This window comes from Xenopus laevis, chromosome 5L (assembly GCF_017654675.1).
Source record: "Xenopus laevis strain J_2021 chromosome 5L, Xenopus_laevis_v10.1, whole genome shotgun sequence".
Lineage (NCBI taxonomy): Eukaryota > Metazoa > Chordata > Amphibia > Anura > Pipidae > Xenopus > Xenopus laevis.
The window spans coordinates 126,413,153-126,485,241 of record NC_054379.1 but is presented as its reverse complement, the minus strand read 5'-3'; the positions used below and the strand labels follow the sequence as shown (position 1 = coordinate 126,485,241).

Genomic DNA, 72,089 nt, shown 5'->3' with positions numbered 1-72,089 from the left:
TGCGGTCGAGAGACTCTTGGCAACCACTTTGTATGCACAGAGGTTCTGGTATGTTTAAAGGAGTGGTTCACCGTCCAACACTTTTTTCAGTTAGTTGTTTTTCGATATCTCACCAAAAATAAAGACTTTTTTCAACTACTTTAATATTGAACTTTAAAGTATAATTTTTCACCTTCTTGTGCCTCTCTCTGAGTGGGGTCGCCGACCCTGTAAACTGTTCTGAAATTATACATTTAGTTTATACATTTCTTATCTTTGTCCCTGCTGAGTAGAATCCCTGAGTTTCTTTAAAGGCAGCAGAATTGATACAATAGTAGCAATGTAGCAAAATGTATAAATTCAGAATCTGGAAACAACTCAACTGAAAAAGTGTTTGGAAGGTAAACAACCCCTTTAAAGGAGAACCAAACCTTTTTTCTTAAAAACCACTACCCCCTACCATACAGAGACCGCCCCCCAGCCTAGGTGTAAACTTTGGTAATTAACCCTAACTCTTTACTTACCTCTCTTTGCAGATTCAGTGGAGCTCATGGGCGCCATTTTCAGCTCTTCCTCTTCGGGAAGTAAGGTGCCGCATCGGTGCATTCGCAGTTGGAGCAGTCTTTCGGTTTTTTGACAATTGCACATGTGCCAAAGTGCTGAAGAAGACCCAAAGAGCCGGAAGATGGCGTCTGTGAGCTCCGCTGTTCTGAATCTGCAAAGATATCATTGGGGAAGGGCCTATGCATTGACAGTAATACTTGTCAATACATGTATTGATAATACCCTGCAGCAGATAACGGCTATAGATAATGGCCGGACTATAAGTACTACAAAGAATCATAACATGAAGTCCGCTATCTTGCAAAGCTAGTTCTATTGTTATCGCATGATTGCCCATATACAGTACATACAGGTATTGTCATACGAATGAACACAGCTGACATTCAATGCATGAAAATATCTGAAAAGGGTGTTTGCTCAACACAAATAAAAAGATTATTGTACAAAACCTTGTATCTGACAACAGTATCCGCATGATTAGTAGGGTTGGCACCTGACTGGTATTTTATTACAGTCCTGCCCGATATAAATAATGCTTGACGCCAATGTTGTTAATAGGGAAGATAGGAAAATATATAGCATGGCCAGTGTTTAGAAAAGGTTGCAACACTAACGATAAGGCCACCCCTAAATAATGATATGACCTGACATAATAGTCAGCTTTATGTGGCCAGTTTACCCTTCCATATCTTCTCAATAAAGTATATATGTATGGGAAAATCCACGTATTCAGGTATCTCTTATTTTGAAGGATTGACAATGATTAAAATACAGGTATGGGACCTGTTATCCAGAATGCTCGGGACCTGGGGTTTTTCGGATAATGGATCTTTCCGTAATTTGGGTCTTCATGACTTAAGTCTACTAGAAATTCATTTCAACATTAAATAAACCCAATAGGCTGGTTTTGCTTCCAATAAGCATTAATGATATCTTAGTTTGGATCAAGTACAAGCTACTGTTTTATTATTATGGAGAAAAAGGAAATCTTTTTTTAAAATTTGGATTATTTGGATAGAATGAAGTCTATGGGAGACAGCCATTCCGTAATTCGAAGCTTTCTGGATATCGGGTTTCCGGATAAGAGATCCTATACCTGTATAATTAGTAAAATATACAGCAAGGAAGCTAAGCAATAGCAAGTACATATGTATAGAGGTGTGTATGTTAAGGGATGGGTTAGTAGTGCAATAAGAGTAGCTTCAGAAAGACATAAGAAGGTGAACATTTTTAATTAAAGTTTAAAATTCAATATGGTCATAAATAAATAATAGAAAGTAACTGAAACAAAGTCTTTATTTCTGGTGAACTGTCTGAACTGAAAAAAGTGTTGGAAGGTGAGCAACCCCTTTAATTTCTAACATAAAGCTGTACAGATACACTTATTTATGTCTACATCTGGGTCAGTAAAAGCAGAATCTGTGCAGAATCCTGAAAGGCTAAAGGGATGGGGCATGTGCCAGACCTGGGCTCGGATATGCATGCTCAATGCCATGGTTGGGAGGTAGGAGAACGGATTTAGATGTTGGCTGAATATGTCACCCAATTCTAAAGGAAGCAAAGCAAGGAATAAAGTGATACTTTACAAGAAAGGCACAGTTAGGCTATGCATTGAGTTCAAATGAGATACATTACTGAGCATCATTGCATTATCATGCAAAGTTAGGTGTGTGCAGAATTTTCTCATCCATTATAAGCATTTAGTGCTTCAATTTAGTCATGGTTGCAAACCTGCAGGCTGGTTTCATTCGTGAATAATACAAATAAAATAGTACAATGGATCTGGACTCAGTTCTTCTTATCTTTTAGTAAAAACTTGTGTTATGTTTGATTTTTTGAGGAATCATTCTAGAGTTGACAACCTTTATAGGCCTCTGCATGGCCACCATTTTCCCCATGACCCCAAACATGCACACACCCTTCTTATACAGTTGATCACTACAAAGCAGAATATCTTTCTTCGTTCTTAGTGGCACAAATGCAGATTTCAAGGGCTTTGGTTCCCGCAAAGTTGAACGAAGGGTATGGAACAGTTATCCAGAAAACCGTTATCCAAAAAGATCCAAACTACAGAAAAGCAGCCTCCCATAGAGTCCATTATAATAAAATAATTCAGATTTTGAAAATTGATTTTCTTTTTCTCTGTAGTAATACAACAGTACCTTGTACTTGATCTCAGCTAAAATATTATTAATCCTCATTAGAGGCAAAACAATCCTATTGGGTTTATTAATTTAAGTTTAAATTAATTTAAGTAGACTTTAAATATGGAGATCTTAATTACGGAAAGATCCCATATCCGGAAAACCCCAGGTCCTGAACATTCTGGATAATATGTCCCATACCCAAAGCCCCAAAATGCACCCCACTGAATACTAAGACAATCGCATGAAAGTACTTTGACAAGCACAACAGTTGCTTCCAGGCGATTGTTTTAGTAGGCGGTGGGGTGATTTCTTGCAGTTTGGTGGTCACTGATCAGATTCCCAAAACCTCAAATGCGTATTGAATGCACTGTGTAAAATGTACAGATTTTCCATAAAATACCCCCTGTATTTTAAGACTGGTGCTGGATAAAATTTAATTTTGGTAGAGAATGGTTTGTTGCTCACGTAGAGAAATAGTGGAGTAGTTGTAACAGGATATATGATTCATTTAAGGTAAGTATTTCTTGCTGTTCTTACATAAAGTGGAAATGTCATCACTTTCAAAAGAAGTCAATGAGAGGGCAAAGATTGCTGACCGATGATACATGCACTCAAGCACTTCCACTTCCTATAACAACAGCAGCTTTTTCATAGGGCTGTCACATGGTAAATAAGAGTGAAACACTCCCTCACATTATTGGGTTCTCTTAGTCTGCCTGTCTCCAAACTAGAAAGGAAAAGCGACTGTTCTGGAATGGGGAGCAGCCTAGGATCTCTCTTCGGACGCTACAGTTGCCAACTACGAGGGGGGGTCTGGCTGCTCCACATCCCTATATGTATTACCTGGCCTCCCAATTGGCAATAGCGTGGAGATGGACCTCCCCCACGTTGACCAATGCAGCTACTCTACTTGAAGCTCAAATACTGGGCTCCCTAGAGGACTTAAAAAACCTCCTATACAGGGGCACATCTTCCACTCAGCTAGCCACCCCATTGATGAAAACGGTTGTTAAAGCATGGTGGGTGGTTATGAAGTACTTCCCCAGGCCCTCGCCGCACTGCTCGCAGTACGCGCCTCTCTGGGGTAATCCTAACTTGAAACAATTCACCACTATTCCAGATCCTCATTTATGGGCACGGTATGAGGTCAGATACCTTTTTGACATAATGCCAGAGGGCACGCTACTCTCACTCCAGGAACTGATCCATACCTTCTCTCTGCCGCCTGCGATGTCTTTCAGGTATATGCAACTGCGCCATGCTGCTGAGGCTCAATTTGGTGGCCTAACAGTGGATGTTACCCCTGGGGCTATAGAAAGTCTAGTGCACACAGTGGGCCTGGGGAAGGTGCTGTCTCTATTTTATGCCCGACTGATGCTTGCTAGTAGCACGTACTTGCCTAAATTGCTTGAAAAATGGCAGCGCGATATCCCACAGCTTACTGGTGAACAGTGGGAAGATATTCTAGAAACAACAATGGAGGGGGTCATTAGCAGTCGGGATAGATTAACCCAACTTAAATACCTGCACCGTATTTATTTTACCCCACAACGACTGCACAAGATTAATCCTAGCATAAGTCAGGAATGTCCTAGGTGCCAATACTCCCCAGCAGATTTTTTGCACTTAGTGTGGACTTGCCCAAGGTCTCAACGATTTTGGGGAAAGGTGGCAGAATGTATACACGATCGAACGGGAATGTCTCTCCTGCTTGACCCCATGGTCATGTTACTTAATCAGGTGGAAGAGGTGTCACCCAAACGTGGTCAGAGAACATTGGTCACTTTACTGTGCATGTATGCAAAAAAGACGATAGCCATACATTGGAAATCGGACAGGGGCCCAAAATTCTCCACTTGGGAGAACCTGATCGAAAAAGCGATTCCTTATTACAGATTAACGTACCTTCGGAGGGGCTGCCCCCAGAAATTCGACAACATATGGGCGGTATGGTTGGACCTGGAAGGAGCCCAAGACTCCTGCTAAGGGGTATGTGTCTTATACTGCATGGTGTACCACTATTATTGGTCTAGAATATGTATGTAGTACTTGTAAATAACTGACACTGCAAAGGTTGATTTGTTTCTGTTTATTGCTGGCATTTCATATTACATTGTTCATTGTACAACGTATACTGATCAGTGATATGCTGTTAAAGTGTGTACATTTGAATCTGAATAAACACGTATTGTTAAAAAAAAAGAAAGGAAAAGCGGCTTTTAGATAATGGCACATGCTGAGTTTTTCTGCTGATGGAGATAAGTGCACACATATCTGGGGAAGCATTGGTCAATTTTTCCTGTGGCAGAAAAGATGTCGCATTAGCCTAAGTCTAACGTCACAGATGGTGGAGAAATGCCAGATACCGTGCAGACCGTGACTGACATCAATAGCACTGTGCACCAGGATTATCCCAGTTCTAGTAACAACAGGTCATTAACATGGTAAAACTGCTCAGGGTGATATTTGACATAGGGCACCTATACATTAGGGAACTTCTGAGTGATGACCAAATAGCACAGATTCAAAAGTCAAATGTCTAAGGTGGCATACACACTGACCCTTTACTCTTCCAGGTCATAGTTACATAGTTAAATTAGGTTGAAAAAAGATAAAGTCCATCAAGTTTAACCCCTCTAAATGAAACCCAGCATCCATACAAACACACCCCTCCATACCCTACATAAATTCTATATACCCATATCTATACTAACTATAGAGTTTAGTATCACAATGGCCTTTGATATAATGTCTGTCCAAGAAATCATCCAAGCCATTCTTAAAGGCATTAACTGAATCAGCCATCACAACATCACCCGGCAGTGCATTCCACAACCTCACTGTCCTGACTGTGAAGAACCCCCTACGTTGCTTCAAATGAAAGTTCTTTTCTTCTAGTCTGAAGGGGTGGCCTCTGGTACGGTGATCCACTGTATGGGTAAAAAGGTCCCCTGCTATTTGTCTATAACGTCCTCTAATGTACTTGTAAAGTGTAATCATCTCCACTCGCAAGCGCCTTTTTTCCAGAGAAAACAACCACAACCTTGACAGTCTACCTTCATAATTTAAGTCTTCTGTCCCTCTTATCAGTTTAGTTGCACGTCTCTGCACTCCCTCCAGCTCATTTATATCCCTCTTAAGGACAGGAGTCCAAAACTGCACTGCATACTCCAGATGAGGCCTTACCAGGGACCTATAAAGAGGCATAATTATGTTTTCACCCCTTGAGTTAATGCCCTTTTTTATGCAAGACAGAACTTTATTTGCTTTAGTAGCCACAGAATGACACTGCCCAGAATTAGACAACTACAAAACCCCAAGATCCTACTCATTTAACGAAACTCCCAACACACTGCCATTTAGTGTATAACTTGCATTTATATTATTTTTGCCAAAGTGCATAACCTTGCTTTTATCAACATTGAACCTCATTTTCCAGTTTGCTGCCCAGTTTTCCAGTTTAGACAAATCACTCTGCAAAGTGGCAGCATCCTGCATGGAACCTATAGTTCTGCACAATTTAGTATCATCTGCAAAAACAGAAACAGTACTTTCAATGCCCACCTCCAGGTCATTAATAAACAAGTTGAAAAGCAAAGGACCTAGTACAGAGCCCTGCGGTACTCCACTAAAAACATTGGTCCAATTAGATGTTCCATTTACCACCACTCTTTGTAGTCTATCTTTTAGCCAGTTCTCTATCCAGGTACAAATACTATGTTCCAGGCCAACATTCCTTAATTTAACCAGTAACCTTTTGTGTGGCACTGTATCAAATGCACCTCCACTGCTGTCCCAGTCGACCCTTCAAATAGAAGTCTGAGGAAGTAAACATCGCTTGGTTATTTTCTTGGCTAGTGATTCTGAACCTGTGAACTTTTCCTGCTTGACTCGGCTTGCCTTCGGATACTTCTGAGCTTCTATTGCTTATTGACCTCGGCCTGTCCCTGACTACGTTTGACTTCAGCCTGCCTACCCACCTCTGCTTGTCTCCGACTACGTTTGACTTCAGCCTGCCTACAAACCTCTGCCTGTCTTCCACTCCGCTGATTTCTCTTCAATTCCCTGATACACTTAAGCAGTTTTCACTGCTTGAACTCTTCACTCAATCAACTCTAGTGTTCCTGACATAAACAAGTTGAAAAGCAAAGGACCAAGTACAGAGCTCTGCAGAACTCCACTGACAACACTGGTCCAATTAGAAAATGTTCCATCTACCCCCACTCTTTGTAATCTATCTTTTAGGGATGCACCGAATCCAGGATTCGATTCTGGAATCGGCCTTATTCAGCAGGTTTCCGATTCGGCCGAATCCTTCTGCCTGGCCGAACCTAATCCTAATTTGCATATGCAAATTAGAGATGGGGAGGGAAATCTCATGACTTTTTGTCACAAAACAAGGAAGTAAAAAAGGTTTTCCCTTTCCCACCCCTAATTTGCATATGCATATGCAAATTAGGATTCGGTTCGTTATTCGGCCAAATCTTACGAGAAGGAATAGTGTATTTGGTGCATTCCTACTATCTTTTAGCCAATTTTCTATCCAGGTACAAATACTATGTTCCAGGCCAACATTCCTTAATTTAACCAGTAACCTTCTGTGTGGCACTGTATCAAATGCTTTAGCAAAATCTAAGTAGATCACATCCACTGCCATCCCAGAATCGAGGTCCCTGCTCACCTTCTCATAAAAAGAAATTAAGTTAGTCTGCCAAGATCTATTACGCATAAAACTATGCTCGCACAAACTCATAGTATTGTTATTTGCTATGAAGTCCAGTATCTTATCCTTTATTAACCCTTTCAAAAGCTTTCTTGCCGCTGATGTTAGACTAACTGGCCTATAGTTTTGAGGCTGAGAATGGGATCCTTTTTGAATAGCAGCACCACATTTGCAATTTGCCAGTCTCTCATCACCATACCAGACCTCAACGAATCCTGAAAAATTAAGTAAAGAGGTTTGGCAATCACAGAGCTAAGATCGCTAAGTACCCTGGGATGAATACCATCTGGCCCTGGACCTTTGTATAGGAGGTCATGACCTCCTATACCTGTCAATGCAGTCAGGTGCTTAATGTACATTTTAAAAGATAAAATACACTCGTAGAAACCATGTTTCTAACTAGTTTCTGTGGAAGTGGACAAGTGGATTCACACTTGGTTCTTACTCAGTTAGTAGTCACAGGCTGGAAATAATGCTAATAGTTTACCATACACAGAGCAAGGTGTGTGTGGTTACCTTAAGCAATGAAATTAACCTGTGTGCAATACAGTTGGAAAATAATGGTTTTGTCAAGTCTAAAATTAAGGTATGGCAATGCCTTCCATCAGAGATAAAGGACATTTTTTCCAATGTAGAATGGGCAGGCGCCACTCTTCCCATGTGCTCTAACTGGCCAGCCCATGAGTTGAATAATAAGATGTGTTTAGTGTTTATCCAACTGCTAATCTCCCAGACATGAAGAAACCTACTTATCATGCTGTGCAAAACATTTGAAGAAAAACATCACAGCAACTAATCAACAATTAGAATTCAACAATCACCTATAAATTAGAAAACAAAAGCAATGATCTGATTGGTTGCTATGGGTAACATCATTGGCAATGTTTGTCTCCAATGTCAATAAATATGCCCCTACATCCATGTGCTTCTTCACCAGCCATACCGTTGGCACTGAAAAGGCAAGAGACAATCTTGTTATTTTTTCTGTAGAATCCATCTCAGCATATATTACAGTGACAATAACCTGCTCAGTGTGTTTCTCCAGTCAGAGTCCTTCCACCTGCAAAGACAAATATGCATTAGTTACTCTCTGCTTACATAACAGTGAAGCTCATTTGTTCAGCGGGTTCTACCGGTTCACAGACATCCTTTGTCCTCTGCCTAAAATACAAGAAAACTCATGACTTGATTCCAGAAGGGATCTTCGTTGGCTAGCTTTCCATGGAGCTTACTAAGGCAATTATTTGGGAATCCAAGTTTGCTTAAAAACAAAATAAGGACACAGATTCTTTACTTAAGCTATGTGACACTATGTCCTGTTTTGTGTTTTCAGATAAACGTTGTTGTGTGTATCAGGTATTTTAATATTTCCATTATTACTGTAAGTAAATATTTTGAAAGATAAACTTAAAATACAGTTAACCACCCAGTCCTACCCATTGCTGATAGATAACTTCCTTGTGGGGCTGTGTCTGCACCAGGCTCTGCCAGTTGAAGGTAGCACACAGGCACCAAAAACAAGGTATTTTACCCTATAATATAAAAGCTACAGTAAAAGTCCACACAGTCCAAAATAATGGGGTTGGGGCAACAGAAGAATAGAATAAAAAAGTGGGACCATTGACCAAGGGGGTAGCCCGAGACCATTATTATGCAGGGTGCAAAATGGAAGGATGGCCAAGGACTCCACATATGTGGCTTTAAAGTCAATTTACATTAAAGAAGCCATCTGAATATAAATCTTGCAAAATGTGCCTGGCTAAATCCTGAGCCACAGATCATCTGTTCAGTTACTCACACATGAATCAATGGTTCACTGCGTTCAACTGTAATCAAAACTGGCCATACAAACCTGTTCATTTATGTAATTGATATAGCAGATCAAGAGCAGGCCCTTTTTATAGTAAACTACTGAATAATATCCATTATATGTTTCTATCTGGTGTAATGGATCAGAAGGAGGATGCTTCTTCCCTTTACATATTTACACATATTACACATATTGCTTTTTTTCCTGTTAAAATACAGCACATTACTGTAAACAATGTCTGTTGATTTAGCTCCTTTAAATCAACATGGAAAGCTCCACAACCCTGGTGGGGCAGTCTCTGCTTATCTGGTACATCAGCAGTCCCGAAGAATGTGTTTCACAAGGATATCATCTGCAGCATTCTCTCATGAGTGATGCACGGACAATAGCCCACAAGCATGCGGTTATGGCTGTTGTGTAGTAACATGAGAATTCAAGGAATCACTGAGGGTCACAACAAAACTGTTTAGTGAATATGATCATTTAAAAAAGAGCTTTTGTTCATGGGGGAGATGTAAAACAATGTCTGCATCTGTCAATTGTTACAATATTTGGCTTTTGCAACCAACAAAATCAATATTATCTGATTGATTAATGTTCCTCATATGACTAGTTTCACTATATATAGCAGCAGGGTGTAATCGTCCAAGGGCAAAAGTGTCGCTGTCAATACATCCCTCAATTCTGCTTAGTTGAGACATAGTGACAAGACAATGGAGGGTATATTAGTAAAGGACATGTATCATTATAAGGTCACAACTATGCTTTACAATTTTCACTTCAATTGACTAATCATTTTGGTATCTTCTCCTTATCTAAATGTATACTTAGACAGTCCCATATTACTAAACAGTGTTTTTTAACATAATTTTAGACAATAGAATTATAGACATAGATTTTTGGTTGTTATTATAAAAGGGTTTTTATTTTAACATACTGTATATATTTTTGTGATCCTTGTGAAGAACCATACTTTCAAGCTTATTTCTTTGACAATCTTCTTTTGATTCTGTGGGAAATAGCACTAGTAGAACTTTGGTAGAGGACTTTAGCCCATAAGCACCACGGACACCTGAAGTGCTGTATGTCAAGCTCTGCAGAAATAGCATCCTACTGCAAAGTAAAGTCATTCTGAAGTAGTAACAGGGGAGAGTCAAATATCCAGGTAAACAAGAGAGACAAGAACTATTCAGAACAGAGTAGCATTAGCTAATGTCAGACCAGGAAGAGGAATCTCCAGGCAATTGGTCAGCAGGAGATGAATCAGCCGATGATCAGGAGAGAGGATCCACCATTATGTTCTTGAAGCTAGGTTGGCAGGGAATAGTCAAGCCAACAGACATGGCAAGAAGTGCTTGGTTGTGTTAAGATATTGCAGGTTTTTATGGCGTATAAGTGGAAAATCCTTCTAAAAGATGCTGTTACTCTTCCAGAACCATCTTCATAGTTCTCTGTTGCCAATGTCTAATAATGCTCAGTGATTAATCATTTTCTAGAAAACATGGCTCAACAGTAGAGTTTACATTTTTAAAGTCTTAAGTGATGCAAGGGGTCTGCACAAACATTAATGTCAGAAGTTTCTAATTCAAGACCAATAGTCTTGGAAATATCTGGATGAACTAGGACTGGACAAGAAGTAAAGGTTATTTTTTAAAGGGGAACTATCATGAAAATTGCAGAAAATTTAATTCAGGAGTTGGGTGTCAGACTTTCATTGACAGATCCAATATATCTTTCAGGGGGGGTCTCTTTCTTAGCAGATGTATTTCAGCTGACTCAAATAACTGATTCCAGGTTCCAGCACAAACTAAATCTAACAAAATGAGTATCTTTAGCACAAATCCTGCATGTAGAGAGACAGGATTTCTGGTGATTTTGAAAGAGTCTAATACATCTTCTAGGCAAAATAAGCCCACTCATGTAACATATATTGGATCTCCTGCATGAAGACAGGATGAAAAGAAACAGATGCTGAGAGAGGAACAGTGAACATTAACTTGATTATTTCAGAAACAGAATTTTAATTGATTGTATTTAGAAAATTTCTTATTTCAGTATGATGGAGCTTATATTAAATTTTCATTTTCGCGATAGTTCTTTAAGGTTTAAAAGGCAGATTGCTGCATAAGATGATAAAAGATTTTCTTGTCTAGCTAATAAAGATCAGGTTAAAAAAAAAACTTTTGACTTGCTGCCAATAAAAGTCATTTTCAATATAATTGCTGAAAGGATCTGCCAGGTCACATTTGGAATTGTAGCAACATATTGCTTTCAGATAAAAGTATAGCAAATGTGTGACTTTGCATGAGCTAATTTTGGATTAGCAGCGCAATTCACATGTAAAAGAATTTATGTTATCTTATCTTTTTTTTGCCCGCTGATCTCTAATTAAATGTTTTCAAGAAAATCGCATGCTTTTCATTTATGTACATTGAAGAGGGACTTTGTTCAGCCTTTACGCTACTGGGCTCATTTACAAACACAAGTCCAATGTACAAACTGCAGAAAACAGATGGAAATCACCCGAATTAATGCATGCCCATGCATGTAGCGTACATATCATCTTGCACAGGAGTTACTAGTATTGATTCTAATTAGTATCCAAGTTACTAAAATTGTGCTCCAGCTGCATTTTGATGGCATCAAAATGGGGGTATGAATTGCATTATTTCTGGCAGGGGGGGTAGGTTGCAGTGCAATTTTTATGGAATTCATTAAGTGTATAGTTGTGAAACATAAAAGGGACCCCCTTAAAGTAACTCCCTTGTATCTGTGTATACTGCACTTTGCACCTTGTTCAGAAAAAGCAGAAGCAACCAACACTGTGGCACATATAGATGAGTGTGTTCCACTGAGTATCTTGTGCTTGTAAAGGTATGTGACCTGTTATACGGAATGCTCAGGGCCTATGGTTTCCCGGATAATGGATCTTTCCATAATTTGGATTTTCATACCCAAATTGACCTTTACGTTAACTTTTAGTATATACCGTAATAGAATGACCAATTCTAAGCAACTTTTCACTTGCTCTTTGTTAATCATTTTGTATAGATTTTTTAATTGAATTTTTCTAGCTTTCAAATGAGGGTCCCTGACCCCATATTAAAAAGCAAATGCGCTGTAATGCTACAAATGTATTGTTATTGCTTTTTATTACTCATCTTTCTATTCAGGCCCTTCTATATTCTCTCTTTCAAGCCCTTCATATTCCATATTCTCTCATTCAAATCAATGCATGGTTGCTGGAATAATGTGGACCCTAGCAAACAGATTGCTGACATTACAAACTTGAGAGCTGCTGAATAAAAAGCTAAATAACCATAAATAATCAAAAATGAAAACCAATTACTAATTGTCTCTCTCTCTCTCTAATTCCACTCTCTACATAATACTAAAAGTTAACTCAAAGGTGAGTCTACTAGAAACCATGTAAATATTAAATACTCCCAATAGGCTGGTTTTGCTTCCAATATAGATTACATAGATTTTAGTTTGGATCAAGTAAAAGGTACTCTTTTATTTTTACAAAGAAAAAGTAAATCAGTTTTAAAAATTTAAATTTTTTGGATAAAGTGGAGTTTATTAGAGACAGCTTTTTTGTAATTCAGAGCTTTCTAGATAATGGGTTTCTGGATAACGGATCTGATACTTGTACAAGGTCCATTATGCATCTGCTCCATGCTCACAAAGCAGAGATGCACAGATTCATGGAAAATATGACTCAATTATATTACATTCCAAAAACATTCATATTTTATATTTTAGAAAATAATACTAAATTCTCAAACAATTTTAAAAATGTTAAAAAGTAATTAATGAATGAAGCTGCTTTTATATCTGCGCGTATTTACTCTGGGATAGTACAGCAGAAGTGTTAAACCTCTAGGGTAAATAAGGGTTTTGAGGGTAATCATTCTCCACTAATATCTGGAGATGTCAAATGGTAATACAAAGGGTATGATATGTACTGTACATTGGAACAAAATGTGAGAGGTGAACCTAAAAGTAAAAATAGGCAAAAACCAGTCAGTAGTAACAAATGTAGGGGACAAAGCTGCCACCAGAAACCTACTTGGCCCTCTGGGTCCGCATAAAAGTAATGCATTCTGAGCCCTATAAGATGACAAAGAAGTAGGTCTGAATGGGCACTTGAGGGATTGAGTGTCAGCAAGGAAGAAGTGCAGAGTTGCATGACCCCAAATCAGTTGCAGGTAAACAAGCTGAGCAAGAATTTATCCTTCTGAAACAAAATAGGCTAATGTATACAATGAATCAGAGGCTAGCACAGTCTGATAGTAGAGATAGGGCTAACCAACAGCCAGTCACAGCACTTATCTGGGAGCTCTTGGGAACCAATTTCATTTCCTCTGACAACTTTTGCATTTCATGTAAACCAAACACACATTACCATACTTTAGGGTGTAATTGGTTTAAATAAACTGAATTATAGATAATCCAGCATTTTTCTGTTTTCCCATTCATTTTAGCCAGTTTTGGGAGACTATTGGTTGCTTTTGGGTCCCTAGTAATGCCATGTTTTCAATCTCACTATATTATTGCTTTATGATAAATCTTTTAGCTGTGATTGCTAACTTTTAGTATGATGTAGAGAGTGACATTCTGAGACAGTTTGAAATTGGTTTTCAACTTTTATTATTTGTGGTCCACAAGGACCACATCAGCTTATTGATGAGGTCCTTGCCCCGATGGCCTGTATCCCTTTTGTTATGATTTAATGAAGGGCCAAATAATCAGATCAGCCCAATATTGCCTACCTGAAGGTGGTCATATCGGGGGAAGATAGGCTGATGTGGCGATCTCACTAAATGAGTGAATCTTTCCATGTATAGCCAGCTTTAGACAATGGCTACATAGTTAAGGTTGCATCTTTTCTGGAAAAAAATACCTGCCTTCTAGGGTTGCCACTTCACCCCTTTAAAACTGAACACATATGGCATACACAGCCTGCATGGCTAATTAGCAATTCATTTAGATGCATGTTGCAGCCTGAACTGATTTATGTGCAGCCATGCATCATGCATCTAAATTAATTTCTAATTAGCCATGCAAGCATATGTGGTCGGTTTTAAAGGGGTGAGGTGGCAACCCTACAGCCTTCCTATATTTTTTTTTCCCCTATTAATAACTTTGGCGCCAAGCATCATTCTAACTGTCCAGGTAGCGCAACCCTATACATAGTGCTCTGGTGGAGGTGGGTTTTGTCCTCTGTGTGCTTGAAATGCCAATACCTTTCTTGAATTACAATTTGGGGGCTGATACCTGCCCAACCCCTTGTTCTCTTAAGGTGGTCATACATGGCCAGATTTAAGTTGCTGATTTGGGTCCTTAAAACTAAGTTTGACAGCTTATCTGCCAGTGTATGGAGCCCTCCGACAGTGGGCTGGTGGGGTCTGTTGGGGCCTCTGTGTATCTGAAATGCCTGGGCCTATTTTATTCTCAGTCCGGAACTGCCTGCCAATATGTGCCCAAAAATCGGTAACACCTTGATTGGGAAGGTTTGACTTTCCCACACAGTGGCGGAACTACCGGGGGAGCAGGGGGTGCGAGCGGGCCAGGGCCCGCACCCCCTCAGGGCCCCCCGGCAGTCTGTGCGCCACAACAAATGCGGCCGTACGGAGGGGGGGCAGGGCCCCCGTCACTCACCAGGGCCCGCCCCCCTCTAGGATCGCTTCTGTTCCCACCCAATTGAGGACCAAATCGACTGGTATTCCAGTCATTGTAATTCGTACATTTGGCCCTCGGGTTGAACGATCGGATTAGCCTTTGGTGGGCATTCAGGCAGTATGACGAAGGGGCAGGCCCCCGAAACGTTGTATTGTTGGAAGTATCCCTTGAGCAATCTACGCGTGCTGGCGTTAATTGCATTCACCTTTGGTGGGCATATCAGGGTACTGTCTGACCCTCTCATTTAGCAACCAACCCAGGGAGCGGATCTTATAGTGTATGGCTACCTTAAATCTCCCGCTACTTTGCTCTACCAACGCAACTGAATTGTGCCCACTTGCGCCCTAGGCACATAACTCTGCTGCCGAGCCCTACAATAGCTTTCAATTGATGTGACTATAATTAGAGTAGTCTTGTCACAGTGCCACTATTGCCCTGTTGTTGTGATGAAACATCCTGGCACATCTCAGCTGGAAACCACACTAGCTTGCTTTATGGAGTTGCCAAAGCTCAGAAACGACGTGACCCTTTTTCCAGTGAAATTCCAGTGGGCCTGTCAGTGTACAGATTTGTTCTAATATAGAAGTCAGAGTAACACATGCCCTCCCTAATGTGGCTACGTGCGGTACTCGCTGTCCCCTTCCCGGCACCATGGCCTTCTCTTTGTTTACTCGTCGTGCGGACTAAGAGCTGTGTTAAGGTGAGGGCTGTTTACACAGCGAGGTTAAGTAGGGAGGGAAAGGTGAAGGGAGGTGGGTTTTGGGCTTAATGAATGAGACAAGGTTCTTGTGTGATTGCTGTGTAAGGAATCTCAGGAATGACCAGAGAGTAACGCCGCGCTGCGCGCCAATCACTCATTACTATTCCCCCCCTCACAGGCAGCCGCCGCCATGCTGTGTGTGAGCTGATAATTAGCGTCCCACCGTACAGAACTGACCCCTAGCTGTAACAACCTGGGAATTATCCTCTATAACTTTAGCAGCGGCTGTGTACTGTGCAGAAATAGAAATTGAGTGTATTCATCATTCATGTGAAATTATAGTCGTCTGCGGACTATTCGTGTCAATGGACATGAATGACTTGCAGTGTTTGTATGTGAAGGGGAATATATTAGTAGGGCTTGATTAGTGTCCATTTATCCAATTACACATGACTGCACGAACATAACACATGGTCACATTTGACACCTTTTTTTGGGGAAATAAATTTTGACCTTGGTATGTGGTTTCCCTATTAATAACATTGGCATCAAGCGTTATTATTACCAGTCACACAGGTAAAATATACAGTAGGTGGCAACAGGGTTTGCCGGGTCTAATTTTCAAAACCAGCCAAAGTCGGCTATAAAACCAGCCCAAAACTAGCCAAGAGCCACTTCAGAAGTAGTCCAAAAATAGCACAATATGTGCAGTGAAAAAAAGTCTAAAAAATAAATGAATATATGTGAAAATACGCCTTTTTCAAATGTTCACAGTTTCTAAAGATTTTACATCAAGCAAAATGGGACAGAATCAGGTCTGGGCTGAGAATTAAAATAGGCCCTGGCATTTCAGGTACACAAAGGCCCAATCAGCCCACACAGAGGCCCAAACAGCCCCCACCAGCCGACTAAATACTGACTTTCTATGGCACCTTATAGCAGCCCCTCTGGCATTTGCCAGAACCCACAGATTGCCAGTCCGGGCCTGGACAGAATCACCCGTCACCAGGGGTGTAACTACAGAGCGGGGGCCCAGGAGGTATAGGGGTCCCATAAGGCCCTAATACATACACAATTTCAATAACTATTGGTAAAACAGCTCAATCTCTAGACATTTTGGTGGCCAGCAGATTTTTGCCCCAAAAAGGCAGTCCCATTGCATGCTGGGTATTGTAGTCTTACCATTAAACTTGTCAGTTGGCAAATTGTGAAACAAAAACTACATTACCCAACATGCATTAGGAAACGCAGGCTTGGCACATTAGGGCAAGAAAAAACTTTGGCTGGTTTCCAAAGTAAAAACCAGCCAAAGGCCCAAAACGTAGCCCAAATTCGTTCCTTGGCTAGTTTGTATTTCTAAATCCCGCCTGGGCTTTAAATTAGTAGCCCAATTTGGCTGGAAAACAGCCAACGTGGCAACCCTGGGTGGCAATCCTAGCATCAAGTCCAGCATATGGAACCCAAAAGTGAATTGAATTTACGTACCAAAAAAGTTGCCCCTTGAATCATCAAGAGCAGACTTGCTGTTTTTTTTAATTGTTAATTTGGCTTTTGTAGCAATGCAGCCGCTCATTGACCAGCAGTTTATTTTTATAAATAGGCCTTTAAATATATGGTGGCATATTAACTGATTATGTTCATGCACAGGGCACCCATTAGGGTTGCCACCTTTTCTGGAAAAAATACCAGCCTATATATTTATCTTTTTTCCCTATTAATAGCATTGGGATCAACCATGATTTTTACCAGCCTGGCCAGTAAAAATGATGGTTGATCTCAATGTTATTAATAGGGAAAAAATATAAATATATAGGAAGGCCGGTATTTTTTTACAGAAAAGGTGGCAACCCAAGCTGTCATCAGTAATCAAGGGGCACCTTACTACTAATTAATAGGGATGCACTGAATCCAGGATTCGGTTCGGGATTCAGCCAGGATTCGGCCTTTTTCAGTAGGATTCGGATTCAGCCAAATCATTCTAGCCGGCTGAACCGAATCCTAATTTGCATATGTGGGGAGGGAAATTGCGTGACAAAACAAGGAAGGAAAAAATGTTTTCCCCTTCCCACCCCTAATTTGCATATTCAAAGTCGGATTCGGTTCGGTATTCAGCCGAATCTTTCGCGAAGGATTCGGGGTTTGGCTGAATCCAAAATAGTGGATTCGGTGCATTCCTACTAATTAAGAAGGGCCTGCCCCACCAGGGAGCGCCAATTATTAGTCCACAACAATTAAAATTGGACCATAGTGAAAACAAATTCCCTTCTCATGCATTATCATATCCCTTGTCTGCTCAGCCACACTCCTGTCTCCATTATACCAAAACCCGCTCACAATCTGCCTAAACTCATTTACCCTTCGCCAAACTCGGGGCAGAGGTATTTTTCTTAGTTTATGTAGCACTTCCAGTGATCAAAAATAGATTGCAGTCCTCCACAATAGTTGATGGGAAATGGCTGTGAAGAAAAGTGACAATTTAAGCCTCGTTTACGACAGCAGTGGAGGTTACAAAGTACAATTTTTGGGAAGAAAATCATCATCAGTGGCTATTGAAACAATGGCTGTGGGAACCCTGTAATTGCCCCTATGTCCAGGCACCCAGTAATTCCCAGTTCTGAAGCACACACGCATACTTTTCATCAGTGCAGACTGAGTGAGGTACTGGGGCAACTATGTGAAAGTGCAAGAAGCTTGTTTGGGTGGAAGCTTCAATATGAGCGCTGATTTTCACCCATTATATTGGTAGGAAATTAACCTTAATGATATTTACACTTGGTATGCACCAAATCCAGAATTTGTTTAGTGATTCTGCCTTTTTCAGCAGGATCAAGATTCGGCCGACATTTTTTAGCCATGCGCTGCGTGTGCTGTTCTTTCCCCCCCCCTTGTTTCCCTAATTTACATATGCAAATTGGGGTTCAGATTCAGTTCAAGATTTGGCTGAATCTTTCTCGAAGGGTTCGGGATTCAGCCGAATCGTAAAATAGTGGATTTGGTGCATCCTTATTTTACTCTAATCTCTATAAATACAATAACAGCGAACTGCCCTACATAATCCTAAAATTTCATTAGTTTAAGGGGAAATACATAAAATAATATGTATTAATAATAATGATAATAATAATTGTAAATTGGACACACAGTACCCTTTGTAAAGGTGAATCTTACTGTTATAATAGGGGACAGCAGAGCGGGCATTTAATAAGGCTGTACTATCTGTGTGCATGTTGGCATGTAGCACCAATATAATGCAATTACACTTCCTTATTCCATTAACTAGAGAGGAAATGACTGAGCCTTCACGTATCACTGCCTGCCATAATGGAGGATATGCAGAGTACATGTGGAAATCTTAAAAAATTCATTGAGTCATGTGGACTTCTGTCATAGTTCCACAGATGCAAAAATGGGCCCAGAATTGCACCAATTTATAGGCCCATGTTAGGATCCGATCTTTGGCCTAACACGGGTGTGCTAATAAAGCTGCAGACAGACCGAGTCGGTAGCTTATTGGCCTGTGTGTGGGGCTCTCCGACGGGCTACCCGAGTAGTGTTCTGGCTATTATGTTAGACACAGCTTTTATATATTACATTTTTGCCTGACTAACTATATTAGAAACATTTTTTTATTTTGCACAGCCTATCTATTTACCCTGTTTTTTTTGGAAGTCAATTCAAGTTGCTGAATATAGACTGCCAATTGTATATTCCCAAGTATTTATTATGCATGAGTATGCTTGAAATCACCAAACTGCCTGACCAAATCTTACCACGTATGTCTGGCCGCATATGACTTGCAGCCAGGTGAAGTTGGTTGGCCTGATGACTTCAAACACATGCCAACGAGGGTTATTATTTCATGCTATTTATATAGCTTTACATTATACATCATTCACATCAGTGCCTGTCCCAGTGGAGCTTATGATCTAACGTATTTCTGATTTGGCTTCATTTTCCATTTGAGACAATGAAGGCTGGGGCACCAGAATTTGACTGGTCAAAAACCTACTTGTTGGGGAGCCTAAACACAGACCAATTATCTTACGGTTTGGAAGTTTAATTGTGTCAAGGAATTATTCCTTACACATTTAAAAGCAGGGAGCACAGGGCGTGACAATTGAGCAGTTGGTAAGTGTGCATACGTGTGAGCAAGCATGTTTGCAACATTAGTAATGAATGCAGAGTTTTGTGGCCCCATCCTTTCAACCACTGTATCCTTATGGGCTTCAATATCCAACCAAGCTTGTGTGGGACTCTCATTCATTCTTGTGAAGACCATGGATTATATTTTCATTAATACAGATTGTTATGCAGTTGGTATTTGATCAATCACAATTATAATGAATAATTCTTTAATTCTTTCATTAGGAAATGAAGCAAAAGAAAATGGCATTGTTATATAATGAACCTGAATGTATTGCACCAACTTACCTGACAGTAGTAAACCATTTGAACAATTTTACTGTTACACTGTCACTATGTGGACAGTATCAGAAGTGTTTGCAAAGTTCAACTGATTAACCACATGATGGTGCTGTTGTCCTTACAATTCTCAACAGCTTGATATGCTCCTAGTTTTTATAAATACAGAGTTACCTTATTTACCCAGAGCAAAAAATAGCTGTAATTACGAGTGGGACCAGGATTTGTCCCTTGGTTTACCTGCAAATATATATTCCCTGCCACATGCATTCCACTCTATTTCATCACCAATGCTAAATCAGAGATCTTTGTTTAAAGGGAAACTATTGCAAAAATAAACATTTAATATAAGCTTCATCGTACTAAAATAAGAAACTAAAAATTAAAAATTCTGTAACCTTTCTAAGATAATCAAGTTAAGGTGGCCATACACGGGCCGATAAAAGCTGATGACAGACCGAGTTGGCAGCTTATTGGCCCATGTATGGGGCCCTCCGACGGGCTTCCCCGATCGATATCTGGCCAAAAGTCAGACGGGACTAAAAATCCCTTCAGATCGTGGACCGCATCTGTTCGTTGATGCGATCTTGTGATCCAACTGCCCGTTTATCCATCGTTATGATCCAATCGTTTGGCTCTAGGGCCCATGATCGGATAAGCCCGATATCGCCCACCACAAGGTGGGCATATTGGGGAGAGATCTGCTCGTTTGAGCTAACTCAAATAACTGATTACAGCACAAACAAAATCTAACAAAATAATTGACACTGATTCTGGTGATTTTGAATGCGTTAGCTCTACTACATCTACTAGGCAAAAGTAGCCCCCCTAGAGGCTATATTACACCTAGACTTATATTAGACATTTATTGATGTATTTATTTGTCCATCTAAAAAAGCTAGCAATTGCTGTTTTACATTGATACTTGTGAATAAGCATTTGAAATGGTGTGTACTTTTTAGGCTATTTTGTATCTAATGTTATAAAATGCAGCAAAAAGCGATTATTGGTTTATTACTTGGATTTTACATTCTTGCACCACTTATATTTTTGTACTTGAATGATTTATTTTGGAGTGATGGTCAATAACTTAAATGGCTTTCGCTAAACAGAACGTTTTTTAGGTAGTTTTTAAAAACTCACATGAATTCGAAATTCAACCTTTGATAAATGTGCCTCTATATATCTCGAAGGCGCAGTAGTGGCAAGCCATTCTTGTAGTATGGCTTTCTGCAGCCAATCATTGTCTTTGGTTATATGTTATTCCCCTTTAGTTTTGCTTATTAGGGCCTATTCAATGTTGGGTTTAAGTTTTTGTTTTATCAAGAGGTACCAGTAGTCATATACTTTTTGCCATAAGGTTTGAATAACTGGGCATATCCAGATACAATGGAGTAAAGAGGCCTCTTTGTCTTGGCATCTTAAACATGTAGGATTGTCCATCTGACCGATTTCAACGCTTCGTAATGGAGTTAAATAGGATTGATGTAAGATTTGTAGGGCCATAATTTGGTTTTGGCTGGATGGGGTGATCCTCATGTCATGGGGAGTTTATAGATATCAAGAGTGTTGGCATTTGGGATAGAGTTAGCCCATTTCCTAAGGGATGTGTCACCAATGGAGGGATCTGGGTTTGTTCTGATAATTTTCTGAATAAGTGCGGTTGAGTAGTAATTACTGTCTCCTTTCCATATATGATTTAAGCAGGGCCGGCCTTAGGCCAATTGGACCAATTGGGCCCCGCACCTCTGGGGGGCCCCGCACCACAGGGCAGCACAGATAATATTTCCCTCAGCACATGATGCTGCCTGGCCTGCCCCCAACTTTGAGAGTCCAGCCCATCCCCAAATCCATAGGTCCAGCCCACCCCCAACTCTCATAGGCCCAGCTTTCCTCCAACCTTGATAGGCCCTGCCTGCCCCCAATCCAACCAAGCCTGCTCCCAAACTGAATCGGCCCAGCCTGCCCCAAACTAATTGGCCCAGTCCACTCTCCTATTTCCTCCCTCTCTCTCTTACCCTGTGTGCCCCTATTATGTTACCTTGTCTGCCCCTTTCCTTTCTATTTTGTGCCTGTATGCCCTTATTTTCCTAAATACTTGGTGTGTCAGTAGCCAGCAACACTTTGTCTAGGGGCCCCGCCAACATGGTCCCAATTGGGCCCCACATTTGATAGGACCAGCCCTGGATTTAAGGGATTAGAGAGATCTTGCTCTGTCAGATTACACAGAACCATCCTCACATAGTGAATGGTTTGTGTGAGGTAAAATTGTTGGGTATGGAGAAAGGGGAATTTGGAGGTTGTGTCTTTTGTGCATTGTGTCTTTAAGTGTTTGGTTATTTGTGTTTTTTTTTAGTTATTCAGCTTTTTATTCAGCAGCTCCACAGTTTGCAGTTTCAGCAGTCTAGTATCTAAGGTCCAAATTACCCTAGCAACCATACATTGATTTGAATAAGAGACGGGACTATAAATAGGAGAGAAGCTGAATGGAAAGATGAGTAATAATAATAATAAAGTAGCAATAACAATACATTTGTAGCTTTACAGAGCATTTTTAGAAAAAGGCAAATAATTAAAAAACTATAAAAAAATAAATAACGAAGACCAAAGTTGCTTAGAACTAGGCATTCGATAACACACTAAAAGTTATCTTAAAAGTGAACCACATCTTTAAGGAACAGAATCTTAGAAATGAGACAGAAAAAAAAAGCAATCAGAAAAAAAGCAAGCAGATAATAAAGTACATGACAACAATACAAGATGCACTCATGGCTTTCAATGAATAGTTAAACGGCTACACGGATGTGTTATATATAGTTAAGACAATATTTAAAAAAACTCAATGCTCAGTTAATATTGCTGGCAGTAAGAACACTGCAGATCATTGTAGAACTCACTAAGCACAGTGGCCATGTAGAATTAGAGAGATACTTGCTGGGCAGTTACTAATGGGAGCCCATCCATGGACTAAAGGTTGCTATACATGCACAGATATCATCATACAATAGTATGTGTGTGTATGGCAAGAGATGAGCTCGTTGATAGACCAGGTTGGCCACTGTTTACTACTGAATTGTCAGTTACAGGTAGATTTCTCGTTTCTGCCTGTATATCTGACGAATTGGCTGCATTGTAACGTATTGAATCTGTATTGTAACGTAAATGGCCACCTTTAGGTTTAAAAGAAACTCTGGTACCAAGGCTTAAACTATACCCCACTGGCTCAATAGAAAGTGCTAAACTATGGCAGCAGTAGCCCAGATCAGTCTAGGCCTGTGATGGAGCCCGTTCTTAAGTAGCAACTGGTATATTATAAAAGTGCCTATAAAAAATACTGTCTGCTTTGAACATGCAATTGGCAGATTTCAAGTATTCTGAACAAATGGGGGGTGGCAGTTGCCCATGAATCCAAACTTAATTTCATCTGTTGATGCCTCCTCTCAGCGCATGGATGGAACATCAGTAACAGTGGAAGTCGCTGGGCAAAATGCACATAATGCCTTTGTTTAGCCTTCAGGCCAATGGTTTAGATAACTCTAAAGTCACCTATGTCAGACCAGTTTAAAGTGGATCTAAAAAAATGAATGTAAACATGGTCTACCGGGGAGCTGTTATCTTGTGTCAGGGAGCTGCTATCTGGTTACCTTCCCATTGTTCTTTTGTTTGGCTGCTGGGGGGAAAGGGAGGGGGTGATATCGCCCCAACTTGCAGTGCAGAAGTAAAGAGTGACTGAAGTTTATCCTAGCACAAGCCACATGACTGGGGGCAGCTGGGAAACTGACAATATGTCTAGCCCCATGTCAGATTTCAAAATTAAATATAAAAAAAATCTGTTTAACTAGCTCTTAACAAGCTTTAGCAGTGTATTAGCATTACAATATGTTCATCAGTCTGTGGACTATGGAATGAACTGTACAATTATACAGTAAAACTGGCACACAATTTGCAGGGAAAATGCAAGGCAAAAGATAGAACCAGGCAGGCTGAATACAGGCACATGGAAACCTGCTTACAGAAACAGAATATGGGACCAGGGAATCCTGGATATATGAACGAGCATGCAGGAAGCGGGAGTTTCCTTGAAATATCATGCACACCATAAACAGGCCTATGGTAGTATAAAAATAATTCTAGGAACAATGCACCTACAGTCAGCAAGGGAGCCCATTACGGAACCTTTCAAGAGCAAGTAAATCCAGTGAGAAGTTTCACTTGCCTGAACCTTTACTGGGGAATTATTTACAGTATATAATTCAAACTTATTACAAATCACTATACTGAGAATACGCATCATTCCCATCAGTCTCTGGCTCAATGGAGCTTACAATCAATTCACACTACAGCAGCAGTGGTATATGTAATTACAAGTTCAAAATGAGGTAAACAGTACATAGCCTGCAGGATGAGATCACGGAAGGACAGAATTAGGGGAAAGATACTTCAAAAAAGAACAAGAAACTGTCAGATAAAAGCTATGCCACGAGATATTTTGTAGAATACAGTAAATGAAATATGGGTTTATTCAGTCTAAGGGATAAAAAAAAAGTCTAGCATGGGTGTTAAAGGAGAACGAAACCCTAAAAATGAATATGATTAAAAATGCCTATTTTATATACCGAATTGATTGTACCAGCATAAACTTTCAGCTTCTCAATAGCAGCAATGATCCAGGATTTCAAACCTGTCAAAGGGAGTCACCATCTTGGAAAATGTCTGTGACACTCACATGCTCAGTGGGCTCTGAGCAGCTGTTGAGAAGCTAAGCTTAGGGGTCTTTGCAAATTATCAAGCAGAAAATGAGGTTTGTCTTTAATAAAAGCTGATGCTACAGGACTGATTATTAAATTCTGATGCTAATCACACGGATTTCTGTGCTGTCGTGTAGTAATTATCTGTATTAATTACTAATCAGCCTTATATTGTCACATTTATATGATACATATACAGTATCTTGTGCATCGCTCCATAAGCACTAATGATATAAAACTAATGATATTAAAGGACAACTAAAGCCTAACTAAAGAAGTAGGCTAGAAATGTTGTACATTATGTTTTGGGCTTCTGTACCAACCCAAGGCCACCACAGCCCTTTAGCAGTAAAGATCTGTGTCTCCAAAGATGCCCCAGTAGCTCACCATCTTCTTTTCTGCTGATTCACTGCACATGTTCTGCTACTTAGGGACCAACTCACAATATACAGTACACATAGATTCGAAAGGTCACAATATAAGGCTGATTATTAATACAGATACTTACTACATGGCAGCACAGACACAGTGCAATTAGCATCAGAATTTACTATTCTGGCTCTTGGCATCAGCTTTTATTACAGGCCAACCTCATTTTCTGATTGATAATTTGTGACGAACCTTAAGCTTAGTTTATCAACAGCTGCTCTATTCACATGGAGCACGTGAGTGTCGCAGACACTTTCCAAGATGGTGACCCCCCCCTTTACAATTTTGAAGTCCTGGGTCATTGTTACTTTTGAGAAGCTAAATTTTACACTAGTGCAATAAGTTCAGTATAAAAAATATAACATTTTTAGCCATATTCATTTTAGGGTTATCCTTTATATCATTTTAACAGATGTAAAGGGGTTGTTCACCTTTGAATTAATTGTAGTATGATGCAGAGAGTGAAATTCTGAGACAATAAGCAATTGGTTTTCATGCTTTGTCATTTGTGGTTTTTGAGATAAGCTTTTTATTCAGCAGCTCTAGTTACTATGATCCAAATTACCCTAGCAACCATGCATGGATATAAATATGACAGGAATATGAATAGGAGAGGGCCTGAATAGAGAAAGGAGTAATACACAGTAGCTGGAAAGAGTCAGAAGGAAGGAAAAGAACACTATAAAAGTTGCTAAGAATTAACCATTCTATAATGTACGTTAATGTAAGTTAATTTAAGTTAATTTAAAGGTCAACTACCCCTTTATGGCATGGGGATCCAAATTACAGAAAGATCCCTAATCCAGTAATCCCCTCGTCCCAAGCATTCTGGATAATAGGTCCCATACCAGTAATTTAAAAGGCCACTGATAACATTGGGCCATTCTTCTTTATGAACGGAAGCCGTACATTGTATTGTTCAATACATAATCAGGTAAAGTATAACTTTCTTCACCAATGAAGTTAACTCTTCCTTTGGTAAAACTAATATATTTGTCGACACAACTCAAATGCATTTTTGTAAAATTTTATTTTAAAAATGCATCAAATGTACACTGCTTTTGATCAGCTGCTAGCAATACCCTTATGGTTCTCTTACGCACTGAAGTCATGCCACAAACCTTCATGTGTACAAGAGAAAAATTAAACAGAGGACAGAAAATGATCATTAAAGGCAAGATTAGTAAACTTGGACTTACATGCAAAACTAGAGGTAATGCATGAAGTTTAGCACCCCCAGTATATCCACAGTATTTTATTCCTCCCAAGCAGCAGTGGCCTTTTCCCAGGTGATTGAAGTAAAATGACAGCTTGTTACCCTCCAATGGGAGCACAGTAAACCCAGGCCAGCACCTGAATGCCAAAAAACGTTCACTAAACATAAGATCTCTCCGCTGCTTTTGGCCGATTGTTGCTATAACATCACGCTAGATTAATGCATGGGAGAGGTAGATAAAGCCGATTCATGGTCAGGTTCAATTTGTTTTTTTTGTTTTTTATAGAAATGTGGCTATTTTTTTCCCATTTACACAGCTAAATTTGCTCAGTGACTCTATACTAGGCCCTTAAATGATAAGTAAAACTTAAAAGTAAGTGAATGTAAAATAGGGTGCTATTCTAAGCACTTTTGCAATGTACATTCATTTCTTATTTCTTTTTAATTCCAAGATATTAAAGGATTCACGTACTGTTAACATCAATTAATTATGTCACAGCAGCGCCACCTGCTGGTCATTTTCCAACCAGTCTGACCACCAAGTAGTGAAGAAGGTTGTCAGAGGACTGCTCTGATGTTCTTCTGCTTAGGAAAAAACTTAGAAACCTTTCTCAAATCTTTCCTACCCAGAAGAACTTCTTTCTTTCTCCTGACAATTTCCTTGACTACTTGGTGGTCAGAAAATGATCAGTAGGTCGTGCTGTTGTAAAAAAAAGTCATTGATGTTAACAGTACATGTATCCTTTAATATCTTGGCATTAAAAATAATAATGAATGTACATTGCAAAAGTGCATAGAATAACACCCTCATCAATTTTACATTCGCTTATTTTTAAGGTTTACTTATCCTTTAAGGAATTGCCTATAAAAATGCAGAGCAGCAGCATCTGAAACAGGGCAAACCTTACACAGACATTTTCACGCAGCACAGTACAGAATATTCCAATTAGCTAAGAATCAGTCTTCCAGCTTTTGATTTTTAAATTAAAAATGTAACCAATTTTATACATTAAAAAGGGTACAACATTCAAACACAAACAGCTGCAACAAAATAGCTATTTAGTCTATGTATCTACATTGAAAAAAAAAAAAAAATGGTTTCATAAAGAAAAAATAAAATTGACATTTCACTCAATAAGTAGCTCCACAACTGCAGGCTATCAGCTTTATTGCTTTTCTGCATACGGTGCCTTGTGAAGGCACTGTGGTATGGATTAGAAAACTTGGAATGACTTTGGTGGAATAATTTGGAATGACTCAGATGAGAGTTGTATTAAACGGTCATTCTGGAACAGGCAGTTATGTGAAATCCGTTATCTTTCCTTTGTCCTGGTCAACAGATCAAAATATTAGAGTTCGATTATAATTCACAGGTGAATAGCAACATAGGGAGAGGGGAAAATCTTCTTTACATGCCCATCCTGATGCTCTGAATAATCTGGAAAATAGCTGGAGAAAGAAGAGATCATGGTTTTAGTATACCTTGCAGGCAAAAAAAGAACAATATTCTCTGTAATGGGAAAACCTTGATAATCTTTAAATGATATCCTTATGGTATGGGCAGGCAGGATGATTCAGGGCATACCATCTCCTTAGCAAGCAAGGGTATGAAATATTCAGAATTGCCCATTAAAGGACTAGTGTTCCATGCTTTTATAATCAAAGAATATGGCTACAACAGAATATAAGGTTTGCATATTGTTTTACTCATGAAAATATATGTTTACTTAACATTTAAAATGGACAATAATCCATATTTGCTTGTGATGTAGATAATTAATCAGTGCACGGATAACCTATCTGTAGAATGGACTCCTGCTAATCGCTGCACTGGGAATCTAATTACTGTGCAAAAACCAAACATGGAGTAGTTTTAATTTCCTTGTTTGCTCACTATTTAGCTCAAGAAATAGACTTCTTAAAATATGACAAGGCTCCCTATAGCTTCATGACTTACTTTACATTGGGTGGGGGTGTTTCCTTCTATATTGAGATATAATCATGATAATTTTAGTATTCAACATTAAAAAAAAAAAGGGACAAAAATTTTTACATTTTGGCATGGCCCCTGTCTTATAATCAAACTGGCATGCATAAGTGTGACCTTGCTCACTCTAGTAGCACATAAATATTTGGTGCACAGTCCAAGTCTCATTTAACTGATATGATGCAATTAACAATCTTTCAACAATGAAAAACTGTATGTCCACACACAAGTACATCTCACGTGTTTCCATACACTACAGTTCATATCTGCTCCTATTCTTTATCTAATGTGCGGAGTTCTGTGATTGATGATTAACAAACAAGGTCATAGAGAAAAGGAAAAAATAAAGGAAAAGGTTATCATGAGATTAACACTTGCATAAAACAGATATTCTAAATATTAGCTATCGGAGTCTAAAGCAAAATCCTAACATATGGCAAAAGGGCAAACTGGGTAACTGAAGTCACAAACTACTATTCCTGGTTTGTTTAAGCTACGTTACCCCTGAAAAGACTGAGCGTATACACAAAAAAAAGTGTGATGTGTAGCACACAAGTTTTGCTTTGCTAGTACATGGATAAGACTAGTCTGTCATATTATTATAAATTCACATTTCAAATAACTTTACAGAACCTAAGGAAATGCATCTAGGGAAGCAGAATTAGACATAAATGTATTTATTGCCACTGTGCAGTAACTAGAGCTAATAATAAACACAGCAGACAGTAAGGGGAAGTATATGATGAGAGGAATGGCTGTGTATCCTGTGATGTAAGGATAGGGCTAGACTGCTGAATAGTGCATACGTATGCAGCTAAAAGGAAGCCTTAAAGGAACAGTAACATCAAAAAAGAAAAAGTAGTAACAATACAATGCAGTGTTGCTCTGCACAGGTGAAACTGATGTGTCTGCTTCAGAAACACTACTATTGCTTATATAAATAAGCTGCTGTGTAGCAATGGGGGCAGCCATTCAAATAAAAAAAGTATCAAGTTACACAGCAGATAAGCTCTGTAGAACATAATGGTGTTATCGGTTATCCACTATTTATCCTGTGCCATATAGCTTATTTTCAATTTCTGCCATTGCTACACAGGAGCTTGTTTATATGAAGAATAGCAGTGTTTTTGAAGCAAACAGATCAGTTTTACCAGTGCAGGGCAAAAGTACATGATATTTTCATTACTTTAAGACACTTTCATTTTTTGGTGTTACTGTTTCTTTAAGGTGGCCAGGGGAAACCCACATCAGGAAAAGCTCAGTAATTATGAGTGAGAGTGGGGATGTCCCAAACAGCTGTTCTACAATCTCTCTTACAGGTACTTATCATTGGTCAGGGAGGGTTATGACACAGTGGCAACCTCATTGGTACCCCCAACACTAGTATTATCACATCACCCAACATTGCTCGTGTGGCAGGTAATCCTGGGAAACATAGTACAGTGGCAACTGGAAAAAACATGAGTAAATTGGCTTAACTGTGAGCTAAAGTTAGATGAGGAGTACCACAAGTGTCTGTAAGGCATTAGCTCTATCAAGAGATATTGCACAATTAAAGGGGTGGTTTACCTTCAAACTTCTAGTTGTTTTCAGATAGATCAAAAGAAATAACTTCTTCCAATTACTTTCTATGTGTGACTGTTTTTCTAATATTTGAAGTGTAAAGTGTAATTTTTCACCTTCTGAAGCAGCTCTGGGAGGGGGGGGGTCGCCGACCTTGTAAACTGGTCTAAATGGATACATTTAGTTGATACATTTCTTATCTTTGTCCCTGCTGAGCAGAGTTTCATTACAGGCAACTGTTGGAATTGATACAATAGTTACTAATACTCCAGAGATGCTGCTGAGAAATGTATCACCTAAATGTTGCAAAATTGTAACAGTTCTGTACATGAATTACTGAGCTGCCAGACAAACACCAGAGATCGAACTTTAAACTTAGATTTTGGAAAAACAGCAAACAAAAATAAATAATGGAAGGAAATTTAAAAAAGTCTTTATTTCTGGGGAACCATCTGAAAACAGCTCAATTGAAAAAAGTGTGTGGAAGGGGAACAACCACTTTGAGCAGTACTGGTATGGCTTCAGCATATGTTTTGGGATTCCAAAGGCTACTGGGACAGGTGTAAAGCTTAGAAACACTATGAGAGGATGGGTAGAGGGGCTGTGCAAGGCGATTAATATATATATATATATATATATATATATATATATATATATATATATATATATATATATATATTATACTATAGGATGTTGTTGGCAGTCAGTATAAGTAATGGAGCTATAGGGGGTGGGTGGTGAGGACAGGGGGTGGAAAGAGAGAGTGCAAATAAGCTAAAGTCAGTGGGACATTGGAGCGGTTATGAGAACATATGGTAGCACCAGGAGTATTCTGCACAGTATCTGTGGGAGCTCACAACAAGAAAGAGCACTCTGCAATACTGAAATGGCTCTTAACTTGTTACTGCTGGTCAGGGATGTGCCAAGCTAGTTCCTTATGTTAGTGGGAGCTGCCATACAGGTAAGTGCAGGACACAGTAAGCATTAGACAGGGATGTGCCAGACTAGCTTAGTGGGAGCTGCCATACAGGTAAGTGCAGGACACACACAGTTAGTATTAGACAGGGATGTGCCAGACTAGCTTAGTGGGAGCTGCCATACAGGTAAGTGCAGGACACACACAGTTAGTATTAGACAGGGATGTGCCAGACTAGCTTAGTGGGAGCTGCCATACAGGTAAGTGCAGGACACACACAGTTAGTATTAGACAGGGATGTGCCAGACTAGCTTAGTGGGAGCTGCCATACAGGTAAGTGCAGGACACACACAGTTAGTATTAGACAGGGATGTGCCAGACTAGCTTAGTGGGAGCTGCCATACAGGTAAGTGCAGGACACAGTTAGTATTAGACAGGGATGTGCCAGACTAGCTTAGTGGGAGCTGCCATACAGGTAAGTGCAGGGCACAGTTAGCATTAGACAGGGATGTGCCAGACTAGCTTAGTGGGAGCTGCCATACAGGTAAGTGCAGGACACAGTTAGCATTAGACAGGGATGCGGCAGACTAGCTTAGTGGGAGCTGCCATACAGGTAAGTGCATAGTCTGTAGAACCAGAGTAAAAAACCGGAAATAAACTCACCGGATCCACAGACCACGAAGATAAAGAGCGCCAGTAACCAGGGTCCCACTGAAGATTTCTCCTCTGTGACATTTCTCTACGGGGAAAAGAGTAGAGGGGTTAGAATGACACAGACTCCCCGCCAGCGCCGCCCTTACCCAGAGCCAACACATCCCACCCAGCCGGCAGCAGCGCGTCCCTATAGCACGTACCGATGACTTGGCCACGTTGCCTCTCTGTGTGATATTTTTGCTGTGCTTCTCGTTCGCCATGCGGATTCTCTGCTTGGCTACCATGACTAGGCTGCGCGCGTTACACAGGGATAGGAAGGAACCGATGGGCTGGAAAGAAGACCCGAAAGCACTCGGCTTCGCCTTGTTGGGTGTGTGAACACTGACTACCGAGTTGCCGAGCTGCCAGCGTATGCAATTCCACAAGCCACGCCCACAACCGGAACTACGCGCTCTCTGTGAAGAGCGCACGTAGCTGAACCTTGTCAAATAGTCCCTCCCCTTGCAAACTCGGCGCACAGTGGACATGTGCTCAGTAAACATTGGCCAGCCTTATGTGTCTTTAGTGCGTGGCTTGTCAAACTTTACCCAAGAGTCTTAGGGGCTAGTGTTCCATTTATGTATAAGGCCACGAAAATAAATTGAAACACTGTGATGTAGAGTTGAATGAGATATGTGTGTTCTCCAATATCTGATGTATGGCACTTCTTCATTATCCTACTTTCAAATAAACAGTTCGCCGTTCACAACTCATACTTTAGGAAGTTGGGTCCCTATGTGCTCCCGTAGAAAAAAAGAGGGCAGAAATCTAACTTCCTGTGCTTCATAGGGACTGGTACCTACAAGTTCTTAGAGCTGAATACTCTAAAAACAGGGCAATTTCAGCCCTCCTATAACAACTGCCCTGAGCTGTGGCAGTTAAAAAGGCCTGTGTAAGTAGTAATATTAAATTGCAATAAACGTATTAATTATTTCTATATCACACTGAAGTCTATCAAAACCATTTTTACCCAAAAAATCTTTGAGAACTGCCTCAAACTGTCCTTAGTGAATAAAACGAATGAACCATCATCCACTATATATGTGCATATTTCTATAAATAGAAGACCCATTTTAACCCTTTGGATTGGCAACAATTGATTTTATGTGGGTCAAGAGAATCCAGTTTTTTATAGAGTGATAACGCCAGCAAGGTAGAATCAGATTCCCTATCACATTTAAATCAAGGGGAAATTATTGTGTACCAGGATAGTGATTTCTGGCAATATGCTTTTCTGTACTCTTGATTTTAATTTCTTAATAAATAGAACATATATTTTGTTACCACCACATATTTGTTTTTTACTTAGACATTATTTCTCTTTTTAAGTGATCATTATCTTGTTCTGCTGCTAAAGCCTGACGCAGTATTAATCTGCATTTTGCCAATCCTATGTTGATTACTAAATGTGGCCATAGACGCAAAGATCCGCTCATTTGGCAACATCGTCAAACGAGCGGATCTTTCCCCGGTATGCCATTAACGAGCATGGCTATATCGGGAGTAATCTGATTGTTCGGCCGTATGGCTGAACGATCCGATTACACTGCGCAATGGGCTCTGGCGGGATCGGTCGGGTCAAAATCAACCCTGACTGATCGACCAAACGACCGATCTCCGCCGGACGAAAGATGTCGGCACACACCACACACGATCCGAAAATCGTACGAATCCTCGATTCGTACGATAGGATCTGTGTGTCTATGGCCACCTTAAGGGTCAATTAAAAACAAAAGCCTATGCAAATATTCCCACCTCTGCATGCTAAGTAGCCATAGCATAAATTACTGTTACAAGAGTCTATTCTAATTTCACCATTGAAGAAAGCACTGAGGTCCATCTGTCATTGATTACTTTAGTCTATATAGTCTTGTTCTACTTTGCTATGGCATCATTTACCCATTCATGCAATTCTGTGCATGAACTTTTGTTCGCTATCATACTAAAAACCTTAAAAATCTCAGATTACAGAGAATATAGCAGCTGGTAAATAGGTATGAGGAACAAAACGTAAGTCTTATAAGGTCTAGTGGGAATGGGCAAGCAGGAGTTCTTCTGTAATGTCCTTTTTTTACTCTTGCCTTTGAGTACGTGATTTAGTTAATAGTTCTAATCAGAGGTTAGCATGTATAGCCTGGACTGGCAAAACTGCATATTCTGATGAATTCTGTAAGATGTCATAGACACTTTATTGGGCCTTTAGTCGGTAGTTTGGGCCTCGGTGTAGAAACTCCAGGGTCAGTTTTGAATCTGAGTCTGAACATGTTAAATAAAAGCAAATATCTAAATGGCTGCTATGGTCTTATAGGTTTGGGGAAAATGTAACCCTATGAGCAAAGACACTTAAAATGATATACTGGATATTGCTCTGTGCTAACATATCACTGTTCCAGAACTCAGAAGAGCTCTTGATGATTTCATTTCATTTTGTGTTCCTCTGAGAGTCATTGAAGCAGTTTTGCATGTTAAACTGTATTGGTTTCAGAACAAGTGTATCTTTCTCATTCCAGCTGTGACTGTGAGCCTGTTAGTCAGGATTTTTTTGGATTTGTTTGCCTTCACAATAATTGAGGTGGGCTGAATGAGAAAGAGAATAATCAAGGAAACTTCATACTGAAAGAGGTTGCTGAGATGTATATTTATGCATCAGCATTGTACTGTTTGACTATATGTTCTGCCAAAGGTGATAGAAATGGCAGTTCATTGTTTTATCTTTAAGGGTATCTAAATCCAAAAATTGAGGTATAAGTGTTTCCCTGAGCACTTTTGCAACTTACATTCATCTATTTCTGAATATTTTTTTAGTGATTGCTGAGATTTAAGGGTGATGGAACATGGTGATAGTTGTCATCCGCCGTTAAATTAATGACACAATGGGCAACAAATCTCCCAAAAACTACTTGCCATTGAAAAAACATTTGTATCAAGTAAAACATATACTTGCAAAGATCCGACTTAATTCCGTGAAATTGCCTCCCATCACATTTTCCTGCAGTAGGACCAAAACCTGGTGTTAGCAATCTAACAATACCAATATCTCAGAAACCTGCTAAAAATAGAAAATAACTGAACGAGAAGCACAAAGTTTACATCAACTCATTTTTTTGGGTTTGGGTCCACTTTAAAACAATGACACAGGACCTCTGACCAAACTTTGTTGCCACTGATTCCTGTGTAACCTTCCAGAGAATAAAAGTTGTAAGTGAGCAGGTCTGGACTGGGAGTCAAAATAGGCCCTGGCATTTCAAGTATACAGAGGCCCAACCAGTCCCTTACCAGCCCACTCCACAATGTCTGTCTATGGCATCTTACAGGAGCCCCTCTGGCATTTGCCAGAACTCACAGATTGCCAGTCCGGGCCTGTAGGTGAGAAAGAGTGCCTTGAATGGTAGAACAACAACACTGTTCTTACTCTGTAGACCATGGACAGGGAAAATACAGAAGTCATTAGAAAGCAAATTTGGATCCTGAACATGTAAAACAACCAAAGCCGTTTGACATTCTAGAATGTACTAATATTGGTTTTCAGGAAAAAGTAATGAGAGGGGTCCCTAAAGCTGTATTACACTAAAGTTTTTTTGCATTGACCAGTTAATAATTAGCTCTATAAATCTTAAGATTATGTAGCCTATTAATTAACAGTGAATACAAAAATCACTGGTGATGTAGCCCATAGCAACCAATCAGCAATTAGATTTGAACAGCCGCCTACAAGTTAGTAAACAAAAGCAAAGATCTGATTGGTTGATTGTTGGTGTTTGCCCCCAGTGTTAATAAATGTGCCCCTATGTATCAGCTAATTTGGGCATTTACAACCAAACAACCTAAGGGGTAGGCCCAGACTGCCAATCTGTGGGTTCTGGCAAATGCCAGAGGGGCTGCTGTAAGATGTCATAGAAAGTCACTATTAAGTGGGCTGGTGGGGCTGTTTGGGCCTCTGTGTGGCCAATCTCAGTCCAGACCTGCTAAGGGGAATCTGTTCAGAATTATTTAGATTCCCAATGGATAATAAATCCATTCAGCCTCTTTCAGCGACTGGACAATAAGATCAGGTTACCCAGAAAATGGATATAGTTTAGCATTATATTCTATATAATTAAGTATGTTTGATATTGTTTATATTTACAGAGAGGAAAGGGAAGGATTTATTGCCAGTCTTTTACTTCAGTTGAGCTAAAGTTGTAACTAAAGTTCTGACCAATTCATTTCACGCAAAAAATAGCTTTTTTGATTAAAGATGTTTTATTAACCTATTTTAACCCTTATGAATTTTCTTCAGCAAGTTCTTTTTTTATAAAAAAAGGGGTGGAAAACAGGTTCCGACAAAACAAATGGATAAAAAAAAAGCAAAAAAAAAAAAATGACGTGGCTTTAAAAGTTAAACCTAGGAGGGTTTCTACTGCGGACGGACACAACAAAGAGTCAATAATAAAGCGCAGTAATCCGCCACCTCGTGATGCGGCTGGTAATGACTACGTGTATGAAACTCTATGTTCCTTTCACGTGGTGTACGCGCTAGCGATCTCCTTCCGGTTCAACATGGCGCCTCCCATGCCGCTGCTGTCAGGTCTGTGCAGTGTGTAGCTGTGAATTGCCAGGCTTTGGCAGGGTTGGCATCGTGTCTAGGACATACGGTTTCAGTGTGTCAGTATTGCAGCTTCTGCTCGTGTCCCATGATTAATTGCCATTGCTCCTTATATCAGTGGGGAACTGACGCAGTGATCATAGTTTCCCCAGCTTTATAGTCGTTCTTGTACTACTTAACGTAAGCTCTCTGTGCTTTTGGGTTGTTTGTAGAACACAGACCGTGCCATGATGTGAGTTCTGCTGTTAAGTCGGAGTGAGGGGCAGTTTATAGAAAGCAATCTTTAGGTAGGCTTTGTACGTGACGTGCAATGCAACTGATGATTGCGATGCTGGAATGACAACATTAGAATTGTTATTCAGAATCTGAGCTGTGGGATCATAGAGGCATTTTCAGGCCTCAAAGCAGGTGCTTATTTTTTAATTCCTGGCTTGGAGGCAAGTTGTACTTGCATAAAAACTTTGTATACTGATAAATAAAGCCTCCTGTAGGCTGCCAGATAGGGGCTACCAAATAGTCAATCGTAGACACCCCAGGAAGTATTTTCACACTTGAGTTGCTCCCCAACTCTTTTTACATTTGTATGTGGCTCACAGGTAAAAAATGTTAGGGATCCCTGCTCTAGTGGGTAACTGGCCCATTCCACTGGAGAAGCTGGCTCTATTAATGATGAGAAATAAGACTCTCTAAGGAGATATATATATATATATATATATATATATATATATATATATATATATATGTGTGTGTATATAATACACAAAAGCCATGAATATCTTGTAAATTATATCCTTATAAACGGTGAGTTCTGTTGTCATTTCTCTTACTAAAACTTGTGTATTATAATAAATAAAGTACCCCCTGTTGCAAAATATGAGGATATTAGAAGTTTCCTTCGAGTTCCATGACCTGTATAAAAACACTCGGCCTTTGGCCTCGTGTTTTTATATGGTCATGAAACTGCTCGGTAACTTATAATGTCCTTATAATTTACAAGAGGGCGTACTTTATTCACTATATAAACTCTACCTTTGGCGTTCCGCACACGCTATACACTTATTATCCACTTCCAGATGCTGTGTTAAAGGGGTGGTTCACCTTTATGGTAACTTTTATTATGTTATAGAATGGCCAATTCTAAGCAACTTTTCAATTGTTTTTCATTATTTTTTATAGCTTATTTGCCTTTTTCTTCTGACTCTTTGCAACTTTCAACTCCCTTCAAAAAACATATTCTGTAAGGCTACAAATGTATTGTTACTTTTTATTATTGATCCTTCTATTCAGGCCTCTCCTATTCATATTCCAGACTCCTATTTAAATCAATGCATGGTTGCTAGGGTAATTTGGACCCTAGTTACCAGCTTGGTTAAGATGCAAATTGAAGAGCTGCTAAATAACTCAAAAACCTTCAATATTAAAAAATGAAAACCAATTGCAAATTGTCTCGAATATCACTCTCTACAAAATACTAACAGGTGAACAACCCCTTTAAGGTTGAATTGTAGAAGAAAGCAGTAGCAACACGCACTCCGGTTCTTCAATGTTTATTCAGCATAGATGGTACATATTTAAAGCGTCGCTAAAATTTATATATACTATATGTGCGGTGTTCACACTCTCTCTTACCAGATCACAAGTTGATTGCGGGTGTAGGGTCAAAAGTGTATCATATAACATTGCAGAGGGATCCGCACTCCATTTGTATCAAACGTGTTTATTTAATAATGCATATCCAACGGTTCTGCCTTAATGTGGGCTGAAACGTTGGATATGTATCATTAAATAAACACGTAGGGGCAGATTTACAAAGCTCGAGTGAAGGCTTCGAATTAAAAAAACTTCGAATTTCAAAGTGTTTTTTTGGCTACTTCGACCATCGAATGGGCTAGTTCGACCTTCGACTACGACTTCGACTACGAATCGAACGATTCGAACTAAAAATAGTTCGACTATTCGACCATTCGATAATCGAAGTACTGTCTCTTTAAGAAAAACTTCGACCCCCTAGTTCGGCAGCTAAAAGCTACCGAACTCAATGTTAGCCTATGGGGAAGGTCCCCATAGGCTTGCCTGTGTTTTTTTGATCGAAGGATATTCCTTCGATCGTTGGATTAAAATCCTTCGAATCGTTCGATTCGAAGGATTTAAGCGTTAATCCTTCGATCGTACGATCGTACGATTAGCGCTAAATCGTTCGACTTCGATATTCGAAGTCGAACGATTTTAGTTCCTAGTCGAATATCGAGGGTTAGTTAACCCTCGATATTCGACCCTTAGTAAATCTGCCCCGTAGTGTGGGTCCCTCTGCTATATATATATATATATATATATATATATATATATATATATATATATATATATATATATATATATATATACCAATAAATATAATATTGTTTAGTCAATTGCTATACATGGCTTCAAAGGCAGTGTACAATAATCTAATGAAATATATGGAATTTGGTACATAGTTTAGGGTCAAATGAAGATGGGGCACTGTGATTTCATGTAATAACGGCTTGTTTGACCACAAGAGATTTTAAACTGTTCTAATGTACAGAGAGATCTAGGCAGAAGCGTTTCTCTCTTAGCAATGAGCTGATATCCATTTTGACATATGTCTAGCATTTCCTCTTTCAAATTGTTTTGTTGTATTTACTGGGAAGGCGCTATAATGAATCTTTAACAAAAAAAAAACAGGTTTGTGGTCTTGTGTGTCCTGCTAACTGTGATGTTCTCTGACCGTACAACCTGTCACACCTGTTTCCAGCAAACTTCTTATGCTCCTCCCATAAGGGAATTCCCTGTCTTGCCCATTGAGACTCTTCCCTAACCACAAGGCTATTAATTGTTCTCTGCAAACACACTCCTCATATAATCTTAGCAGATTTTCTGAATACCCAATCCGCCCTCCCCAGTTCTTTAACCCAACTATTACTACTACTGTTGTGGTTAAGAAGTTTGCATGTATCATTCTACATAGAGGGTACTGCATACTTAAAGAAAGGTTTGTTTTCCAGTAGCTGTATAAATCAGAGAGTTGATGAAAATAAGTGTATTGCCTACCAGAAAAAATATATTTAAAAATATTTACATTCTTAATATGTCACTCTGAAGTTTCTGTCTGTCTCAGTGACACTCCAGTTCTTCTTTGCACACTGAAAATACAGGCTGCCACACTTTGTCAGGTTTATGAGTGGAATTTTGTCCATGAAATGGAAACACATTAAGGGGCAGATTTATCAAAGGTAGAGGTGAATTTTCAAATGAAAAAAATTCGAATTTTGAGCAATTTTTTTGTGTACTTTGACTAGGGAATAGTCCAAATTAGATTTGAATTTGAAAAAAATTTGAAAATTCTTGTATCGAAATTTATTTTATGCAAAGCCACCAGTCTGAATACATGTGATTCCTATGGTACAGACACTAAGGGGCAGATTTATCAAGGGTCGAATTGAAAATTCAAAGTAAAAAAAATCGACTAGGGAACAGACAATTCGATTTTGAAAAAAAAACAAAAAAACGAATTTGAATACCGAAATGTTTCATGCACTGTCTCTTTTAAACTTCAAACATTCACCATCTAAAGCCTGCCGAATTGCTGTTTTAGCCCATGGTGGACCTCCTAGAAACTATTTGGAGTCAATTGGTGGACTTTTTGGGAAAAACTTTGAATCGAATTTGATCAATTCGTACGATTCGAATACGGACCTATTAGATCGAAAACTGACCTTTTTGACCAAAAAATTAAAAAAAAACGACTTAATTTTGGTTGGTCTTTTTGAATTCGAATTTCGAATTTTTTTTCCATTCGAAATTCGACCCTTGATAAATATGCCCCTAAGAGTGCACTACATTGTGTATGATACAGACATGGGACCTGCTATCCAGATTGCTCGGGACCTGGGGCTTTCTGCATAATGGATCTTTTTGTAATTTGGAATATCTTCATACTTTAAGTATACTTGAAAATCATGAACATTAAATAAATAATAAGGTGGTTTTGCTTCCAATAAAGATTAATTAGATCTTGGTTTGGTTGAAATACAAGGATCTGTTTTATTGTTATTGTTTTATTATCTGTTTTATTAATACAGAGAAAAAGGAAAAAAAATAAACTAGTTTATTTGATTATTATGGAGTCTATGGGAGATGGCCTTTCTGTAATTTGGAGCTTTCTGGATAATGGGTCTCCAGATAACAGATCCTATACCTGTGACACTTTAATAACAAATACATTAAAAAGCTGCATTTACAAAATGCGCAAGTGTTCAAGCAGATGAAAGAGTCTTTTCAGTGGATTCTGGATTCTTGTACAGTTCGTTCAACCCGGATACTCTTGTCTGTCCATTTGTTCAGGAAGCAACCCTGGATGACCGGACAGACAAGTATCCAGACTGAATGAACTGTACTGTACAGAATTATGCAGAATGTTTGGTTTTCTGATAAACAGGTATGGGATCTGTTATCCGGAAACCTGTTATACAGAAAGGACATCTCCCATAGACACCATATTATCCAAATTTTTCAAAATTTCCCTTTTTTCTGTAATGATAAAACAGTAGCTTGTAGTTGATCCAAACTAAGATATAATTAATCCTTATTGGAAGCAAAACCAGTCTATTGGGTTTATTTAATGTTTACATTATTTTATACCAGACTTTAGGTAGGAAAATCCAAATTACGTAAAGATCCTTTATCCGGAAAACCCTGCATACATTCTGAAAGCTAGGAGCAGCTTTATCAAGGGTCAAATTTCGAAGTAATGGGAGTTTTTTTCAACTCCTATAACTTCGAAATTCGAATAAAAAAGACCAGCGGAAACTTATTTAAAATTTTTTTTTTTTTTTTTTGAGGGTGGATAGGCTGTATTTGATCGTTAGAATCAAAGTATGATCGAATTCGATATGAACTATTTAAAAAAAAAAAAAAAACCTTTGATTTTCAAAGTCCACCAATTGACTCCAAATAGGTTCTAGGAGGTCCCCCATAGGCTAAAATTTGGCAGGATTTAGATGGTGAATGGTCGAAGTCGAAGTTTTAAAGAGACCGTACATGATAAATTTCGATATTCGAATTTGGTTTTTTAAAAAATCTAATTTGGTCTGTTTCCTAGTCGATGTACACAAAAATGGCTCAAAATTCGATTTTTTTACTTTGAATTTTCATTTCGACCCTTGATACATCTGCCCCTTAGTGTCTGTACCATAGGAATCACATTTATTCAGACTGGTGGCTTTGCATCCTTTATAAATTATGTCCATTCTGATTGCTAAAATCTGTACCATAGAAATCACATCCATGCTGAGTGCTGCCTTCTGTACAATAATAATCCCATCCATTCAGGTTATTTGCATCTTTGCTCATCACAACTATTGCGACTTCTGTATCATAGAAATCACACGCACTGATGTTTGAGGTGAAATGTGCTGGGTATGTGCAGCACAGGTGTTGAATACAGGTGTGGGGTGAATACAGGTGTGGATTGAATTACCTGTGGTTGGGTCTGGTGTGGTAGAGCCCTTCCTTACTAGTCTTGTAATCTTCTTTCATCCCCCAGAATTCCTATTAATGTGCCTTCATTTCTTTTGTTGGAAGGTTGTGGGTTAGAAGCTCTCTGCTCGCCAGAAATTAAAAAATGTGATTTCTAATGTACAACTGGATTTCCCTTGCAAGAGTTTGTGCAACAAAGCAAATAGGGTTGTCACCTGGCCGGTAAAAATGAAGGCTGGTCCCAATGTTATTAAAGGACAAGGAAAGGCAAAAAAATAAAATCCAATTTTTACTGTCTTTAATGAATATTATATATTTTAATTAAAAAAAGTGTACCGTTTTTATAAGAAACCTGACTGTATGCAGTGAAATTCTCCCTTCATTTACTGCTGCCTTACTTCCCAGCCATGCAGAATTCAAGCAGCTTTGTTTATGACGATCCCTAAGCAGCCCAGACCACACTGAGCATGTGCAGGGTCAGGGTCAGGGTCAGGCAAAGATGTATAACAAAGTTACAACTTTGAAAGCATAAATTATTTGTTTGATTAGACTTGTGGTGCAGTAAATTCATGTTTAGTATATAAAATACAGCATTTCTAGCCTTATTCTATTTAAGACTTTCCTTGTCCTTTAATAGGAAAAAAAGATTCATATATAGGAAGGCCGATATTTTTTTGCAGAAAAGGTGGCAACCCTAAAAGCAAATAAATTGCCACAGTGCACATGTTCAATTCTAGGATGCTAAACAGTTTGCATGTAAGCCTAACAATATGAATTAGCATTGCTGGCTTGAATTCCACATTATCTTTATTGTATATATATTTTACCTACAGTCAGAGGTTCTGATGGAATCCAGTTGGTCCAGGGTCCTCCAAAGTTTACGGATTCTGAGACATTTCAGAGGTGATATACACTTTATTTTTTGTAATGTAGGACTGTAGTGCTGTTATCAGAAAAATGTTTAGCTGAAACCTGTCAAAGGCTTAGATAATTAGATCAGTGCTAAAACATATATTCTGAAAAGTTATAGCCACATGCTTTGGAACTGGGTTGTTTCTTATAATGTGGATCACCATACCTTCAATCTACTAAAAAAAAATAAATTCAACATTAAAGGAGACATATAGGGTACATAGTAACTTAATGTAAAATTGTGCAGTGTGTGCTATTATAAGCACTTTTACAGTTTATATAATTGATTCATTTTTTGCTGTTGTGGCTGGGAAGATCAGCAAAGATGTTTTCTGCTGCAGGAAGTGTCCATTCTAATTTGATCAGTTCAAGAGATCCTATCACTATAAGCATTAAGAAAAGCTTGCTGCAGCAGGGAAATTGTGCTATTCTGCCTGTCCATTGCCCAGGTCAAGCGGCAATTTGCAAACAGTAATACTGATAACAAACCTGATTTCAAGTTTTCCCTCATTTTACACCATTGAATTTTGGTCCCACCAATAATGCATAATGAATTTCCCTGACTTTACATTTTCCAGGATTTTACACCTTTATATCTGTCCCCTGAGAAACGTAAAGGATATGTGAACCTTTAAAGGAGAAGGAAAGCTACAGAGGCATTTTATTGCCAATAGATTAGCTGCAATAGTACAAGCTAGAATGCTATATTTATTCTGTAGAATGGTTTACTATACCTGAGTAAAAAGCTCTAGAAACTCTCTGTTTGTTTAGGATAGGAGCTGCAGTATTAACATGGTGTGACATCACTTCCTGCCTGAGTCTCTCCCTGCTCTGGGCTCAGATTACAGCAGAGAAGGGAGGGGAGGGGGAAGAGGAGCAAACTGAGCATGCTCTTGCCCAGGGCAATAAGGTTTAAGCTGAAGGCAGGAAGTCTGATGCAGAAGCCCATGTGTACACAATAGAAGGAAAGAAATGTGCTGTTTCTTTTGACAGGGGACTCAGAGCAGCACTACTTTGGGGGATTACTGGTATATTTAGATGGACCTTTCTGATAAGGCTTACTTAGTTTTAACCTTTCCTTCTCCTTTAAACCTTTAACCTTTAAAAATATACATTCATTACACCTTTTCTATGGGTTTTACGTTATGTGTATATGTATCGCTATTGAATGCAGTGTTTGTTCCTTTCTATTAGGGATGCACCAAATCCACTATTTTGGATTCGGCCAAACCCCCAAATCCTTCATGAAGGATTCAGCCGAATACCGAATCCTAATTTGCATATGCAAATTAAGGGTGGGAAGGGGAAAACATTTTTACTTCCTGGTTTTGTGACAAAAAGTCACGCAATTTCCCTCTCCGCCCCTAATTTGCATATGCAAATTAGTATTCGGATTCAGTTCTGCCGGGCAGAAGGATTCGGCCGAATCCTGCTGAAAAAGGCTGAACCCTGGCCGAATCCGGAACCGAATCCTGGATTCAGTGCATCTCTCCTTTCTATTCTCTGCTCTGATGTCTATGACTGTAAGACAAGGCAACTGACCTGTCTTTGCTGTTGCAACATTGTTTAAAAAGTAACAACCAGGAGTTAAGCCAATGCTGCTTTCAATATCAATTGTTTTTACAAATAACTTAAAAGACCTGAAAATTTTCAATGGTTGTACAGGTATGGGACCTGTTATCCAGAATGATTGGGACCTGGGGTTTTCCAGATAACGGATCTTTCCACAATTTGGGTCTTCATGCCTTAAGTCTGCAAGAAATTCATTTAAACATTAAATAAACCCGATGGGCTGGTTTTGCTTAGTTGGGATCAAGTACAAGCTACTGTTTTATTATTACAGAGAAAAAGGAAATCATTTTTAAAAATTTGGATAAAATGGAGTCTATGGGAGACAGCCATTCCGTAATTCGGAGCTTATTGGATATTGGGTTTCCGGATAAGGGATCCTATATCTGTACTGTATATTGGAAAGTTGTTGATAATTGTTTTCTTTTATTAGGCACATTTTTATTATGGAGTTAACTTGCCCTTTAAAATAGGAGTTCTGTCTTGTAACCTTAAAAAAAAAAAAAGTAATATAAATGGCAAAGTGATTATAATAGCACTTACCTTACATTACCTTATAATGCCCCCTTTAATATTTGCATTTGATTTTAATAGATTTAAGGTAGGAAGATCCACATTAGAGAGACTGCTTATCCAAAAATCCCAGATCCCAAACATAGCGGAACTATAATCATATACTTTATTTTTATATCTGACACTCGAGTGTCAGCAAATCATCAGACAAATTACAATTAATTACAATGCAACTGACTCCGTAAACCATGTAAGTATATTTTTCACTTTAGTTATTTATAGTTCTTTATAGCCATGTTGAGTTTACTGCACGAGCTTTGAAAATGTACCTTTGTTGTGTATTCACAGAGATCCCAGTAAGAACTGCAAGGTGTCCAGGTTTACCAAGGATGGAAAGCTGTTTGGCTGGTGCAATGGAGAAGTGTCAGTGGTATTTTATAGCCTGATCTTGTCTGTACTGTTTGCTGTCTGTACACCTATGGGCTTATTTATCAAAGATCACGTTTGTGCAGTTTTTTTTTATACCTGGAAAAAAAAATCACAACTCGAATGTTTGAAAAAACCCAAATGTAAAAAACTTGATTGAATGCAATCGGGATGAAAAAAAACTCAAATACCTAGAATTTATCGAGTTATAGGCTAAAAACTCTCCTATACCTTTAATTTATTGAGTTTTCCAGCACAAACCACTTTAAAAAAAATCATGATGACAAAAAACATCTTCAAATGGTTTGCTGTTGATTTTCTACATAATCTCGACAGGTTTTAGCTGGAGTATTTCAGATTGGGCTTTTAGTAGCTTTGAGGCATAATAAATCTCAGAAATTTTTTTTTTATCCTGAAAAGGTCTAGGTTTTTTTTTAGTAAAACTACCCTAGAAAAACTAGAATTTTTTGGGGAAAAGACAACATGATCTTTAATAAAAAACCCCCTCAATGTTATTATACAAGTAAGGTTTATTGCCACAGATATATTTAAAGCTATACATGCTGTGCTATAATTGCATCTATATTGTGCTATCATAAACGGTTTTCATTGTAAAAGCTGCCATCCAGCTATTGAACTTTTGCTTTTCCCAGACAGTCTTGATGCAGGCACTGTAGGGACAGTCAAGGGAAAGAATAACTAGAATGATGTTGTAATAATACACACAGGTCATGCTGTCCCTGGTGAGCAGAAATGACACGCTACTGTATCATATCACATAGCCATCAACCTCATGTTAATTTGGCATTAATTCTACAATTAAAGGATCAAAATGATAATGTACTTCTCCAGTTTTTTCATGTTGTCCCGTGTGGTTGAGCAGGTTTTAACACTTAAGTTTACTATCTATAATAACCCATTAAAGGAGAAGTACATCCTAAAATCGCTTGTGCCTAGAAATGTAATTCTATGTGTATCTCAGTATTTTAGACACTGAACAGGCAGCACAGAACATGGGCAGTGAATCTGCATGAAATGGGATGGGAACTACTGGGTTGCCTTGGGCTGGCAGAGGACCCCAAAACATTATGGGGCAGATTTATCAAGCGTCGAATAGTAAATTTGAATTCAAATTTCCAGTTTCAAAATTCACACATTCAAATTTTAATCCCCCTATTCGAATGTGAGATTCATTACACCTCAACCATGGAAACAGTTCTAATTCTAATATTCGCCACCTAAAACCTGCCAAGTTCATGTCAGTGGCAGAGGTCAGTTGAGCCATTCGGAGATTTTACTAGCCTTCTTGAAATTTGAGGGTTTTTTTCAGGAGAAAAATTAGATTTATACAAATCCAATACGATTCAGATTTTTGGGTCGGAACCATTCAATCGAATATTAGATATATTTAAAATAACCTCCCAGTTGAATTGTGAGTATATTTGAATAAAAAAAAAATTCACATGAATTCGAAATTCGACTTTTGATAAGTGGGCCTCTTAGTGCTGCATTTCTAGTTCACTTCTTTGTTGCACTTTACTTCTTCTTTTTTTACATGCTATTAGGTATTTGCACTAGACAGATAGGATGATGTATCATTAAAGAGACATTAAACTGCCACCATTTTGTATCAAACAATTTAAATCTATATTTATTAATATAATGTCTGTAAATTCAGTAAACTGAGCAGTGCAAGGAGAACTGCTTCCAATACCCTGCTGGAAAATAGTACTAATAAATGATACTTGGTGTAAGAAATCACATGGTTTAATTATTAATCTGTAAAATCTCAATGACCTTTTTGTTTTTTTTTTTGTTTTTTTTAGAATAAATATAGTGAACTGTTCTGACAGCAAGTTACTGCACACCTTTGATCTGCCCAAAGTTGTCAGCCTTGAATTCTCTCCAAAGAACACAATACTGGCAACATGGCAGACGTATACAAGTAAGCAACAGACTTAAATGCTGCGTGTCAAAGAGATAATGGGTCACAGCCATTAAAGGGGAACTCTACAAAAACATAACTTGAGCTTTTTGAAAAGTAAACATAATTTCAAACAACTTTGCAATATACATCAATTAAAAAATATGCAGACTTTTCATGATTTTTAATAGTTTCTGTCCTGCTGATCTGTCTGACTACTTTGCTGAGCTGGCTGACTACTGTTACTTCGTATCAACAGCCATCTGTCCTCAGCCTGCATCCTCCAAACCCCACAATTCCCTGCACATGTGATTTCAATAAGGAAAGGAACATCACAGTACAATGCATTGTGGGTTATGTAGTTCCTGCATGCTGTCTGTAAGCTGTGGAGTAGTTGTTACAATTTGTAACATCAGTGTTTAGTCCCTCCTTCCCTGCCAGGATTTCAAATGATGCAGAAAGAGAAGAACTGTTTAGAACATGGCATTTACTCATACTTTTTGAAGAAACCGGTAACTGTGATGCGTATATTAAGGGTTTCTGTGTTATGTGGCCTCTTTATCAAATTTCCGTTCCCCTTTAAACATACACTAAGGAAAAAAATCCAGCAAGGAGAATAAAATGCTGAGAATGTCATTGGATAAACATGAAATAAAGACTTGCTGATCACATGGTTTGGCACAAGAGGAAGCACGTTAGATACTGTATTTCATATGTAGTAACAATTATCCGACTCTGGTTATTGGTATAGATTTACAGTATGTGAACTGATTTGTTAAAGGCTAAACCAACTTTGTTTCCAGCTAAGGATGTTTGTCCATTTATATTCTCCTAAATGGAAAGTAAATGATGTGGGATATGGCATATGTATATTTCAGTCAGAGCAATGCCACCATGTTCTGAAAGGTTCTCGTTGGCGGTCCTTGACCACATTCATATGCTGGGCTGCGCATGTGTTTGGTCTCAACAGCCGCAAGGGACTGCTGGGACCTTTCAGAACATAGTCATGGCACTGACAGACCTATGCAGCGGGACCGTGTGTTAAATTCAGCAAAGAACAGCACCATCTTGGATTTAAGGTTAGCAATTATAATGACTGGGTAGTTTTATGCACAATTAACAGCTTTTTGCCTGCTTGGCAAGATGTTTTGGTGCTGAGGAGGACTTTGCATGAAGTTGATGTTGTAGATTCAAGTTTAGTTTTCTATTCAAATTTTTAAAAAATAAGAATTTTTTGCTTGGATAGGAATCTGCGGAATATGGCATATCTGTATTCTGAGCTCTTAGGATAATGGGCTTTCAGCTAATACATACCATGCCTAAGGCAGGCTTAAACTCTGTTAAGTCTATATTCATCTGCAGATGATTTATATTTTAATTTATGAACTGAAATGGCAAGTCACCTTTAAATTCTTAGGTATAACCAGGAGTATGGGTATAGTTTCTCATTTAAGGGGAACTATCGTATAAATTAAAAATGTAATAATCGCATACTGAAATAAGAAACTTTCTAAACACAATCAATTAAAAATTCTGTACCGTTTCTGAATTAATCAAGTTTAACTTCATTATTCATCTCTCAGCATCTCTTCATTCTGTCTTCATGCAGCAGTTGAGTGTCAGATATTCATTGACAGTTAGATTCAATATATCTTATAGGGGGCTCCTTTTGCCTAGTAGATGTATTAGAGCTCACTCTATTAAAATCACCAAGAATCCTGTCTCACTACATGCAATTATTTTGTTAGATTGTTTTTTTTTGTTTTTTTTTTTATTGAGTGAGCTGTAATTCATCTGCTAGGAAAGGGAGCCCCCCTATAAAGATATATTGGATCATTCATCTGACTCCCAACTGCTGCATGAAGACAGAATGAAGAGATGCTGAGAGATGAATAGTGAAGTTAAAACAAGAGAAACAGAGGAATAGTGAATATAACCTTGATTATTTCAGAAACAATGCAGACTATATAATTGATTGTATTTAGAATATTTCTTACTTCAGTATGAGGAAGCTTATATTAAATTTTCATTTTTGCAATGGTTGACCTTTCATATTTATTGTGTTAATGCATTTAAACTTAGCCCCCAAATGAAATAAAAGGCGCCTTTTGCCCAGTAGCAGTAACCCACAGCAGCCAATAAGATGTTTGCTTTGAAACAGGTGACCAGTAAATGCTACCTGTTGGCTGCTTGCTATGGGTTAATGCTCCTGGGTAGTGCCTTTTATTACATAACCCTTTAATTGTCTTAAGACTGCACCTCATTTTGCATGATAAAAATAAATATTCTTTGGTTTTCTAACAGCCAGCAAAGATGGCGCAGCAGGAACGCCAAATCTACAACTGTACGACCTGAAATCTGGAAACTGTGTCAAATCTTTCATCCAGAAAAAAATGGAAAACTGGTAAGTATCAGCGCTACGAAATATGTTGGCGCTATATAAATACATATTTATAATAATAAAATCTTACAGAGCTAATTGGCCCGATAGTTAGAATGTGTGGGACAACTAACATCTGCCAATATGAACAAACGTTTAGGCACACATCCATCTGATTTTGTGCTTTCATTATTATCACATTTAATGGAAATTCACAGCATATATGGGGTAAAAAAATAAATATGTATGAGCTGATTTATGAGCATAAGTGCTAAATTGCACCAGTGCAGTCGCTCACAACAACCAAACAGATCTTTGCTTTAAATCTCTAATTCAGGGGTCTACAACCTATTTAACCAATGGGCCACATTCGAATGTAAAAATAGTTGAGGAGCAACACAAGCATGAAAAAAAGTTTCTGGGGATGCCAAATAAGGGCTGTGATTGGCTATTTGGTCGTCCCTATGTGGACAGGTAGCGTACAGGAGGCTCTAATTGGCAGTACACCTGGTTTTTATTCAATAAAAACTTGCCTCCAATCCAGGAATACAAACATTTTTGCCTTTTGTTTTAAGCTGGAAAAGTGGTTTATTTTATTTCTAGAGCAAAACAGGATAGACAGGTAAATTAAACCTACTCCATGTCTAGTCTTTGTGAGGAAGATAATTAGATTATCAGTGTGCAGATAACCCCTGCATAATAATGGATCATGCTAACAGTCAAGATGACGTGTAAAAGGAGGGGTTGTATACAGGTTTACTAATTATTTACTCCACAAGGACCAAACATAGAGTAGTTTCAATTTTCCTGTTTGCTCTGTTTAGGTCAAGGAACAATAAAAAACATTTTTTTTTCATGGTTAAAACAATGGGCAAAAAGTATGTTCAGCATAAGAACGATTTATTGCAATTTTGTTCAACAAGGTAGTATACTGCCCCTTTAGCAGGATTAATCAGTGGAAGATTGAGATAGGAAAGCTTAAAGGAAAACAAAAGGTAACAAGTAACCACTTTCCACTAGAATAGTTCTCACATAGTTGTAGCCAATCTCTGTTTTTAGCCCACGTAAATAATTATTTGTGGTTGATCAAAGTGCGCAAGCTTTGTCTCCAAATGCTGTTGTCATCTTAATTGACAGCCACTTCCCTTGTCCACCCTTGACCTGAGCCGTCCGTGTAGCTAGGAGGATCGGTTTGTGTGTTTTTAAGCATGCACACGGTTTTAAAAAACAAAAAAAAGGGCTACTGAGAATCAGGGCTGCCTGGGGCAATGGGTAGGAAACAGAGAGACTTGTTTTGGTGATATCATTTGCCTGAGAGACTTGCTATCTTGGAGCTGCACGGTTGCTACAGAGTGGAAGCAGTAACACAATAATTAATGGAAAGTAAAATACAAGGAACCCTTTCTGTTAGGAAATAATTTTAGTTTACCATTCGTGGTCGTTTAAAAAGGTAAAGAAAAATAAAAAACTCTCTAGCATTGATATTATAAACCTGAGCTCTGAGATTATAGAATCCCTTTAACTTTGTGAAGGTAGTTCCCATACACACTTGAGCTTTCCTGGTCTGTATTTATGGTATGTATGATCCATATAGTTGTAAGCTTACTTAGAAAGAGATTTCTGCTATAGAGAGCTTCAATTATGTCCCTAATAGGCAGATCAAGACCCCAGTATCATGATGTGCCCAAAGACTGCTAGACCATGACCTAATTTTACTACTTGTTAGCAGAGTACAAATAGTGCAGTGGTCTCCAACTGCCAGTTGATCCAGAAGTAGGCAAAAAAAAAAACATCTGAAGCCTCTCCAATTTGCCTCAAATCAACTTGTACTATGAGCTATCTTCCATAACCCTAATCTGCTTTACTCACAATTGTATATGATTTTCAGGGGAGCATCCGGTATTGCTAAATCAGCAGTTGTAGGCATAGACATTATTTTTATTCGATGTACCTTAATTAATCATTGCTGTATCAAAAATGACAAAGTGTTTATACAATCCTAATGTCTCAATTGTACCCTAACCTTTTAGTTTGTAAACCCTATTGTACTCTGTAATCCTTGTCTGTTATCCACCATTTATTCCCTGTTTGCTATAACTGCAGTAAAGCACTGCGTATCTTGACAGCGCTATATAAATAAATGATGATGATTTGCTGTGTATACTTTCTCCTGTAGGAGTCCTCGCTGGTCTGACGATGAAAGTATCTGTGCAAGAAATGTAAACAATGAAGTGCACTTCTTTGAAAACAGCAATTTTGGTACTGTATCTGCATGCACATTATTTTCTCTCTGAAGATTAACTTTTTATGTTAAAACCACACTGATGGGCAGTGTTTTATAAGTGACACTAATTCACTAAAGTGAGTTGTCTGTATCTGTGCTATGCCTTGTGTATAACTGTACTCGGCAATTACCCAAACAGCAAGGTTTCTGGGCAGGACTCCACAGACGATTCCGGCGCGCTGTGCAAATACGCAGGCGTCACGTCGGATGCGACGGAAATAAGGTAAGTAATTCTATTGTTGGATCGTGTCGCAGCTGCAGATGCTGCGTCTGCATCCGACAGTCGTGTCGCGTTGCATCAACGCTGCAACACGATCCAACAATAGAATTACTTACCTTATTTCCGTTGCATCAGAAAGGGAGCATTGGCATTTTCTGTAAGTTGCTGGGAGTATGTTTGCTATATTTACCTTTGAGTAGCATCAACAAATGTTCAGTTTTATGCCTAATCGAGTGCTTTGCACTTGTGCATTAGTTACATTTTAAATGAATTTCAGATGTAGGCAAATCTTTTTATATACTCTATTGATTTTACATTTAAATAGAGAAAGAATGGAAGTAAAGAAAGATTATTTAGGACAGAAAGAAAGAAGATGGGCTTTCCAAACATAGAGGTATAGCAAATCCAAACCAATATAGTTCAACAGGTTGCCCCTATTACAGGGCTGCGGTGCCTGTTTGCAGGTCAGCCAACAATTGGTACCTTGTTTTTTCAAATTCAGCTGGACACCCAAGTACTATGTGAGTAAGTTTTTGGGAGCATGTCATCATTCTGTTTAATCCAGAAGCCCAGAGTAGGGGGCTCTATGGCTTTCAAAGTCAGGAGGATTGCTTTTTTTTTTAGCAAAGTGAAGGAGTTAAAGGGGTTGTTCACCTTCAAACAACTAGTTGTTTTCAGATAGATCACCAGAAATAATGACTTTTTCCAATTATTTTCTTTATCTTTGTCCCTGCTGAGCAGAATCTCTGGGTTTCATTACAGGCACATACTCTAATGGTATCGCTACGGAGCGCCGATCAAAGCAGTCACGGAGTCAGGCGTTTCAATATCAAATTATTGGCTTTATTAAGCGCATTAAAAGTACAGTGGAGGGGGATTACAACTAACGCGTTTCGTGTCAGCAAGCCTGACACTTCATCAGAGTAATTAGTGCATACCTGTGTAGGTGCTTAAATAGTGACACCTATGCATATCATTAATGAATTAAAGGGAAAAAGAAGTGTTCTCACAAAATAATATACAAATATTCAAAATTATACATATAAAATAAAACACATGACTATCTGTATCAAAATAACAGTCAATTTTTTCAATTTTTTAAAGAAATATCCTAGTGAAAATATGTGTTGTGTACATTGATTACTTAATTCGATAACCTCATATATATATAAATAAAATATTAAATAAATAATCAATAGTCTAATTAATTTTATAAAAAAGGGGTATCCTTTAGTGAGTAATTCATTAACCATAATAATTTAGTTTAAAAGTGTATAAGTGATAGAATGATGTGCTTTCATTAGTGAGCATAAGGGGGGGGAATGTATTTTCATTCATTTATATGGTTTTGCGTTTCCAATCATGTTTAAAATTGCACATCCATATAACACCAAAAAACCTAATTAGGGTATCACTATATTTATCATAAACTTTTTTTAAAAGAAAGCATTTCCTTTATCTCTATTTATTACTTAAATTTATTACTTAGATTTCCACCCACTTGTTAGAACAATATAATAGATAGGGAACTTTTATTTATGGCCAAATATAGTCTATCTTAAAATATTATTTGCTAAAAACCTGTATTGGAAACACTGGCGCTGCTCCGTACAAACATAAATAAATTATTCAAAATAATCTGAAACTAGTCAGAAATTATATTGCATTTAATAAGGTAAATTCTATTAATATATCTTTAATTAAACATATAAATATATTTTATATGTATAATTTTGAATATTTGTATATTATTTTGTGAGAACACTTCTTTTTCCCTTTAATTCATTAATGATATGCATAGGTGTCACTATTTAAGCACCTACACAGGTATGCACTAATTACTCTGATGAAGTGTCAGGCTTGCTGACATGAAACGCGTTAGTTGTAATCCCCCTCCCCTGTACTTTTAATGCGCTTAATAAAGCCAATAATTTGATATTGAAACGCCTGACTCCGTGACTGCTTTGATCGGCGCTCCGTAGCGATACCATTGGAGTATGTGTTAAGCCGGCTAGAAGGAGCCAGAAGTATCGCGAGAGCTGCGACTCAGCAGGAGCCGGCGTACCACGGGTGAGCTCCGCCATTAGCCGCATCGTCCTTGTGTTTGTTGTTTCATTACAGGCAGCTGTTAGAATTGATACAATAGTTGCTAATACTCCAGAGATGCTGCTGAGAAATGTATCAACTAAATGTTGCAAAATTGTAACAGTTTAGAGTCTGCACCTGAATTACTGAGCTGTCAGACTCAAACACCAGAGACAGGGATATTCAACTTTAAACTTAGATTTTGGAAAAACAGTGAAAAATAAATAATGGAAAGTAATTGAAAAAAAGTCTTTATTTCTGGGGAACAATCTGAAAACAACTGAACTGAAAAAAATGTGTTTGGAAGGTGAACAACCCCTTTCGTTTTCTGAAGTCGTCCGAAGTTTCCTTGCGAGGCAACTTCCGACGACTTCAGAAAACGAAGCGCCACGGGTCCAATGCTGCAGGAGTTTTTTTCATTAAAGCATGCGGAAGATAGGGGGAAGCCGTTTGGGGAGATTAGTCGCCCCAAAGAAGAGGCGATTAGTCACCGGGCGACTAAATCTCCCAGAATCTCCAGGTGTGACCTTACCCTAAGAGTGTAGGCAACTATTTTGTCTGTGTAGGCAAAATGTGTTTGTAAGAGTAATATTATTAGGGAGGTGTAGGGTGACAGTGGTAGAAATGTATACTGTAATTAAGTTGGTCATCATAGAATTATGTACTAGAAATAAAATTGTATTGTGTGTTTGTATTCATATAGATATTCATGCCACTTTGTTTACAAGTACTATATAGTGAAAAGAGATGAAGGAGACTTCTTTATACAGTTAAAGTCCAATGAGCGCCCTTATACAAAACAAGCTACACACTGAGAACATGCAATTCCATTGTCATGGTTATACCACCACCTAGTGACGAGCACATAATATAACATGGGTATTTACAAATCAAAGAATCTGACCTCTTCAAAAATCATTTTATTTAGAGAAAAACCATGTTTAGATCCCTAGCACATGGGGCATTTGTCCTCTGTCTGCTGTTTTTCACTGAGTGGCACCCTGTTATACACGGTCATTAAATGGAAGTTCTCTGGCTGACACATGGAGTGCTGACAGTTGTCCGCTAGGGTGTTGTTCTTTTAATAACATTAATGTTGAAAGGTGTTGCAACCTTCACTGGTTTCCTCCTGATGGCAAAAGCATGCCATAAAAAGGCTCTTTAGATGGTTAATAGATGGTATCTGTTTCCCAGTTGTATATGCTTCAACTCTAGTTAACTTTAAGTTAATAAGTAGCAAAAACAGAAAAAAGCCATGGCAGTAGCTTTTATTGAGGATATAGAAAGCACATTACATGTTTCGGGCTAGACTCTTTATCAAGTGACTTTAAGTTAACACTTCGAATGTTGCAGTATTGCCTATTCTTAGCAGCTTTTCAGTTGGTCTTACTTTTTTTTAAACATGTTTTATTTTTTTTCTTTTCTGATTGACCTCTTCCCATCTTTCACATAGGTGGCACTGACTGGTGGCCAGAAAAGATTGTTCAATGAACCTATATTATTATTTTTGTTACTTTTTACTACTTATCTTTCTGTTCAGTTGTGTTACAATTATCTTCCAGTCTGTCAATACACTGCCCAGGTGCTATGGTAAACTGGACCCTAGTAACCAGACAGCTGTTACAATTCCAATCTGGAAAGCTGCTGCTGCAAAAAAGTTAAAAAAACGTTTAAAAAAAACAAAACAGTTCTCAGAACATCACTGTCTACAAGTAGTGAACTACCGTACTAACCAACTTTTTTTTAAAAGTTATGGAAATAGTTAAGGCATATAGGTCATTATATGGACCACATAAGGAGTGGTATTATTTTTATTTTCAATATTTATACACGGACATATTTTAACTAGCAATTTACAGAGATTGTTCATCATTCACATTAGCCCCTAGTGGAGTTTACAATCTAAGGGCCCTATCACTCTCACACACTCTATGGTCAATTTCATCAGGAGCCCAGTAACCTACCTGTATGTTTTTGGAACCTGGAAGAAAATCAGATTGCCCAGAGAAAATCAATGCAGACATTAGAGATGGGAAGAATGAGTTACTCAAGGACTGTATATAACTGCATAGCCTTTAAATTTCCAGGCTAGATAGCTATGAAATATTAGCATAGTACATAAGACCAACTGCAAATTAGCTTATATATTTGTCTACATAATAATAAAAGTTAAGGTGAACTTCCAGATGTTTTCTTGCACTATAGTGTTCAGTGTATGTAACACATTCATCTTTACAAGTAATGTTCATGTTACATTTGTTTCTCCTGATGAATCATTTTTCTTGTGTTCATTGAACAGATACCATTGCCAATAAATTACATTTACAGAAAGTAAGCGATTTTGAATTGTCACCTGGAGAACATCCTTGCAAGGTTAGTTGTGTTTTAATACTGTTTGTGTGTGCTTTTGTGTGTATAAATAATATGTGTGTGTGTGCATTATTTTATTCTTAACAAAATGTGTTTCTGATTCCTTAGGTAGCAGTGTATGTCCCCGGCAGTAAAGGGGCTCCATCTTTTGTGAGACTGTACCAGTACCCAAACTTCTCAGGGCCACACTCTGCACTGGCCAATAAAAGCTTCTTTAAAGCAGATCGAGTAATCATGTTGTGGAATTCTAAAGGTATTTAGCAAAGGGTTGGGGTTCTTTTGTTCTACCTTTACTATCACTTAAAGCCACATCGTGTATAATTTTCATTTGGAGGAGCAATGCGCATATTTGTACAAACCATTTGTGGGGAAATTGTTTTGTCTGTGCATTTACAGTATTCTGGGTGGGGTGTTTGTGAGATGTAAAATGACAGGCAAGTCATTGGGACAACTCTGCAAAGAATCAGGATTTTCTTACTGATAGTATGTACAATTGGAAGTGAATGTATAGAGTTCTGTGTATTTTGTCAGAATATTTGCATAAATTTGTGCCTGTAAGAAAGCACCCTGTGTACCATATCTTTATTTCTGCAGAATCGTGCTTAGTACACTACAGAATGCTGGTATAATCTTATGGTATCACACGAAGAAATACACTACTAACTCTGATCATTTGCCTTTGACAAATTGGTACAGCATTACAACACAGTAGGAGTGCTATGGGAAGTGATCAGGAATGCTGTGGCCACCCAGCCTGTTAGTGGCAGTTTAATCAAGAGTAAAAACTACAAGCTGAGCTAGTAATGCATAACAGAACGTAGAAAGACAAAAAAGCAATAGCAAAAAAACAATTCCACATATACCTCCTTTTATTTCCACTGCAAAAGCAAGGAGAGAAAATAAAAAAATGAAGGTATAGTGAGTAATAATGTTATGGTGGTTAAACACCCACTTTCACCAACTTACTTTTTGTGTTCCTGTTTAACAGCTACTGCAGTGTTGGTGACTGCCAGTACAGATGTGGACAAAACTGGCGCATCTTACTATGGAGAACAGACGCTTCATTACATTGCTGTAAATGGAGAAAGTGCTGTAGTGCAGCTGCGTAAGTATATGTTGCCCTGCAAGGTGTTCATGGGGATATATATGTATATAGCTACCATAGCAGTGTGATTCCTTCTAGAGGTGGACTACAAATCCCAGCATTCTCCAGCATATTCTAAGAGTTAAAGCATGATAGTCGCTGCAATCCAATAACAATAGAGAAGGATTTTTAAAGGTACATTGCACACTAAAAGGCTTCCTTGGACAGTGGCCTGGTTGATGCGAAAACACTGCCTGCCTTGTTTTTATTTGATTTATATAATAGTCACTGAAGATATTAAAGGGGTTGTTCACATTTAAATTAACTTTAAGTATGATGTAGATGTGATAATCAGAGACTATTTGCAATTGGTTTTCATTTTTTATCATTATATATATATTTTTTAGTTATTTAGCTTTTTAATCAGCAGCTCTCCAATTTTCAGTTTCAGCAATCTGGTTGCTGGCTCCAAATTACCCTAGCAACCATGCAATGATTTTAATAACAGACTGCAATATGGATAGGAGAGGCCTGAATAGAAAGATGAGTAATACAAAGTAACAATAACAATACATTTGTAGCCTTACAGAGCATTTGTTTTAGATGGGGTCAGTGACCCCCCATTTGAAAGCTGGAAAGTTAAGATAAAGAAGGCAAAGAATTAAAAACTACTACAAATATATAATGAAGACCAATTGAAAAGTTGCTTAGAATTGGTCATTCTAGAGCATATACTGTCATGGGAAATTTTTTTTTTTTTTCAAAATGAATCAGTTAATAGTGCTGCTCCAGCAGAATTCTGCACTGAAATCCATTTCTCAAAAGAGCAAACAGACTTTGTTATATTCAATTTTGAAATCTGACATGGGGCTAGACATTTTGTCAATTTCCCAGCTGCCCCAAGTCATGTGACTTGTGCTCTGATAAACTTCAATCACTCTTTACTGCTGTACTGCAAGTTGGAGTGATATCACCCCCTTCCCTTTTCCCTCCCAGCAGCCAAACAACAGAACAATGGGAAGGTAACCAGATAGCAGCTCCCTAACACAAGATAACAGCTGCCTGGTAGATCTAAGAACAGCACTCAATAGTAAAAACCCATGTCTCACTGAGACACATTCAGTTACATTGAGAAGGAAAAACAGCAGCCTGCCAGAAAGCATTTCTCTCCTAAAGTGCAGGCACAAGTCACATGACATGGGGCAGCTGGGAAATTGAAATATGTCTAGCCCCATGTCAGATTTCAAAATTGAATATAAAAAAATCTGTTTGCTCTTTTGAGAAATGGATTTCAGTGCAGAATTCTGCTGGAGCAGCATTATTAACTGATGTGTTTTGAAAAAAACATGTTTTCCGATGACGGGATCCCTTTAAAGTTGAACACACAGCACTTTAGCGCCACCCTGATTGCCACAGATTAGATAGGCAAGTATTGTACAGTTCTTTTAGTATGTGAGATAACCGCACTTTGGACCTGACTGAGGGGGGATCATTGAAACTAAAGAACCTTTATTTTGTATTCAATAAAGATTGAAACGCTTATAAAACTAAGGCTAATGTTTTACAACTAGAGAAAACACCACGTGTGAATTAACTTAGTTTAAATAGTTTGGATCATTGAATATATTAAAGAGGGAGTAATAGAATTAAAATTAATTAAATTGTAAACTCTGGGCACAGGAAGTGGCTTTCAACAATAAACCTCTACTTGAGGCAAAAAGCATGGCTGATGTCAGATCCTTACCAAGTAAAGTAACAGCTACTCACAATCTTGTATATTCAGTTATATTAACTATTTGACATCCATTAATCAGCTTCTTTCGCCATGACTAAGCAGGTATGTGTGCATTAGCCAGCACCCCTTGTGGCCTGTAGGTTTCGCCTGCTGGAGGGAAAAGCCTAAGTTATGTTATTAATTTGTACACTTATGAAAAAGCATGAATTTGTTTTTCATTGGATGCTAATTTGATAATTAAAGTGTGAATTTATTGATGCTTCCCCCCCTAGCAAAGAATGGTCCCATTTACGATGTATCTTGGAACAAAAACGCCACAGAATTCTGTGTTGTTTATGGTTTCATGCCAGCAAAAGCAACGGTGTTTAACCTGAAATGTGATCCAATATTTGACTTTGGAACTGGCCCTAGAAATGCTGCCTTCTACAGCCCCCAAGGACACATACTGGTGCTTGCTGGATTTGGAAACTTGAGAGGACAAATGGAAGTATGGGATGTAAAAAATTACAAATTAATATCCAAGCCCACGGCTTCAGACGCTACTTTTTTCTCCTGGTGCCCCAATGGGGAGCATATTATCACTGCCACATGTTCACCAAGATTACGTGTTGGAAATGGCTATAAGATTTGGCACTATACGGGCACACTGCTACACAAATATGATGTACCAGCCAATTCAGAGTTATGGCAAGTGTCCTGGCAGCCCTTTGTGGATGGAGTCTTTCCAGCTAAAGCGATTGTTTACCAGGCAGTGCCGGGCGACCTTCCCACTCAGGACACAAAGCCGACCGAGGCCTACAGACCTCCCGCCCTAAGGAACAAGCCTGTATCAAGCTACAAGCTGGTGAGTGGCCCTCCCGAGAGCATATGGAATTTGTGTTATGCATATAGGTGTATCTTAGCTCCATATTGAATAAACCAGTGTCTTTGTGCCATTACAGTTACATTTTATGGGGGGCTCAACTGACCAGAGATTTTACTTTTCTCATTCAATGCAGTTATAATCACAAAAATTGGAGCGCTCACCTCCCAAACAAACACCGTTGAAGTGCCAGGTGCTGAACTAGAAGACCCAATCCTGTCCTCGGTCGCATCAATCCATAGACAAAAATTAGCAGCACACTGTTAAGTTGCAAAAGTGCTCAAGTGCATAATTTATTTAGCCCATAGCATACAAAGGCAACGTTTCGAGCCAACCAGGCCCTTTATCAAGCCTCGATAAAGGGCCTGGTTGGCTCAAACGTTGCCTTTGTATGCTATGGGCTAAATAAATTATGCACTTGAGCACTTTTGCAACTTAACAGTGTGCTGCTAATTTTTGTCTATATTCAATGCAGTTATGACCTGTGGTTTATGTGGTTCTCCAGTGCATGGGGATTGTTTTGCTCAGCGGCTTTACTAGAGGGAAGCTGCTGGGGGCATGTTTTTTTTTTTAAAACTTTTATTTATTACCAGCTCAAGTTTCCATAAACAATATTATGCATTATTTTTTTTTTTTTTTTTTTACAAAAATAAAGAGAAATTTGTACAGAAACCCTTTGTACTGGTAAATTTCCATTTGCTGGGGGCATAGTTGCTATAGGTGACCCAGTGAAGCAATGGCAGATTAGCAGATTCAACATTTTTATTTAAAAGAAAATGGCCAAAGTTTCAGAGGCCCTAAAATCATATTAATGCAGGTCTCATTGACCCTCTGACACAGGCAGAGTATTTCCCATTCGTATTAATGGCAAGCAAGAGTGTTTTGACTGTCAGTCTTCTCTGAGAGCACATCAACACCTTATGTGCTGTACTAAGCTAAATGGTTGCTATGCACCAGCACCAGTGCAGAGTTTCACCAAGTAGGCCAAGAGCTGTCCACATAACAACCATCAAAGAAAATTAAGAAAAGAAGGCAAAGTTAACAAGCCAAAGGCACCTATCAGAGCTGTCGGTCTTGAGCACAACCCACATAGCTGACATACTGGAAGAAGCTCTGCCTACCCTTCTAGCTAATTGCTCCCTTGCTTTTTTTTGTTTCCCACTGACTGCATTTTGCCTCCCCTTTAACATAAAAAATGTAATGAATCTCTCTGCTTTGTGGCATATGCCAGTCTGACAAGACTCAGCAGCACCAACTAGAGCCAAAACATGCCTGGTTTATAGACAGGAGACAAATTTGGAACTTGTTGTTGTGGTTCTGTAAAAAGTCCTTGCCATTAATATTTTTATTTTTTTTTATAATTCAGCATGAAGATGAACCACCCCAGAGCATAAGGCCCCAGTCCACAGAGAAACCTGTGTCTAAAACAGCCTTAAAGAACCAAAAGAAAAGAGAAGCAAAGAAAGCTGCAAAGCAGGTAGAACTTGTCTTTCCTTCCCCTGTGGTCATTTATTGTAAGGGGGAGTTCGCCTCTGACTTGGGTCTATCTAAAAATATTTATCTCTATAGGTCATTTTTTTTTATACTTTTTTCATTATTTATCCTAAATTATTAGCATTCCTATTCTGTTTCCATGTATCTGATATTCATGATCACTGACCCCTGCTACAAAAAAGAGGGTTCAGTGTGTCTTTTTACTTATTCTCTTTTTTCCAGTCCCTCTCCTACAAATCTTCCACACTGGCTTCCAATCTCTTCCCTGGTTGCTATTGTAATTAAGCCCTAGAGCTAGCAGTTCAAATTTCAAACCTGACAATTGCAAATTGAAAAATGTTAAATATTTAAGACCGTACAATACCAAATGCATGGCCCTCCAGAAAGAACTATCTTATAAAGTGTTCAAAAAGCACCCCATATGAAAGAATCTTTAGAGAAATATGGGGAAACAAAGAAACCTTTTACAGTCTACTAATTGAAAAAGCACAACCGAGTGTCAATCACAACCAATATTTTAGATGGGGAAACAAATCTGGTAAAGTAGTAGCGAGTATTAGCAAAAGGCTCCACAGACATTACATTCATAGGACACCTAATACTTTACTGTTGAAAAGACAGAATTTCAAATCACTCAATGCTGAGGAAATTGATGATCCTTCCAATGGTGTTAGATTTGCAGGAAGCAGGTGGGAATATTCTTGCTGCACTTGTTATATAGGGGAATGGGTAAATCACTGGGGCTAGATGGCTTCAGTGCAGAATTTTCCAAAATATTAATGCCAGATATAATAACATCCATACTTCATCCCCTACACTACCGAGTCTCCCACTGTGCCTGCAAGCCAATGAAGCCCACATAATCCTCCTACCTCAGGAGGGAAGGGATCATACTAAACCCCATTCATATTGTCCTGTTGCCGTCTCATTTGAACCAAGATAGAAAGATTCTATCTTGGTTCAAATCTTGCCCAGAATCAAAATGCACAGCCAGCTGGGTTCATGAAAGAACAACATTGTTTGAATGGCATATACCAAATTTTAGGTGCAATATTTTTACACAATATGGAAAACCGTGTCATTTTAGTTCATCTCGATGCCAAAAAAAAAAGCATTCAACATGATATACCAAACCCATTTACATAGAATACTTTTCCAAATTCGTTGAAGCCAATGGGCGTTTTTTATCACACAGAGCATACATTTTTTAGATGTTTTTCTGTGGCGAAATGTGGCAAAATAGTTTGATTGTTCCTACTGCACATCTGCCTTTCTTACTGTAAATAACTAAAGGTGGCCATACACCCTAGGGCCCACGATCAGATCAGCCCGATATTGCCCACCTCAAGGTGGGCATATTGGAGAGCGATCTGCTCGTTTGGCGACATCGCCAAACGAGCGGATCTCTCCATGTATGGTCACCTTAAGAGATTTACTATTAATAAGGAACCAGACAGGGTTGCCCATTATCCCTTTTTTTTTTTTTCAATCTGGCCCTGGATTCACTACTCAGACACCTCCCACAGAACCTTTCAAAATGCTTACTGAGGGGCATACTCACCACAAAACAGTAGCATTCCCAGATTATATTCTTTTGTTTAATGTTAAACCTAACCTGTAATCATTTACTTTTAACATATATGCTACTTTCACCTGCTTAAAAATGAACTATGACAAATCAGAAGGCCTTAAATTAAAACATACTCCTACATCTGATTGGACACAGCCGCTTTAAAAGAAGTCAACACCATATCACACATCTAGGTATTAAATTTGCTAACACCACCCTGAAATGACAGGCTAAACATCAGTCCAACTGTTCTAGATTTCCATCAGCACACTTTTAGGGCAATGACAGACGAAGAGATTAGTCGTCTGAGAAAAATCTCCTCTTTTGTGAGCAACTAAGTACACTTGGGCAAACTTGTGCCTTTTATTACATTACCCTGCAAGACTTGTTCATACCAAGCATTGTTTATAGGCACTATTGGGCAGCAAGCACATTTTTAATGTAATGCAAATATATTTTCCTGTTGTCTAACCAACCTGTACCGTAGGAATCCAAGTTGGAAGAACCTGCTGAGCCAGAGTCAAAAAGTGTTGAGAATAATACCCCGGCTTCAGTAACTACAGGAGATCCTGAGACCGATAAAAAGATCAAGAACGTAAAAAAGGTAAAAACTGTTTTTGGCATGGAAGAACCTGTTTTTACACGATGAACAACACCTCCCCCTCTCCATTGTGTGGTTGGGATTTAGAAAATTGTTCAAATTTAATTTGGCAACTTGACTAGTTTTAATATGTTACTTTTTTATTTACACATATCAGACTCTCTTATTGCTCTGTAAGGGATTATAATGCCACGTAATGGCTACAGTAAGGTGCAAGTTTGGCCAGACACCCAGACTAATACTGGAAGCTTAGCCAGAAACGCCTGTATAGAAGCAGAGGGTAACAGCACATGGACACATTCAGCATCTACTTTCTTCATGAAGGTATAGCAGTGAAAATTTAAAATAATTCTACTCCCTTGTGATTTTCTGCCATGCATATTAGTATTAAAGCAAATCATGTCTTAAACCACCTTTGTGACACTGAGTAATTCTAGTTCACTTACTTTCGAGCATCTTTTGTTGTAACAGAAACTGAAAGCAATTGAACAACTGAAGGAGCTGCAAGCATCTGGCAAACCACTAGAGAAGAACCAGGTATAATCTTCCCTTCAGCCTTTGCATTCGTACCATTATTGTCACATTCCTGCTACGTCACAACAGGGCAAATGCAATGTGTAGCCCAATGGCTTCTCTAAACGCCATTTGTGATGAAGTATGTGACACTAAGTAAATGTTGGGTAACATTCCTCCGATTATTCTTAGAGTATACTCAGTGGTGCAACATTGTAAGAGCAATTCATTGCTGGGTCTAGAAGAGTACACTTCATGTGGGTAGGTAGCTTTGTTACTGCTTCTTTCCCTCATTTATTGGAAATGTGTTGCTGTTCCTTTAATAACCCCAACAGCTGCCTCCTCACAGAATCCCATTATGGATCTTTGTTGGCAGTTCAGCTTAAGTTGGAAGTTGAGCTTTAAAGGGGGGTCAAAGTCCCAACTGACTGAGGACACATTAAATAATGCCCCTACCTGTGACATCACAGAAAGAAGCTGTTAATCTGTAATGGGGGAGGCAAGTGAGCTTCAAGTGTTCCTGGTGAATAGGGAACAAGCCGTTAGTGCTTTAAAATAGGGATGCACCATATTTGCCATAGCACTTTATGGTGGCATATATCACAATCCAGAGTGCAATTAGACCAATAATTATTGGCTAAAATAACCAACCTGGTCAACTGCTGCATGGTATAGCATAGCATCCTAGAGTGACCCGGCCTGGCCTGGCAATCTGTGGGTTCTGGCAAATGCCAGAGGGGCTGCTGTAAGATGCCATAGACATTGGGCTGGTGGGGGCTGTTTGGGCCTCTGTGTACCTGGAATGCCAGGGCTTATTTTGACTCCCAGTCCAGACCTGGACCCAACTAAAGGTGGCCATAGACTTTCCAAGAAAGATTGTTTGTTTCAATACACATGTGTAGAGCTGAATCGTCCGATAAACAGGCAGAAACAATAGATATCTACCTGTATCTGACGATTCAGCACTAACAATGGCTGGTGTTCAGGTGCCTTCAAAGGTGCCCGACCCAAATTTTCTGCCTGGACCAATTGACTAGCCGACCGTTATCTAAGCCTTCTGCTTATATCAGTTGGCTCGTCTTCCACCATACATGCACGAATATCATACGTAAATTTGTTTTACGATTATATTGGTGCGTGTATGGCCACCTTAAAGGGATACTGTCATGGGAAAAACAATTTTTTTCAAAATGAATCAGTTAATAGTGCTGCTCCAGCAGAATTCTGCACTGAAATCCATTTCTCAAAAAAGCAAACAGATTTTTGTATATTCAATTTTGAAATCTGACATGGGGCTAGACGTTTTGTCAATTTCTCAGCTGCCCCTGGTCATGTGACTTGTGCCTACACTTTAGGAGAGAAATGCTTTCTGGCAGGCTGCTGTTTTTCCTTCTCAATGTAACTGAATTTGTCTCAGTGGGACATGGGTTTTTACTATTGAGTGTTGTTCTTAGATCTACCAGGCAGCTGTTTGTGTTAGGGAGCTGTTATCTGGTTACCTTTCCATTGTTCTTTTGTTTGGCTGCTGAGGGGGAAAAGGGAGGGGGTGATATCACTCCAACTTGCAGGACAGCAGTAAAGAGTGATTGAAGTTTATCAGAGCACAAGTCACATGACTTGGGGCAGCTGGGAAATTGACAATATGTCTAGCCCCATGTCAGATTTCAAAATTGAATATAAAAAAAATCTGTTTGCTCTTTTGAGAAACGGATTTCAGTGCAGAATTCTGCTGGAGCAGCACTATTAACTGATTCATTTTGAAAAAAGTTGTTTTTCCCATGACAGTATCCCTTTAAGTAGTTCTTAGTTCAGATTGGTCATCCACAAGTGCAGCTATATTGGACTAATATCAGGATGATCATTGCATGGCAGAATTGTTTGTTATAATCCCACCTTGTCTGGTGTGGGGCCACCATGAAAACCCTCTTTTTTGTAAGTACAATTGAAAACATGGATATTCTGTAAAACTTTCTATCTGGCAGATGATCTGTGTGCCATAATTTTAGTGTTAAAATAGAATTGCATACTTATTAATACATAATAAATAATATTAACATGTCTGCTAAGAAAGGGCAGCCGCAGAACTGGACACACAAGCATGTCAGTCTTTGTGTTTAGCCCTGGCATTGTGTCCTTTTCATTGTATTACATCATATTGAAGGCAGTCTTGTTTAGGAAGTTTTTTTCTCTCACTATGTATTGAGCCTGTGGGAGCTGTTATTATCTCTGTGTACTTGAAATGCCAGAGTCTGTTACTCCACAGAGAAATTGTTCCCCCAGTAACTCATTGGGAAAATCCGCAAGCTGCAGTTCTTTAACGTCCAAGCCAATGGCTGGATTATGTATGAAGTTTGTATTCATTTAATGCTGAAACATTACATTCATTTTCTCCACAAGGCCAGCAGCCTAGTTTGCTATTCCTCCGGATATTCAAGGATATTATTCCGAGGCTGAGATTTAAGACTGATCCGTTAGCAGTGCAGTGAGTTATCCTCTGTAAACAACGTCTGCAATGCGTAAATGTCTGTGTATTTCCCCCACAGATTGAGAAGATCCAGAAGGAAAATGTTCTTCTGAAGGAATTAGAAGATTTGGAGCTTGGTGTGTAACATTATTCAGCGGAAGGATAAACTGTGTCCATCACTTCTATGGTTTCTAACTATACAAGTGATTTCATTGTGCTGGAGAATCTTGAAATCCGTGTATTTATATCTAGTAAATACAGATCGAGAATGTCCCAAAATGCTTTTATAATATGTGTATAAAACGGATACAAAATTCAACATGGAAATCTTGTTCTGTTTTCTTGGAGTGTGGAAGGAAAAAAACTTACATAACTTTTCAGTCATTGGAGACAATGAATAATGTACATATCCAGATGTGATACAGCTGTTTATATAAACACAAGGCATTAGTGAACTTGCACATAGACTAAAGTGGAGACCTATTGACCAACCTATGTAAGTATAACACTAGGTATTAAAGATGTTCCTCTTTGCATTCTAGTGATCAATATTTCAGCTTCTACAATATAACTACTTACCTTAGGAGGTAAAACTTAACATACAGTTGAAGGACATAAGCCTTTTAATTTGAAAATCCACTAAAATTACTCTAAAAAGCACCCAGAATAGCATACCTTTCTCCCTGCATTCAGTCTTATTTTATTTCTCTTTCACAAGCAGTTGAACTGCAGCTCTTTTAGCTACTTCCTTGTCCAGCATGAAGCTCCACACCCCTTTTCAAGCAATTCCGTGCTTCCTTTCTGAATGGAACATTTGACCAAACCTCATCAAAACCAAACTGGTTTGATGATATTGGAATGTTTAAAGTCCCAATCTCAAGCCAATTAAAAGCCTATGGGATGAATTGGGAGGCTTATTGCTCAGTATTGGCCTCATGCTTTTGTGGGCGAATAAAAACTGAATCCACCACCTAAGGTCTACTGGAAAGCCTTCACATTATATTAATAGTTTTAGCATGGGATGTTGGACAGGCATGTCTTTCATTTGCTGATCGTATCAGTAACCTCTTTGTAGTATTGAAGTATTTCTGAGCATTCATAAAACAGGCACTGAATGTCCGGCAGTCACCCAAGTCAGAAACAATAATGTGAGATCTTGAGATATATACATGTTTGTCTTTGTAATTGTGCTGCAAGGGTGCAAAGTGAAGTAGAGGATCATTTATACACAGGGTTCAATAATTACAGTACTTTTTTATTAAGCAGGGGTGTAACATGAGAGGAACCTGCAGCAAACTATGCTTCCAAGAATGTATACTTTATAAATCTATGGGGCAAGGGCCACTTAAATAAATGGATTGAGTTCGGGATTCGGCCAGGATTCTGCCTTTTGCAGCAGAATTTGGCCGATTCCTTCTGCCCGGCCGAACCGAATCCTAATTTGCATATGCAAATAAGGGGCAGGGAGGGAAATGATGTGACTTTTTGTCACAAAACAAAGAAGTAAAAAATGTTTTCCCCATTCCACCCTTAATTGGCATATGCAAATTAGGATTCGGTTCGGTATTCAGCGAATCTTTCACAAAAGATTCTGGCGTTTGGCCGAATCCAAAATAGTGAATTCGGTGCAGCCCTAGTCTAGGCATGGCTACGCTAGATGGGGTAGTAATCAAACTATTTCCCAGTTTTTCATATTAGATGTTGGGATGTTGCACTTAATGAATGGAAGAATTGAAACGTTAACTTCTTTAAAGGGGAACTATCATGAAAATTAAAATTTAATATAAGCTTTATACTCCAATAAGAAACTGTCTAAATACATTCAATTAAATATTCTGCATTGTTTCTGAAATAATAGTTTACCTTCACTCTCCCCCTCTGAACACCTGTTTCTCTTCATTCTGTCTTCATGCAGCAGTTGTATGTAGTTGTAGTCCGTAACACACAAAGGCCACTGTATAATAGAATATAGTCATTAACACACGCTGTATAATAGAATATAGTCAGGTTGTCCAGTGAAAGGCTGGAGAATAGTACATGAAGCAGGCCTGTGAGTATGGCACCACCCCCATACATAACCGCTAACCTTATATTAAATACTGCTGCAGTATAACCAGTTGAAAAGCAAAATGTGCTGCTAGTGCTCATAAATGTATACTATTCTGTTCCCACTGTTGCTTCAGTTTGCTTCCATGGCTTAAAGGAGAAGGAAAGGGTAACACTAAGTAAGCCTTATTAGAAAGGTCCACCTAAATACACCAGTAAACCCTCAAAATAATGCTGCTCTGAGTCCTCTGTCAAAAGAAACACAGCATTTCTTTCCTTCTATTGTGTACACATGGGCTTCTGTATCAGACTTCCTGTCTTCGGTTTAAACCCCTTTGCCCCGGGCGTGAGCATGCTCAGTTTGCTCCTCTCCTCACCCCTTCTCTGCTGTTATTTGAGCCCAGAGCTATAAGTTAACAGGAAGAGACTCAGGCAGGAAGTGATGTCACACCAAGCTAATACTGCAGCTGCTATCCTAAACAAACAGAGAGCTTCTAGAGCTTTTTACTCGGGTATGGTAAAGCATTCTACAGAATAAATATAGCATTCTAGCTTGCACTATTGCAGCTAATTTATTGGCAATAAACTGCCTCCGTAGCTTTCCTTCTCCTTTAAAGGGGAGCTAAACCCATTTTACACATGCCTCCAAGCTGAGATCCTTAGTAGCTGTAACATAACAACATAATATTTTGATAGCAGTTTTGAAAAAAAGCCAATAATGCTCGCAACTAGTAATAGATGCTGTTGTCTATCTCTGCTGTGACAAAGTGCAGCGTCTCTGTATTCAAGTGTAATGTAGCTAATGCACAAGTGTATGCAGGAGATTCTAGCAGAATAATCTCCATACAAACAAGCATATCAGTATCCCCAAGAGCGGCAAGGCAATACAAGGCACAGAAAGCGATAGAGAAATCCGGGAGGGATATTACAGTAATAAAAACATAGGATAAAGAAATACGGCTTTTTACAGAGAAGCTCAGACTGATTCTGACCAGCACATCCCATCTGGTGTAGTCATAAAGCATTTCAGTTGTAAAAACTGTTAATGCTCATGTGAGTTATTATTATCATTTATTTACATAGCTCTGTGCATATAAGCAATAAGGTGTTGTTCGGTGGCAGGCCCGACCCGGCAATCTGTGGGTTCTGGCAAATGCCAGAGGGGCTGCTATAAGGTCCATAGAAAGTCAGTATTTAGTGGGCTGGTGGGGGTTGTTTGGTCCTCTGTGTGGGCTGATTGGACCTCTGTGTACCTGAAATGCCAGGGCCTATTTTAATTCTCAGTGTGGACCTGTTTGTGGGCTGAAAACTACCACAGACGTGTGATTCTTCATGAGGTGTATTGGTCCATGGGTAAGATTTACTTGTCACTGCAAATTAGCACATCCTAGTCTCTCTAGCTTTGCTTGTGCTGTAAGGCTCCTTTTTTTGGGCAGAGGGGTGCAAAAAAAAATTTACTAAATATAATGGCTACTGAATATGCATCTCCACAAATATAGGCATTTGTTAAAGGCCAAGTAAACCTTTCCCAATAAATAATGTCCAAAAGAGAGGTCTTGCCAGCAGCCATCTTTGACATCTCTGTTTGCATAGTCTGTATGGGCAGTTGGCAAATAGAAGCATGCGCACTGGCCCAGGACTACAAGATGGCTTCCAGTGCCTGCCCCTCCACCACCATCACCAATAAGGCTGGGATGAGAAAGCTGCTATTGAGGATGAAGGGGAACTATGCACAATATGATAACTGGGAAAATGTAAGAATGTATGAGCTAGCAGGCAGTGTTCAAGGGGTGGTTCATCTTTAACTTAACTTTTAGTATGTTACAGAATGGCCAATTCTTAGCAACTTTTCATGTGGTCTTCATTATTTATTTTTTCAAATACGTTTCAAATGATCTTTTCTTTCACTGAGCCATCTAAAACATGCTCTGTAAGGTTACAAATGTATTTAGTGCTACTTTTTTTTATAACTCGTCTTTCTATTTAGTCCTCTCCTATTCATATTCTAGTCTCTTCTACAAATGAGCGCATGGTTGCCAGGGTAATTTGGACCCTAGCAACCAAATTGCTGAAATTGCAAACTGGAGAGCTACTGGATCAGAAGCTAAATAACTCAAAAACCACAAATAATAGAAAAAATGAAAACCAACTGCAAATTGTCTCAGAATATCACTCTCTACATCATCCCTTTCTAGATCTTGAGTGTTTGGGTGAGATGTCTTTATCAGAGCCATGACACAACCTGAACACAAATATATGGATATACATAACATCCCTTCAGCAGAACAAACAGCATTATCAGCCACAAAAGAACTATATTCATAAATATATATATCTAGCCTTTACGTCTAGTCTAGAAACAACACGACGGGTTTTTCCAACAAATCAGTTTTTATATTTCTATGTAAAGTCCCTTTAAATATCCACCCATCGCTACAATCATTTAGTAGCTGAGAGTTTACATAATACATTACATCGGGGGTGCCCAAAAGGTAGTTTGGGATCTACCAGTAGACCTTTAGCTGGTGATCAGTAGATCTCAAGCAAGGTTGGCAGGTTTTCAGCCAAATTGGGCTACTAATTTAAAGCCCAGGTGGGTTCTGAAACTAGCCAAGGTACGGACTTGGGCTACTTTTTGAGTTTTTGGCTGGTTTGTACTCTGGAAATCTGACATGGGGCTAGACCTTTTGTCAATTTCCCAGCTGCCCCTGGTCATGTGACTTGTGCCTGCACTTTAGGAGAGAAATGCTTTCTGGCAGGCTGCTGTTTTTCCTTCTCAGTGTAACTGAATGTGTCTCAGTGGGACATGGGTTTTTGCTATTGAGTGTTGTTCTTAGATCTACCAGGCAGCTGTTATCTTGTGTTAGGGAGCTGTTATCTGGTTACCTTCCCATTGTTCTTTTGTTTGGCTGCTGGGGGGGGGGGGGAGGGGGTGATATCACTCCAACTTGCAGTACAGCAGCAAAGAGTGATTGAAGTTCATCAGAGCACAAGTCACATGACTTGGGGCAGCTGGGAAATTGACAATATGTCTAGCCCCATGTCAGATTTCAAAATTGAATATAAAAAAATCTGTTTGCTCTTTTGAGAAATGGATTTCAGTGCAGAATTCTGCTGGAGCAGCACTATTAACTGATTCATTTTGAAAAAAACTTTTTTTCCCATGACAGTATCCCTTTAAAGGACATGTAAAGTATTTTTGTGGTGCCAGTCTGTGTGCATAGAGCACCTTACCCTGACCCCAACCGCATCATATTTGCATCCCCATTCGGATCCTACGTCCTGCACCGTCGCTTTGTGTGTAACTGCATTAAACTTTTCACCCGGCGGCCATTTTCCCTGCCCGGCGTCATCGCTTCTGGCTTCCTCTTCTA

General features: G+C 38.8%; 2 protein-coding genes across 4 annotated transcripts; one reads left to right on the top strand and one right to left on the bottom strand.

The window, feature by feature from the left end:
* Nucleotides 1-27,574: 27,574 nt before the first annotated feature.
* LOC108717063 (stress-associated endoplasmic reticulum protein 1) lies at nt 27,575-32,050 on the bottom strand. The gene is made up of 3 exons (XM_018263807.2): nt 31,744-32,050; nt 31,553-31,628; nt 27,575-27,872 (listed from the first exon to the last, which is right to left on the bottom strand). The coding sequence occupies exons 1-3, from the start codon at nt 31,825-31,827 to the stop codon at nt 27,832-27,834; spliced, it is 201 nt and encodes a 66-aa protein (XP_018119296.1). The 5' UTR covers nt 31,828-32,050; the 3' UTR covers nt 27,575-27,831.
* A 3,937-nt stretch (nt 32,051-35,987) lies between these two features.
* On the top strand, nt 35,988-66,988 carry eif2a.L (eukaryotic translation initiation factor 2A L homeolog). 3 transcript variants are annotated; one of them, XM_018263806.2, is made up of 14 exons: nt 35,988-36,149; nt 42,497-42,566; nt 45,006-45,080; nt 46,910-47,028; nt 49,312-49,411; nt 51,564-51,646; nt 56,276-56,349; nt 56,455-56,599; nt 57,335-57,451; nt 59,438-60,009; nt 61,394-61,504; nt 63,579-63,695; nt 64,164-64,229; nt 66,749-66,988. In XM_018263806.2, the coding sequence occupies exons 1-14, from the start codon at nt 36,122-36,124 to the stop codon at nt 66,812-66,814; spliced, it is 1,743 nt and encodes a 580-aa protein (XP_018119295.1). In that variant the 5' UTR covers nt 35,988-36,121; the 3' UTR covers nt 66,815-66,988. The 3 variants fall into 3 exon arrangements, with proteins under 3 accessions (XP_018119295.1, XP_018119293.1, XP_041419308.1); XM_018263804.2 differs by having other exon boundaries at nt 36,009-36,060; XM_041563374.1 differs by lacking the exons at nt 64,164-64,229; nt 66,749-66,988 and adding an exon at nt 63,850-64,132 and having other exon boundaries at nt 36,018-36,149.
* The last annotated feature ends 5,101 nt before the right edge of the window (nt 66,989-72,089 follow it).

What these genes read in the sequence shown, in the direction of transcription:
- LOC108717063 (XM_018263807.2), bottom strand. Translation starts at nt 31,827, where the DNA reads ATGGTAGCCAAGCAGAGAATCCGCATGGCGAACGAGAAGCACAGCAAA. An exon ending in GCAACGTGGCCAAGTCATCG is followed by an intron (nt 31,629 to 31,743) that starts GTACGTGCTATA and finishes TTTTCCCCGTAG; the next exon opens with AGAAATGTCACAGAGGAGAA. An exon ending in CTTCGTGGTCTGTGGATCCG is followed by an intron (nt 27,873 to 31,552) that starts GTGAGTTTATTT and finishes TTCTTTCTCCAG; the next exon opens with CTATTTTCCAGATTATTCAG.
- eif2a.L (XM_018263806.2), top strand. Translation starts at nt 36,122, where the DNA reads ATGGCGCCTCCCATGCCGCTGCTGTCAG. An exon ending in TCCCATGCCGCTGCTGTCAG is followed by an intron (nt 36,150 to 42,496) that starts GTCTGTGCAGTG and finishes TTTTACCTACAG; the next exon opens with TCAGAGGTTCTGATGGAATC. An exon ending in AAGTGCTGTAGTGCAGCTGC is followed by an intron (nt 57,452 to 59,437) that starts GTAAGTATATGT and finishes TTCCCCCCCTAG; the next exon opens with CAAAGAATGGTCCCATTTAC.